The following is a 62,087-nucleotide window of genomic DNA, read 5'->3' on the forward strand; positions in this document are numbered from 1 at the left end:
GCGCGCTCCCTTCTCTCTATGGTATACCAGCAACGAGGGTGTACGCTTGTCGAAGGCCAAGTCCTTGGGTTACGTATATGAGCGTGCCTATGATCCATGTGCGCGTACTTGGGCCATGTCTAGGGTGTTTCACATCTAAATATACACGGACTAGAAATTGAGACCAAGACCATGAAATGATGTTTAATGATAGGTCCCAAACACGATTGCATGTGTTTGCATTCCTGATTCTAGTAGTGGGGCCACTTAATATTTTTTAAAATACTCAAGCCACGTGTTACTCTTACTTTTTAAGTAAAGGCAAGACACCTTTGCACGGATAATGACATCGCGGTGATGGCATGAGACACCTTTGTACGGATGACGACATCGCGGTGATGGCATGAGACTAAAGCTAGGCTTGAAGTATTAATGTTATTTATTGGCTAATTTTTTTAATCGATTTTGTTTCCAAAATTTTACCTTTCTTCCTCTCTGTATTTTTTATTTTTTCTTACTTCCCAGTAATCTTTGTATTTCCTTGTTTTATTTTAACTGGGTGAGGGTTTAATTAACCAGTATTCTTGGCCTGTATTTTCTTATTTTATTTTATTTTTATTTTTATTTTTAATATATTCCAGACCAATTTTTTAATCATTATTTGACTAGGAAAGAAAAAAAAAAATCTAAATAATTGGATAAGGGAAAAAGATCTAAATTGATTTGGAAAAAAGAGGTAGAGATCTCTTTCCAAGATAGATCTAATGATAGACATTTTTTTTTCTCAAATGTAGATCTGCCGCTTGTAAATACGATGATAGATATTTTTGTTTTCTCAAATATGAAATTTTTTTGAGAGATGTTTTCTTGTTTCTGATTCATTTTGGAGGAATTGTGAGGTGGGTTAGAGGGAGATTATTGGAGAAATGGATAGACAGTTAGGGAGAGGGGTGGGAAGAATTGTTTTTTATTATTTATTTATTTATTAATTTATTATTATAATTTTTTTAAACCCAATAATAATTTTTGTTTATAATAATTTTTATTTGTTTATTTTTTTTTGGGCTGTTACATTTCTCCTGTGCTCGACGCTTGTTGCTTCGCTTACGGGGCCTTTGGTGGGTCTTTGGAGCGTCCTTGTCAAGTTCTCTTTTGTGTCTTATTTGCTACACTTTCTTGTTCTTTTACTTGTGCATGTTACGAGAGTGGCTGCTTTTAGTGCAATTGCATAGTCGCTTGAGGCATGAGTCGCTACTGATCCTTTTATATTCTCTCTTCGGCCCATCATGAAACGGAGAGTTCTTTTTCTTCTCCGTGTCTACTAACTCCAAGGAAAACCTAGATAACTTAGTGAACTTCAAATCATATTCTTCTATAGTCTCTCTCATTGTTTAGGGCTTAAGAAGGCTTCTTGATTTTTTTTTTTATTTACATGGCAACTGTAAAATAGTACTTTCACAATGCCTCCTTGAAACAACTCCAAGGGATGATTCCATATTTAGCATTTACTGTCTTTGAAGCTGACTTCCACCTAAAATGTGCCTCTTCTTTAAGTTTGTCGGTGGCACAATGGACCTTGAACTCTTCAGGGCAGTTCATATATAGGAAGACAATCATCAAGTCATGTCTTCGCTTTTGCTGAATCAACGATGCCTTCATCAAATATAGGAAGCGAATCAACCGTGCCTTCATCAAATATAGGTGGGTCAAACTTTCTAACGTCCTTAATATAGTTGAAACTTATAGGGGTTTACACTCCTTGAATTGCCATAGGAGCCGCCTGTGTTTCAAGGGTTAACTTCATGAAAGATTGTTGAGATTCTAATGAACTTTGAAGGTGGACTATCCTTTGAATTGCCATAGGAGCCGCCTGTGTTTCAATGGTTAACTTCATGAAAGATGGTTAAGATTCTAATGAACTTGAAGGTGGACTATCCTCAAGGCCTAGTTTAACTTGGGTTAAGTTCTTGTTGTGATTCTGTTTCTACATTCTAAGCTTGAGCTATTCCTATTTTGGGGCTCTTTATGTGGAATTCTCTAAAACAATCCTTCAGCTTCCTTGCAAAGTTAGGGTTCTCTATTTGGGTGGCATGATCTTAGTAGAGAAAGAACACGCATAGTTATAAACCCGAGGTCGATTCTCGGCTGGTGTATTTGAAGATTAGAAATGATGAAATTAGTGTTTAATGTGAAAATTTGGGTTTCACTAAATATCATCTAATTTATACATAACACGAGTAGAACTATCGATCTCTTTTTTTTTTTTTTTAAATCAAGAGGTGAAACTCAAATTTAAAGACTTCGAAAGAACTGCATGACGAAAATACGAGTACGTTATGGATATGCCTAAAGGTAGAAGCACCAGTGGTCTAGTGGTAGAATAGTACCCAGTCACGATATAGACTCAAGTTCGTTTCTCAGTTGGTGCATCTTGAAGATTAGCAATGATGAAATTAGTGCTTATTGTGAGAACTTGGGTCTATCACGATATCATCTAATTTATAGATGACACGAGTAACACTATCGAGCATTTCTTTTCTTTTTTTCTTTTTAAATCGAGAGGTGAAACTCAAATTTATGGAATTTGGAAGAATTGCATGACGAAAATATGAGTACGTTATGGATATGTCTAAATGTAGAAGCACCAGTGGTTTAGTGGTAGAATAGTACCCTGTCATGATACAGACCCGAGTGCGATTCTCGACTGGTGCATCTTAAAGATTAACAATGATGAAAGTAGTGCTTATTGTGAGAACATGGGTCTATCATGATTTCATCTAATTTATAGATGACATAATTAGCACTATCGAGCTTTTCTTTTTAAATCGAGAGGAGAAACTCAAATTTATGGAATTTGGAAGACTGCATAATGAAAATACGAGTACGTTATGGATATGTCTAAAGGTAGAAGCACCAATATTCTAGTGGTAGAATAGTACCCTGCCATGGTATAGACACGAGTTTGATTCTCGGCTGGTGCATCTTGTGCTAGATTAGCAATGTTAAAATTAGTGCTTCACGTGAAAACATGGGATTCTCACGATGTCATCTCATAATATACAGATGACATGAATAGCATTATATTGAGTTTTTCTTTTCAAATCAAGAGGTGAAACTCAAATTTATGGAATTCGGAAGAACTGCATGATGAAAATACAAGTACTTTATGGATATGTCTTAAGGTAGAAGCACTAGTGGTCTAGTGGTAGAGTAGTACCCTGCCACGGTATAAATCACTTGAGTTCAATTCTCGACTAGTGTATCCTAAAGATTATCAATGATGAAATTAGTGCTTATTGTGAGAACTTGGGTCTATCACAATATCATCTAATTTATAGATGACACGAGTAGCACTATCGAGCTTTCTTTTTAAATCGAGAGGAGAAACTCAAATTTATGGAATTCGGAAGAACTGCATGACAAAAATATGATTACGTTATGGATATGTTTAAAGGTAGAAGCACCAGTGGTCTAGTGGTAGAATAGTACCCTGCCACGTTACAGACCCGATGAAAATACAAGATGAAAATACAAGTACATTATGGATATGTCTAAAGGTAGACACACTATTGGTCTAGTGGTAGAATAGTACCTTCCCACGGTACAGACCCGAGTTTGATTTTTGGCTGGTGCATCTTCAAGATTAGCAATTATGAAATTAGTGCTTATTATGAGAACTTAGGTCTATCACGAACACCGAGTAGCACTATCATCGAGCGTTTCTTTTTAAATCGAGAGGTGAAACTCAAATTTATGGAATTCGGAAGAACTGCATGACAAAAATACGAGTATGTTATAGATATGATTAAAGGTAAAAGCACTAGTGGTCTAATGGTAGAATAGTACCCTGCCACGATACAGACTCGAGTTCAATTTTCGGTTGGTTGGTGCATCTTCAAGATTAGCAATTATGAAACTAGTGCTTAGGTGAAACTCAAATTTATGGAATTCGGAAGAACTACATGACAAAAATACGAGTATGTTATGGATATGTCTAAAGGTAGAAGCATTATTGGTCTAGTGGTAGACCCGAGTTCAATTTTCGGCTGGTTGGTGCATCTTCAAGATTAGCAATAATGAAACTAGTGCTTAGGTGAAACTCAAATTTATGGAATTCGGAAGAACTGCATGACAAAAATACGAGTATGTTATGGATATGTCTAAAGGTAGAAGCATTAGTGGTCTAGTGGTAGACCCGAGTTCAATTTTCGGCTGGTTGGTGCATCTTCAAGATTAGCAATAATGAAACTAGTGCTTAGGTGAAACTCAAATTTATGGAATTCGGAAGAACTGCATGACAAAAATACGAGTATGTTATGGATATGTCTAAAGGTAGAAGCATTAGTGGTCTAATGGTAGACCCGAGTTCAATTTTCCGCTGGTTGGTGCATCTTCAAGATTAGCAATTATGAAACTAGTGCTTAGGTGAAACTCAAATTTATGGAATTCGGAAGAACTACATGACAAAAATACGAGTATGTTATGGATATGTCTAAAGGTAGAAGCATTAGTGGTCTAGTGGTAGACCCGAGTTCAATTTTCGACTGGTTGGTGCATCTTCAAGATTAGCAATAATGAAACTAGTGCTTAGGTGAAACTCAAATTTATGGAATTCGGAAGAACTGCATGACAAAAATACGAGTATGTTATGGATATGTCTAAAGGTAGAAGCATTAGTGGTCTAGTGGTAGACCCGAGTTCAATTTTCGGCTGGTTGGTGCATCTTCAAGATTAGCAATAATGAAACTAGTGCTTAGGTGAAACTCAAATTTATGGAATTCGGAAGAACTGCATGACAAAAATACGAGTATGTTATGGATATGTCTAAAGGTAGAAGCATTAATGGTCTAGTGGTAGAATAGTACCTTACCATGGTATAGACCTAAGTTCGATTCTCAACTTTGTGCATCTTTACGATTTCTTCCAATTTAAAATAGATGACAAGAGTAGTACTATCAAGCGCATTTCTTTTCTTCTTTTTAAATCAAGAGTTGAAACTGAAATTTATGGAATTCGGAAGAACTGCATGACCAAAATACGAGTACGTTATGGATGTGTATGAAGGTAGAAGCACCAGTAGTCTAGTGGTAGAATAGTAACAAGCCACGGTATAGACCCAAGTTCGTTTCTCTGGTGCATCTTCAGGATTAGCAATGATGAAATTAGTGCTTATTGTGAGAACTTTGGCCTATCACGATTTCATCTAATTTTATAGAAGACACGAGTAGCACTATGGAGCATTTCTTTTTAAATCGAGAGGTGAAACTCAAATTTATGGAATTCGGAAGAACTGCATGACCAAAATACAAGTACGTTATGGATATGTCTAAAGGTAGAACCACCAATGGTCTAGGTATAGGATAGTACCCTAGCCCGGTACAGACTTGAGTTCGATTCTCAAGTAGGTGTATCTTGAAGATTATCAATGATGAAATTTGTGCTCATGGTTCTATCACGATGTCATGAGCAGCACTATCGAGCATTTCTTTTCTTTTTTTATTTTTAAATCGAGAGGTGAAACTCAAATTTATGGAATTCGAAAGAATTGCCTGACAAAAATACGAGTAAGTTATGAATATGTCTAAAGGTAGAAGCACCAATGGTCTAGTTGTTGAATAGTATCTTGCCCACGGTACATACCTGAGTTCGATTCTCGGCTGGTGCATCTTGCAATGATGAAATTAGTTCTTATTGTGGGAACTTGAGTAAATTAGACGACACGAGTAGCACTATCAAGCATTTCTTTTCTTTTTTTTCTTTTTATTAAATCAAGAGGTGAAGCTCAAATTTATGGATTTCAGAAGAACTGCATGACGTAAATACGAGTACATTATGGATATGTCTAAAGGTAGAAGCACAAGTGATCTAGTGGTAGAATAGTACCCTGCCTTGATACTGAACTTGATGAAATTTAGTGCTTTAAAGTTGTGGGAACTTTGTGCAAGTTTGAGTTAACCTTGCCAAATAAATAAAAAATGCGGTTAAATATATCGTATATATGTAGCGCATTCGAACACTTTGAACTCACTCGTCACACTCTAATTTGAATTGCTCTTAGCTTTTTCTTCTTACTTTTCAAATTAAACTATCCTAAAAAATTTAAAGTTGTGGGAAACTTTGTGCAAGTTTGAGTTAACCTTGCCAAATAAATAAAAAATGCGGTTAAATATATCGTATATATGTAGCGCATTCGAACACTTTGAACTCACTCATCACATTCCAACGATTCCCTAATTTGAATTGCTCTTAGCTTTTTCTGCTTACTTTTCAAATTAAACTATCCTAACAAATTAACTAAGTTGGCATTTAGCATTTGTATATATGTAGCGCATTCGAACACTTTGAACTCACTCGTCACACTCCAACGATTCCCTAATTTGAATTGCTCTTAGCTTTTTCTTCTTACTTTTCAAATTAAACTATCCTAACAAATTAACTAAGTTGGCATTTAGCATTTAAAGTTTATTAAAAAAACTCCCCATAAACTTAAATGCTCTATCGAACGACTCCACCTACGCCGTTTTCGTTTTCTCGAGCTTAGTCGTGGTTTCTTCAATTTCCTCTCCTTGTCCTCGAGCAACAAACTAAGCTTGTCCTTTTCTGATGAAACTTTATTTGGGGCTTCTCGAAAACAGCCCATTTGAGATAGCAACTCCTCATTTCTCCCGTTCTCAACCACGCTCGACTCAGTCAAAGACGTCATAGCTTCTTTCAGTTTACTCAGTTCCCTTTACAAGTCCACAACGACATTTTCTACTTCCACTTTTGCCTCCTCCATTTCGGTTTTATCACGAGTGATTATCTCAATTGTGCGTCTTAAACTCACTGCCTCCTGTTGGACTCGATTCAGATTCACGTCAATTGAGTCTCTCTGTTGAGTTAGTATCTCTACATCTTTCTCTTCCCTCACTGGCTCTTCCACTAAACCATCAATCTCCATTAATAAGTCCTTCTCTTTCTCCACACCTTCTTCAATTTTCTTCACAAGCTATTATCTTCCCATTCTCTTCCTTCTCCGGTTTGAGATGGAAAGAACTCTCACTCAACTCAGCCACTTCCTTCTCAAACCTTTCAATCTCAATTTCTAAATCTTTCTGTTCTTTTTCATTCTCTACTTTCTACTTCGAAAGGTGCTCGTTCTTGGATTTCAACATACGCCTAAGACTTCTCCAAAGATTTATCCATGGCAGTTTTGAGTTGTTGCTCTGAATCTTTGTTCTCTTCCTCATGATCTGGTAGTTTCTTTGGCTCGTTCACTGATCGCGTAGGCTTCTTCTTCACCATTGCGTGGGCTTCTTCTTCGCCGTTGTTTTGGAATTTTGAAGGGATTGCAGGTTGCATTTGCATCATCTGTTTCTCATGTTCAATCTGGATTTCTGTCATCCTCTCTCCATTCCATCTTTTCTTCTTCCATTTTCTCTTCCATTCTCATCCTCTTTCTTCTTTCTTCCTCAAATTTCCTTTCCCGCCATTGAAGCTCTCTCTCTTTGAGCTCAAGCTCTCTGTTATCCAGTTGTTCATCCTTCTTACATTCTCTCGTCTCCGATATCGTGATTTTTCCAAATCCACTGCATATCACCTCATTCCCAATGGCTTCCACTGCCTCATGACTACCGCCATTGACTTTCGCGCCGCCGTGTTCTTTTGCTTTCACATCTTCATTTTGAGCCATCAAGAGAATACCTTCGTTTGTTGCGTCATCCAAGGCTAGGTTGATCGCTTCTTCTACCTTTTTAGCAGCTCGATTATCTCTTGCAAAATGCCCCACTCTACCACAATTGTAACATTTGTCGAAGTTACCATCGTTCGCATAGTGACCATATTTTTTACAATTGTAGCCTTGAATGTTGGAATAAATTGATCGGATGCCTCTTCATCGACTGCGTCCTCTTCCACGCCAATTTGCATGGCTCGACTATCCCTTCTCCAAATAGTACCCTTCATTACTGCTGTCTTGACCATCTCGACCATTTCTACGACTTCCATGACCACAACCTCTACCTTGAAAATTTTGAGAGTAGAGTATCTTTTCATCTGTGATTGATGCCTTGGTTTGAAGTGCTTGATCAAGTATTTCCTCATTCTTCTTCTTACGTTGCTTGTGTGCCTCGAGAGATCCGGCGAGCTCATTGACCGTGAACGTCGCTAGGTCCTTTGACTCTTCTATTTCGTATACAATATTCTCGAAGTTGTTGGTTAATAACCTCAAAATCTTCTCCACAACCTGCGTCTCGGCTAACATTTCTCCGTTTCAGCTGAGTTGGTTTACCACGGTCTATACACTCCTGATGTAGTTAGATACATTTTATGACTCCTTCATCTTCATGCTCTCCAACTCGCCACAAAGAGTTTGGAGATGCACTTGCTTGACTCGTCGGTTCCTTTGAACACTTTTCCTAAAGTGTCCCACACTTCTTTTGAAGTAGATGCACTGGCAATCTTCTCAAAGCCCGACTCGTCAACGGCTCAGAACAACATGTATGGTGCCGCATTATCCTTTGATCGCACCTCTTTCAACGCCTTGTTTTGTGTCGCTGTATAACCCATGGTATCTTTTTGTTCTTTGAAACCTTCTTCGACCACCTCCCATGCATCTTGAGAACCGAGAAGAGCTTTCATTTTAATGCTCCAATTCTCATAGTTTGTCTTCATTAGTCGTGGTAGCGGCATTTGACCCGTCACATAGGTCATTGGCTCTAATACCAATTTGTTAAATAAATCTCACTAATTTGTTAAATAAATCTCACACACTAGCGGTAGAACGCTCTGATACCAATTTGTGAAACTATACTACTCGCGTATTTGTGAACGAGATGTCACGCATACTATCTTTTCCTTTGAGAGTGGAGAGGCAAAGAGACAAAGAACACTGAGTTTTTCAAAAAAACCCTTTTCTATTACTTCTCTGTATTTTCTTTTTTCTCTGCTCTATTTCTTTGCTCTCTAACTTTACAAAGGACTAGGTATTTATAAGTTTTTCTAACTCTAATAATAGGTATGAGAGAGCAGCCTTCTCTTTCACCAGTGACATTTCAAATTAAACTCCCCTAACAAATTAACTAAAAATTGGCATTTAGTATTTAAAGTTTATTCAACAGTGACTGCATGAGTACTCACGATGTCCGATGACACAGGAAACTATGTAATTTATAGTGATGCTTTCAAGAAGTGCCTGAGATGTGTGTTGATGTAGCGCAGAATGATCATTGCATATGCATCCCGACAATTGAAGGATCATGAAAAGAACTACCCCACACATGACTTGGACCTAGATGTAGTAGCCTTTGCATTAAAAATTTGGCTACATTAATTGTATGGAGAGAAAATTCAGACGTACACCGACCACAAAAGCCTGAAGTATTTATTTCACTCAAAAGGAATGAGACAGTAGAGGTGGTTAGAAATGGTGAACAACTATGACATCAACAACCAGTACCACCCCGAGAAGGCCAATGTGGTTGCAGATGCCCTATGTAGGAAGACAACCCATTTATCGGTGTTAATCACGAGGGATCCTCAAGTAAAGACATTCGAACAAGTTGGAATAACGGTGGAAGTGGAAGGAGTTAGAGCACAGGTAGTCCAATTGACGGTTACTCCAAGTCGTCTGATGGAGGATTGTTGCACCAAGGTCCTTCGTGTGTAGTGTGGTCGAAGAGCTGGGAAATGAGATACTAGGCAAGGTGCATAACTCCCCATTCACCATGAACCTTGGTAGTACCAAGATGAATCAAGACTTAAAACCACACTTTTGGTGGCGTGGAATAAAGCAGGATATAGCGGAATTGCCAGTAATTAAATGTTTGGGTTGCTAGTAAGATGCTAATGTTTGGGTTGCCAGTAAGTCAAATCATCTAGACAATGACCGGCGGGATGGTTGCAAACCCTTAGTGTAACAAAATGGAAATGAGAGAATATAACCATGGATTTTATTGTAGGGCTATCAAGAACGTTGAAAGGTTACACGGTGATATGGGTAATTATAGACAGATTGACAAAGTCAATGCATTTTCTTTATGGTAAAGCTACCTACACTGTAGACAATTGGGCATGCTTATACATGAAGGAAATTGTTAGACTTCATGGAGTTCTTATGTCAAACGTATCAGATTGAGACCCACACTTTACGTTAGCACTTTTGCGTAGACTCCAAAAAGCATTAGGTGCTCGCCTAGATTTTAGTACGACATTTCACCAGCAAACAGATGGTCAGATAGAATGTTTGAACCAGATCTTATATGCCACAGAAGAAAAAAAGTGACCCATGCCTCGACTAGGTGAGCCGTGCCCTCAAGTTAAGAACATTGTTTGAGATTCAAATCACTCCACAAGCAAGATCGATCATGTGTAGCTTGAATGATTCTACATGCAATCTAAACTAAATAGAATTCGAATCACTCCACAAGTAAGGTAGAATTCGAATAACTTCACAAGCAAGATCGATCATGTCTAGCTTGAATGATTCTACATGCAACCTAAACTAGGTAGAATTGCAAAGAAACTTAGCCATTGGTTAAAGAAAAGCACACATGTTTCTTTTACTATATTTTCCTTCTTTTACTACATTTTCCATGCAACCTAAACTAGAGGTAGAATTGCAAAGAAACTTAGCCATTGCCTAAAGAAAAGCATAAATGCTTCTTTTGCTACATTTTCCATGCAACCTAAACCAGGTAGAATTGCAAAGAAACTTAGCCATTGCCTAAAGAAAAGCATAAATGCTTCTTTTGCTACATTTTCCATGCAACCTAAACCAGGTAGAATTGCAAAGAAACTTAGAAACTTAGCTTCTTTTACTATATTTGTCATGCAAAGAGGTAGAATTGCAAAGAAACTAAAAAACTTAGCTAGGTAGAATCGTAAAGAAACTTAGCCATTGGCTAAAAAAAAGCACAAATGCTTCTTTTACTATATTTTCCAAGTCTACTTATAAGATCTGCATTTTGTATAGAGTCGAACCCAGGTGTATTGCTTGGAAGGCAATTATCCTAATCGTTGGACTACAAATGCTACATGGTGTTTTTATCAATACGTTTATGAAATAGAATCATAGGCAATTATTCAAATGTTTCTTTCAGTTTATTTTAGGAGGTTCTCACTTGGATTTGCGTCTTGCGCAGTATAGTGATCTTCCTTTGGTTAACATCGAAGTCATCTTTCAACCTTAGCAGTCTAACATATGCCATTGCTGGTGCACTTGGTGTATGCATTTCTATTTCAACTTGTTTACTTAAACTGGATTTTTTTTCTCTAAGATTCTTAATTAACATTTACATGTAGGAGGATTTTGAAGGTCTGCCTGTTGTTGTTACCACAGCTATTGGACTAGGTGTAAAGACTTTTACTGAAGTTGGCTCAAATCCTTTGCCTATGAAACTAAGGTTGGCTCATATGTTCTAAATGGATGACTGAAGTTGACTCATATGTTCTAAATGGATGACTGAGGTTGGCTTGCTGCTATAAGGTTTTGATATAAGGTTTTGATAGAAGAATGACTAAGCCAGAAACTTAAACAATTGGAGTTTCAAGTGATGATATTAATGAGTACTGAACTTGAGTTTTATAACCTTCCAAATAAGGAGAGAAACAGAAACTAACCACAAATATTGCAAACTAGTTTAACCATATTTGACATAATCAAATTATTCTAACCATCCCACTTTTGAACTTATTCTTCTTTGTCAAGAATTAGTTATTTCAACTCTACACATCAAGTTCTGCACGCCCTGAAATGCTTCTAATTTGAGAGGCTTTGTCAACAAATCAGCAAGTTAATTTCGGGTACCACAAAATAATAAATTAACGGTTCCTTCTTCTGTAAGATCTCTAAGGAAGTGAAATATTACTCTCATGTGTTTGGAACATCCATGTAGAACTTGATTTTTGGATAGCTTAATAGTTAAGTATTATCACATGTGAAATTGAGATCTCGAATTGAGATGTTTTCCTTAGAAATTCGAGTATCAATTTTGCCATTTCTTAGTTTCAAGCAATTCTTGTGGTAGAATTACATCCGAGCCATTCAATCAAGCCTTGATGAAGTTAGATTGTGAAGTGACTCAATTTAGAACAAGGTTCCAAATCTTGCTTCTAGATCTTCGATCGTAAGAGGTAATCTAATTCTAGCCTTATCTCTTGGTTGATCAAAATTTCGTATAAGGAGGTGTTAATTACTTTGATTCAAGGGTTCTTTGCTAAAACAAAAGCTTGGATCGTTGGGCTGAGGATTAGGGTTGCCTTATCAATTTGGTATCAGAGCATAGGTTTACATCTTTCTGGTCGACTCTAGAATTGATTTTATCTTTCATTTATGCTATTGTTTATCTTTTCTTTAAATCTGTCCATTTATTTTCTTGTCGTCATTTCCGCCATTATTCATCAACTTTTCACTTTGTTCTCATTTTCTTCCTAAAGATCACTTTTAGATCTTGAATAAAAAAAATATTATCATATTTGTTCTTACGATTGTGATTATAAACGATCTTTATCATTTTTTTTAGATCATTTGCATGTTTATTTGAAGATCAAATAAACTTCGATTCACATCTTTTTCTTAATCCATCTAAATCTAGAACTGTTGTGTTTGATATTTTTTTCTCATAATCTACGCTTAACGATAACTTCTAAATTTCTCAAATTCTGTAAAAAGAAGAGTTAGATCGTTCTTAAAATCTTCACGTCCTTTCTTTTTGGATTTTTTTTATTTTTTATTTTTCATTGTGCAATTCTATCCAAAAATATCTTCCTATCCCTTATTTGTTTGTTCACTTCTTATTTTATTTTGCTGTTATTTCATAATTAACTTATCTTGATTGCCTTAAATAGCTTGCTACTTTCAGAATTGCTTTACCGATATATTAGCCTACCTTGATCATAATTTAGTCACTTTCCCAAACAGCCTACCTTTGTGTGTATAAACACGAGTGTCCCTGAGTGTAAAATCAGTGAGTTGAGTGTGTGAAGTCCTAAACATATTCCACTACTGTTTATACAATCATGAACCAAGACGGAGGAAATGGAGGGGAGATCAATGAAGCTAGGTGGAGAGAAGCACAGGTTGGAACAATTACTCGTTTGAATCAAGATATTAGTACATTGATAGACAGGATGGAGCGAACTGAAATGACCTGAGGTAATCTTCAAGGGAGGGAAGTACTCTTGAATGAAGGAGTTGAAAATGAAGAAGATGACAATGTCACCCTTTTAGCGGGACATAGTCCTAGGGGAGGGAGAGATGTCGGTCGAGGGAGATGAAGAGTCAGAAGAAGGGGTAGAGAAATTTTAGCACCAAAAAGAATTGAGAGGGAGTACCAGTATGAGAGAGGAGGAGAAAGAGGAGACAGGGGAGTAAAGCTAAAAATTCCAACTTTCTATGGGAGATCTGATCCAGAAGAGTATTTGCAATATGAGAGCAAAATTGAGCATGTTTTCGATTGAAACAATTTTAGTGAAGAAAGAAAGTTGAAGCTTGCTGTGGCTGAATTTTGTGATTACGCCATTATATGTTGGACATCTTTGAAATCAAAGTGGAGGAAAAAGTATGAAGAACCAATTGAAACGTGGGAGGAATGGAAGACATTAATGAGAAAAAGGTACATTCCTAAGCATTATTCTCGAGTACTCAAGCAAAAACTCTATACTTTGCAACAGAGATCCAAAAGTGTTGAAGAATATTACAAAGAAATGGAGGCCCTTATGAATAGAGCATGTATTGATGAAGATGAGGAAGATACAATGGCTAGATTCCTTGGTGGTTTAAACCGACAACTTGCTCATCAAGTGGATAGACAAACGTACTTTGATATGCAAGAATTGTTACACCTTGCTGTCAAAATCGAAGGGCAACTAGCTTGGGAGAAGGAGAACTCCAAGAGGTATGGTATTTCAAAGTCTACTACTTCCAACACTTGGAAAAAGAATGCAAATATTGAAAAGATAGATTTCAAAGTTGGAGGCAAGTATGATCTTGACCAAAAGAACAAAGCTGAGACCTCCAAGGGTAAAGAAAAAGCGGAGGAATATAAGGTGATTCGAGAAAGAAATAGAGACATGAAATATTGGAAATGTCAAGGAATTGGTCATCTTAGTCGTGATTGTCCTAACAAGAGAGTCATGATCATCAAGAATGGACAAGTTGTCACAGATAGTGAGGAAAGTGACCAAGATGAGCTATTTAAAACTCAAGTTACAGAGAATGATGTTGATGATCAAAGAGACAACTATTTCACACAAGGTGTTTAGTCAAGGGGACTCCTTGTAGTCTTGTAATTGATAGTGGAAGCTGCAACAATGTCGTAAGTACCATGCTGATCAAAAGGTTGCTAATTTCAACCCAACACCATCCTAAACCTTACAAGCTTCAATGGCTCAATGAAAGTGGAACAATAAAGGTAACTTCTCAAGGTTTAATAACTTTTACTTTGGGAAAATATAAAGATGAAGTTCTTTGCAATATTTTACCAATGCATGGGGGAGACATATTGTTTGGCCGACCATAGCAATTTGACAAGAGGGTTATGTATGATGGCTTTTTGAATATTTGAATAGGTATTCTTTTGTAAAAGATGGTAGAAAAACCACTTTTGTATCTTTGAGTTCTGCAAATGTATTTGTTGATGAATTAAAGTTGGAAGAAAAAAGAAAGAGCGTGAGGAAAAAGAATTGAAAGAAAAACAAGAGTTGAGTGAAAAATAGAGAAAAGTAAAGAGAAAAAACATAGTGAAAAAAAAATGAAATTGGATAAAAAAAAAAAAAGAAAGAATGTGAGTTGTTTGGCTAGAGTTGGAGAGGTTAGAAGGGCAATGTTCTCACAAAAAACCATCTTTGTACTTATATATAAGGAAGGATGTTTGGTCTCTAACGATAACAATTTGTCTTTGCCCAGTATGTTTCAATCTCTTTTACACCAATTTGATGACGTATTCCAAGATGAAGTCCCTAAAGAACTACCTCCCATTAGAGATATTGATCATAAAATAGACTTCATTCCAGGCGCAGTCATTCCAAATAAGCCAACTTATAGTGCCAACCCAACTAAGACTAAAGAAATTCAAAGGCAAGTAGAGGAGCTCATGGAGAAGGGCTATATACGAGAGAGTTGGAGTCCATGTTCTGTACTAGTCTTATTGGTGCCGAAGAAAGATGAAACGTGGTGCATGTGCGTGGATTGTAGAGCCATCAACAAAATCACGGTAAAGTATCGACATCCTATTCCTAGGCTAGACGATGTGCTTGATGAATTGCATGGTTCATTTTTATTTACAAAGATTGACTTGAAATCTGGATATCATCAAATTAGAATGCATGTAGGAGACGAATGAAAAACTGCGTTCAAAACTAATATTGGTGCATGAATGAAATTGAGATCTCAAATTGAGACGTTTTTCTTAGAAATCCGAGCATCCACAACTAGACCTATTACACGAAGATTATAAGAATCACGGTATTTCAAATGTTCCAACTGGACCTATTACACAATCCAAGGCGAAGAAGATTCAACAAACATTCATTCTTCATCTACAAAATTGGATCGGTTCAAACAAACATTCATTCTCAACCATCATTTATAGAATTAGAAGCTGACCGAAGGACAATTGAATATTTGCACGGTTGAAGTTGGAAAACTTTAAAATGTTGACAACAGGGTTTGAACCTACACGAGTGAAGCCCAATAAATTTCAAGTTTGTCTCCTTAGTCACTCAAACATATCAACATTTGTTGGAAGATTTTATTGTTTTTTTCATTTCATTTTGCAATGGTCAAAATTGATTTCGTCTTTTGTGAAGATTAAAGGGGATCGGGATTGAATCTCGGCCACAAACATCTTTTGTCGGGAGACTATAAATACCCACAATATATTATGTAAAAATCAAATTGGTGAATGAATGAAATTGAGATCTCGAATTGAGACGTTTTTCTTAGAAATTCGAGCACCAATTTTGCCATTTCTAAGTTTCAAGCAATTCTTTTAGTAGAATTGCACCTGAGTCATTCAATCAAGCCTGGATCAAGTTAGATTGTGGAGTGACACAATTTAAAACAAGGTTCCAAATCTTGCCTCTAGATCTTCGATCGTAAGAAGTAATCTAATTCTAGTCTTATCTCTTGGTTGATCAAAATTTCGAGGTGTTAATTACTTTGATTCAAGGGTTCTTTGCTAAAACAAAAGCTTTGATCGTTGGGCTGTGGATTAGGGTTGCCTTATCAGTCACTTACTAAGTATTTCTTAAAATACTCAAGCCATGAGCTACTTCTATTTCAAGTAAAGGCAAGACACCCCTATATGGCTGACGACGACATCACAAATCTAAATCCATGAAAGTTAATGTTTATTTATTTTATTTACTATTTCGTTGTGTTGTTTTAAGGATGTTTTTAAACACGTAAATTCATGACATTATTTTATGATGAAGTTTTAAATTTTTATTTCTGCAAAAGAAAATATGTTATGATGATGATAGCAAACTTATGTTACTAGAAATATAGGATCGTCAAACACCATGAACTTACATATTTAATTCAAATACAAGAAGTTTGAAATAACCATCTTTTACCATGAAACATAAATAAACCACCTATTAACTACTAAATGTAAAACTATGGGTACTACTAAACTATCTAGACCTATCTGGACTTTCATGGCTTTTCCAACACTCATTGTCATTTGTGCATAGACGCTTTATGTTTACCTGAAAAATATAAGGGTAGCACATGACTTAAGCATTTTAAGAAATACTCAATAATTCACCCCACTGTTGGGGTTAATAATGCAATCACACACGTAGCACAATTTGGGACCTATTCTTTAAAACCATAACATGGTCTTGGACTCTTTTCATTTTCAGACAAGGTTGGATGTGTGGTACTTCTCCCACACATGACCCACGTACGTGCACATGGACCCACCAAGCAAACTTGTATACATACTCCGTGGGCCAGACTTGGTCGAGCACAACATATTACATGTCGTCAGACGCCACATAAAAGGAAACGTCAACATGATATCATGACAAAAATAAATATTGAAGATACGTGTCCATACTAACATAACATAATAGAAAACTATCTCGGTGCACATGACATAGATACATGCATGAGGTCCCCATGTTTTACATTCATAGCATAACATTAACATCATTCATTTTCTCCTTTCATCCATGACATGTTACATACATCCATTATGTATACATGACAATTATCACATTATCCATCACAAAACTTCACATGGCAAGACATGACATACATAACATTTTATTTCATTCATAACATAGTATAATGAATCTCACATGCATATATTACATAGTATCATATGTCAATACAAAGAGCACATAAGCATAACATTAAATAATATGGTGTATGCAGAGGTCATAAAGCATTGCACCATCATACATCATTCAATTATCTAACTTCAACAATAAGGCCACTTACTTGGTTGGCCTTAGCCGAAGTCCCTTATTATTTAATATTTGTTTCAAAACTATGCTGCAACCTTAACCTTCACCTATATCAATCCCTATCACATTCATACAACATATCAATATCTTAGTCTAACTAAACATGATGATTATTTCTAATATAAGTCCTAAAACTACCTAAAATTGAGTAAACGGGAGTCTTATTGACCTCAAATTTCCTTAAAAGAGTCGAAATGAGTCGACAGGCCGAGTTCAGGTGTGCCACTAAACCGAGCCGAGAAGCTACTGAGCTGAGTCGAAAGGAGTTGCGCCTAGAAATAGACCATGTATTAGACACGTGAGAGTTGAGCAACGCAGATCGTGGCGGGCCTGTGGGTTGTGAGCTTGGCTGACGTGCTTTGGATCAAGCTTCCTAAGGCTAGACTCCATATTTGGTACGGATCGTGGATTGTTTGGCTACAAACTTGTGGGTCGAGGGTGAGCAATGGCATTCGCCCCTCAAACACTCGAATCGTCGCTACCTTAATCCCTTTCTTCTCTAATCAATTTCCTGACGGCCACAAGCAAGATTTTTGTCACCCTCTACTCATAGAACCCCGTTGAAAGCTACCCTCAACACTTACATCATTTTACCCTACCATAACTTATGATCATAATACATCGATGAATACCCTAGATTTGTGCTCGTTGTCTCTCTAAAAAATTCCTTCGAAATAGAGTGTGATAAGTGAGAATGGAAGTGAAAATTGAGATGATGATGGAAGCGTGAAGGTGGGTAGTTTAAAATGATCATGGGGCGGTTAACTTCTACGAGAATAACACCTCGCCGAAAATGCAATTTCTGGCAAGGTTTGAATATTTATTTTTCAAACCATTACACTCACATCCCATGACAAAGTGGGGAGATCATTTCTTTGACAAACGAAATCGATTCGACTGGTTGCTCGATTGCTCAGCTACTTTTCCTTTTTCATTATCGTTATGGTTCGATGGAACTTCTTTCACCTTCATCTTTGGTATAGATAGATTCTATCGATATTTTGTTTGATTTGGAATACAATTATTATATGAATTCTTATGGAATTTTGATATGGGATAAAAGTTTTGATTATCCCACCTTTTTACCACAAAGTTTCAAGGCAATTTGATTCAAATAAATAGAAGTTTATCCAACTTACTTTTGATTTTGATTATTACAGAGATTTTAGGGAATTGATGAAATGATTTTGAGGTAGACATGAAGGAGCAGCCACAAGAGAATTTGGAGAGAATTTGGAGAAATAACTAGAGACGAATTGAAAATCAATAGTTTGAAACAAGAACTATAAAGTGTTTGGTAGATTTCCACTTCGTTGAAAAAAAAACTTTAGAATCACTGTATGGAAATCAATTCAAGGGAAAATATGGAACGGATTATCTTGATGATTAATATCAAAAGTAAAGAAAACTCGTTTCTAAATTCGTGATTCGAATCACTCCACAGGAGGTTTGATCAATACCACCTAAATGACTCTATCATCTAAATGACTCTAGCATGCAAATTCTAAATACAAGAATTTGCAAAAAAAAAAAAAAAAAAAAAAAAAAAAAAAAAAAAAAAAANAATCTTAACGGGAAGGAAGCTTAAATTGAAATTTTATTCTTAATTCCAAAATCTGATCTCTCTTTTCAAAATTTATTCTTAATTCCAAAATCGGATCTCTTTAATTAAAGAAAAGAAGCTATATATAGCCTTTACAACCTTAACCTATTTATACATAACTCCCAAATTAAATGGGCTAGTAAAGGAAAAATACCCATGACCTCTATATTAAAATAGCTCGTTAATGGTGGAATATTGTAACCTATGTGGGTTACAATATAACCTTAACTCCTATATTTAAAACTAGCTTAAATATGACAAACAAATAGTTAAATTATAATTAAATAGTGTAATGAATGAAACGTGCTTATTAGTCATGGACTAGTTTCATAAATTCACCTGAGTTTATTAAATGCAACTTAAAGTGCATTTAATTCATCTCTTACTTGAAGCTCAACTTTGCACAACATATAAGGGAGGTCTCCAACGTCTTCTAGAATTTCCTTTGATGAGCTCACCATAGCTTGAATATAAGTGTATAAGGTTTGTTGTAGCTTCTTGGCTCTCGTCCTTGTAATTGAATCTTGAGGTATGGAAATTTCTTGGTCGTGGTTCATATCATTCTCCCCCTCTTGAGAAGGATTCATCCTCGAATCCCAGCCATCGCCTACATCAAAAGGACTCAAATCAACAACATTAAAAGTTGCACTAACACCGTACTTACCTGGTAAATCAATTTTATAAGCATTGTCGTTGATAAGCTCAAGAACTTGAAAATGTCCATCTCCTCATGGTAAAAGCTTAGATTTTCTTTGAGTAGGAAATCTTTCTTTTTGGAAATGCACCGAAACCCAATCTTCTTACTTGAAGATGACAATCTTGCATCCTTTATTAATTCGTATGGCAACCTTGGAATCAGTTTATGAACAATGCTTTATTAATTCGTGTGGCCACCTTGGAATCAGTTTATGAACAATGCTTTATTAATTCGTGTGGCAACCTTGGAATCAGTTTATGAACAAACTCAACTTTGGCATTTGCATGAAAATTCAAAATGTGCTATGTGTTAGACGAACACGACTCTCCACAATGGTATGATATTGTCCACTTCGAGCATAAGCTCTCATGGCTTTGCTTTGGGTTTCCCCAAAAGGCCTCAAACCATTCCCTAAATTAACCAATGTGGGACACTTTCATCTAACACCTCCCCTCGAACAAAGTACACCTCCCCTTAATCACTTTCATCCAACACCTCCCCTCGAACAAAGTACGCCTCCCCTTAATCAAGGCTTGGGACACTTTCATCCAACACCTCCCCTCGAACAAAGTACGCCTCCCCTTAATCAATGCTTGGGACACTTTCATCCAACACCTCCCCTCGAACAAAGTACGCCTCCCCTTAATCAAGGCTTGGGACAGTTTCATCCAACACCTCCCCTCGAACAAAGTACGCCTCCCCTTAATCGAGGCTCGACTTCTTTGGATTCTTAGTCATTTTTTACTGCCTTCGAGGAGGCTTGACTCCTTCTTCTTTCTGGAGTCCTTTGTTCGACATTCGAGGATTTGCCAATCTATTGGCACGGCTAAGGCTAAGTGTAAGGCATGGCTCTGATACCATGTTAGACGAACAAGACTCTCCACAATGGTATGATATTGTCCACTTTGAGTATAAGCTCTCATGGCTTTGCTTTGGGTTTCCCCAAAAGGCCTCAAACCAATGGAGAGTGTATTCTTAGATTAAAAACCCATGACCATTCCCTAAATTAACCAATGTGGGACACTTTCATCCAACACTATGAACAACCCTATTATATGCAAATTCTATAAATGGCAAACAATTCTCCCCAGTCTTAATATTCTTATCAATAATAGCCCTAAGCATAGTAGTCATGGTTTTATTAACAACTTTAGTTTGTTTATCGATTTGAGGATGACAAGTAGTTAAATATACTAGCTTAGTTCCTAACTTACCCCATAAAACACGTCAAAAAGTGGCTTCAAAATTTTACATCACGATCACTAACGATGCTTTTAGGAATGCCATGCAATCGTCCAACCTCCCTAAAGAACAAGTCAGCAATATGTTTTTCATCATCAGTTTTGTGACACGGAATAAAATGAGCCATTTTACTAAATCGATCAACCACAACAAAGATGCTATCATAACCTTTCCTAGTCCTAGGTAAACCTAAAACAAAAGCCATTGATATATCAATCCAAGGACCATTAAGAAGAGGTAATGGGGAGTATAAACCATGTGGTTGAAGCCTAGACTTAGTTTGTTTACATGCCATTAAACGTGCACAAACTTTATGAACATCATGTCTCATTTTAGGCCAAAAAAAATGTTCAGAGAGAATATCATAAGTTTTAAAAACTCCATGGTGTGCCATCAAATCACCTCCATGAGCTTCCCTCACAAATAGCTCACATATGGAACAAGATGGTATGCAAAGTTTGCCTTTTCGGAACAAAAATCCATCTAACAACAAGTAATTATCCAAAATGAGTTCTTTTTCACAAGATTCAACGGAAGGAGAAAAGAACATGTCATGTTAATTCAAATCCTTTATGTGTTCAAAACCCAACAACTTAGCATCCAAAGTATTGAGGAGGACATACCTTCGTGATAAAGCATCTGCAACAATGTTCTCCTTACCTTGTTTATATTTTATGACATAAGGGAATGTTTCAATAAATCCTAACCACTTAACATGTCGTCTGTTGAGTTTATTTTGTACTCTCAAATGCTTTAAACTTTCATGATCGGTATGAATAATGAACTCCTTAGGCCAAAGATAATGTTGCCAGGTTTGCAATGCACGAACCAAAGCACAAAGCTCTTCATCATAAGTTGGATACCTCAAAGATGCACCCATTAACTTCTCACTAAAGAACATTAAAGGTCTTTGATTTTGCATTAATACAGCACCTATCCCTACTTACTAGCATCACATTCAATTTCAAAAGATGACTCAAAATTAGGTAATGCAAGCAAGGGAGCATAACTTAATTTTTCTTTCAAAGTATTAAAAGCAAGTTCTTGATCGTTTTCCATATAAAGGATACATTTTTCTTAACAAGTTCATTCAAGGGTGAAGCAATTGTACTAAACTTCTTAATGAACCTATGGTAGAAACTTGCAAGACCATGAAAACTTCTTACCTCACTTACACTTTTAGAGGCCAATCTTTTATAGCCTTCACTTTTTCCTCATCAACCTCGACACCATTAGATGAAACTACCAGCCCAAGAAAGTTAACTTTTTCCATGCAAAAGCTATATTTCTTTAAATTTACATACAAACATTTGTTTCTTAAAGTAGTCAAAACATCTCATACTTGGGTAATATGATCATCTAAAGATTTAGAGTAAACAAGGATGTCATCAAAATAAACAACCACAAACTTACCTAATTATTCTCAAAAGATATGGTTCATTAGTCTCATGAATGTACTAGGTGCATTAGTTAATCAAAAAGGCATAACCAACCATTCATAAAGACCATACTTGGTTTTAAAAGTTGTTTTCCACTCATCCCCAATATGCATGCGAATTTGATGATAACCCAATTTTAAATCAATCTTAGTAAAAAGACTACATCTATGCAATTCATCACACATATCATCTAATCTAGGAATTGGATGCCAATAGTTTATAGTTATCTTGTTTATAGCCCTACAATCAACACACATACGCCAAGAACCATCTTTCTTAGGTACAAGAATAATTGGAACAGAACAAGGACTCAAACTTTTACGTACATACCCTTTTGTAAGGAGTTCACTTACTTGCCTTTGTATCTCTTCAGCCTCCTTTGGATTAGTCCTATAAAACATGGAAATGAAAGGAGACCCTTCATGGTGAATGGACAGAGACTCAAGCCGTACTTTGGTGGAGAAGTAAAAACAGGCATTGCCTCTTTTGAGCTAAAAAAAACATTTTGTGACAAAGGGAGTTGACATAGAACGGTAAACAAGTAACAAGCTCCTAGGAAGCCAAGTTAGTTTTTCTTCTCTTGTTATTTATGCATTTAGATAGTTGTTTTTAAATAGTTATCTTTACTTAAAATGATAGTTTCTTTTCCATAGTTGTTTTTAAATAGTTATCTTTACTTAAAATGATAGTTTTTTTTCCCTATTTGTCGTGAATGACTCACATGCCCTAAGTAAGTTAGCAAATTTTTGTAGATGAATTAAGGAGATTTAGATGTGGTTAGGAAAGCAAATTTCAGCATATTAAGGAGACTAATTTTATTCTTTTGTAGTGCACGTTGCCACATAGCTATCTTGTTCATCCTTATTTGCATGTGGTTGTATTTTATTTAAATGTTGAACTCCTTCTCACGCAACTACACGCCAAAGCACCAACACCAAGAATTCTTTTTTAAGAAAAAGATCCAAATCAATCCTAAAAGATTCGCCACCTAAAAAAAAGAAATCTGCATGGAAAAGAGAAATGAAAAAAAAAATTATTGTGCCGTTTGCAGAAAAATGGGTAAGCTAGAAATGAGTAGTAAGCAAGTTGGGTGGTGCAAGAAGAGCAGTTGTACACTCTACATCAGCAAGTGGACAGACTGCACACATTATAGCAGTAGTCTGTGCAAGAAAAGACAGTAGAGTTAGCAACTAGACAGTGTAGTCAGTAGCTGGGCAGTACAGTCTACAAATGGGTAGTTTGGCAGCAATTGAGACAGTATAGGCATCTATGCGGGCAGTCTGCTCACTACTGAAGCATCTCTTGAGAGCTAAACCAAGAGTTGCATAAGAAAGGTATAAAGTCAATTATATAGCAGCTTTTTCAACCAAAAACATCACACAACTCTTCCAAATCACCTTCAAACGCAAATTACAATCATGGCATCGAGAACTAGAGGGAAGCAAGCTGTGTAAGGGAGCTTGAAGGTACAACGTCGACACAATGGGAAGATATAGAAATACTAGCAAGAGTACGAGCATCTAGCTCATTCAAACAAAAGGCGGTGCGAGGAATGAGATAAATGCAACAAGATGAGTTAGAAGAGATAAACCAAGACTCCTTCCTCACTAGCCCCAGATCGAAAAGAGAAAAGGGAAGGGAAAGAATAAAATGAGGAACCATACAACACAAATAGAAAGATTTGCAACCGAGAAGGCATACAACAAGTACGAGCTCCTCAGTTCAAAAGAAATGTTGTTGGAAAGAAGGTTCCCTATAATATATCCTACATTTCTTGAATCCTTTCTAAATGCTATCACCGACTTTGGATGGGAGATGTTCTGTCACCACAGAGAGCAAACTATAGTGCCTATAGTGAAGGAGTTTTACACACATGTTGATCAAGTAGAAGGGTACACAACAACAGAGGAAAAATGGTTGATTGGAGTCCTAAAGCTATCAACCAACTGTTTCACCTACAATCTTTTGAGCACACCACCTTTAACAAAATGGTACTAGCTCAATCGGATGAGCAGCTTGAAATAGCCGTGGAGATGATAGCCATTGGAGGAGTACAGTGGTAGATCTCAGAGGAGGAGCAAGAACTATAGTAGCAGCAGACCTCAACATGGAAGCAAAAGTTTGAGCTGCCTTCGTAAAGACCAACCTACTGCTCACCCCACATGAGCTGCAATCATGACTAATTTAAGTATTGATGTGGACAAGATTGTAGAGGATGAGATTGTCAAATGTGCAAGTAAGAGGGTGGGAAAGCTATTTTATCTATAGCTGATAACCATGTTGTGCCTAGAAGCGGCACTACCTTTTGATGAAGAAGAAGAAAAACTCGAGACAAGAAATCTGATGGATTACATAGAAGCTCGTAAGGAAAACCTGAGTTGTGGTAATAGAAGGAACAATAGTGCAGTAGCAAATATAAATCTAACTACTGAAACAATAAGAGGCCCTATTCAGCTGGTGGGAAAATAGTGAAGGCTGCAAGCATATTGGTTCTATGTCAAAAAGAGGGATGAGGGAATAGATAAAGTCTTAAGGACCAAGTCTAGAAATGAGCATTTTTCAAGTTTTTCTGAAGAGATTTTTATCGAGTGAAGCAATAGAGAATCATCACATTCACATGTGGTAGAGGAGGAAGGGGAACACTTCCTCTAACCCAAGAGAGAAAGGTGGGTGTTAATGAGAGGAAGTACAATTAATTAATGGGCAGGTGAGATTAATGGAGTTTTCTCCATCCTAACAATAACTTTAGTGAAGCAATTAATGTGATATGTTTGCTATGTTAATGATGTTATAATAATAAACAATAGGGTTTAAATGTTTATGAGCATTGAATCATGGCAAACATGATAATCTCCTTTGATTAATCACAAACAACCAACATGAAGACATGCATGGTCACTTTTGATTTTATTTCCCAACCAATAATTTACCACATTAATTTTTAAGATTTAGACAACTTCCTAAACAAAACCATCCCTAACACTTTTTTTTAATAATACATAAATCCTTAAAAGTTACATGGAAATTAAATTTTTAGTTCTTGAGAATTGATATTTAAATATTTACAAATTGAATATCAAAGTTTTAAACATTAAGAAAATACGTGTGTTTATCCTAAACTAGTGAAATCCATTGAGTTGTTAAAGGAAGTTGATGGAACAATTTTTAAAATATCTTTTTTCACATTTTAATACTTAGAAACGGTCCCGATTTTCCACGTCTAGAAAGTCGGGTCATTACAAGCTTGTTCGTGATTGATACTAAAAAAGAATAGTTGCACGCAAGTGTGCTTCTTCATGTTCGTTCAACCTCAACTGACAACAACGTCTGTTCTTTGCATTGAACCTCGGTCAACAACAACTTTTTTTTTTTTTGTTCCTTAATATTGGTTTCAAAAATTCACTTATTTTCTCAAGAAATTAGCCATAAAAAAATTCCAATACCAGTGGTGGTTGTCCGAGAAAACATCAAAAACCTTTCTACACGTGAGAGGCTCTTTAGTTTATCTTTTTTAATCGATTGTAGTACAGAATTGGCTTCCTCTGCAACCCACACAAAAACATATAGATTTGAAAACATTGAATATAAGATAAGATTCAATGATAGCCTACAAACAGATTGTTTAGACATTCTTAAACCCATTAGTTCTAATTTCAGGTTTGCTTGGAGTCTACAGAAGAGCTTAACGTACTGATCATATGCAATTTTGTGGAAATTAAATTACTATCTAATGGATTTCAGAAGGAACCCGTGTAAATATTGAGGAGTTTAGTCGACATGCTAATGCTCGAATAATATAGTTTAAAACTATGTGACGAATTCCTAACCTGAACCTTCATTATATGTTGACATTACTCCTCTTCTCATTTTCATGTGTTACTACAAAACAACCATGGTTATACTTGCTTCCAATCACTATAAGTTCACTAGAATATATGCTGTCGTATAGAGTAAAAATCATTGTTGACTCTTTGTGGATACAATTATGTATCACTTATTATATTGGACCGGGTATACTTTTGTATATTGACTATGATAATTACCTCATGATTTCCAAAACAAGAAAATGATTACCCAATATTTTAGGTCATCATAGATAGAATGATTAAATAAGTACATTTCATACTAATAAAATCAATATGTAAATAAGTGAGCACAATTATGCATAGAAGAGATAAATAAGTAGCATGGTATGTCGGTGTCTAAGAGATGCCCTTTTTATGCTCATCTTCTAGAGAATTTTATAGCAACGAGTATCCAATCAAATCTTAGCGCAATATTTCATTCTCAAATTTATGAAAAAAATAATAATAATAAAACTTTTAAAAAATGGCTTGATTAAGTCATTGAGGATAAATTGAGAACTTGTGGAATAGATGTAGCATGGAAATGGAACAAGCACCAGCATGGACGCCTTATCTCTACGTGAATTGATTCATTCTTTTGAAATTTATTACATAAATAATGATATTTTAAGAGTTACCTTGGGCATTCTACATGTGAGTTTAGAATATTATAAAAAGCAAAATTAAGCTATCACCAAGAGGTCTAATGGACATTAACAGCGGCCAATCCAGTAAATGACTTTACTACTTTTTTTTATTGGATGAATTGTTTGAAGTATGGACGACGCATATCCTGTGACCCTTGCACGTATCATACCTTGTGTTTGTTATGTGTGCTTATTATGTTATGATGTGATGATGTGAGAAATGTCATGTTATGAAATATCATGTTTACTCGTCATATTAGTGATGAATGTGACATATTATGAAAGTATGGTTCCTTAGGTACTTTTACCTTATGTAATGACATGTAATAATTATGTTAGGTATGAAACAAACAAAGATATGTATTGCATCATAGACACATTCCATGATTTTAAACTATGGGGACCTCATACATATTATGTGTTCATGTGCATCAGGATAATTTATCGTTATGATGTGTATGGACATGTACCTTACGGTATTTATGTTCGTCATGATGTTATGATACAGTATTATATATACCACAGTATTATTCACGCTCCCTTCTCTCTATGGTATACAAACAACGAGGGTGTACGCTTGTTGAAGGCCAAGTCTTTAGGGTACGTATATGAGCCCGCTTAGGGTCCATGTGCGCGTACTTGGGCCATGTGTAGAGGAGTGTTACACATCTAATTATACACAGACTAGAAATTGATACCAAGATCATGAAATGGTATTTAATGATAGGTCCCAAACATCATTGCATACATTTGCATTTCCTGATTCTAGTAGTAGGGTCACTTAGTATTTTTTAAAATACTCAAGCCACGTGTTACTCTTACTTTTTAAGTAAAGGCAACACACATTTGCACGGATGACGACATCGCGGTGATGGCATGAGACTAAACCTAGACTTGAAGTATAAATGTTATTTATAGTCCTTAAGTAACAGGCTTTAGACAAGTAAACTTGGAAGGGATCTCAAGGATGGGATAGCATGCAGACATTTCTTATTTTAGGTAGTTAAAAAATGCATGTTAAGGACTTTAGAAGAATTTTTTTTTTTAATGGTATGTACAATAGGTATGTTATGGTAAAATTACTGTTATGCCCTTCAGTTGAGATTTTGGAGAAACACGATGTTTTATGTATTATGCTAAGCTAGAAAGAGAATATGCTTACTTAAATACAAGTACGTTATGGATATGCTTAATCTAAGAAGCATCAATGGTATAGACTCGGGTTCGATTTTTAGTTGGTGCATCTTGCCATGATATTGACTCGGGTTCGATTTTTCGTTGGTGCATCTTTAAGATTAGCAATGATGAGATTAGTTCTTAATGTGAAAATTTGGGTTTGTCACAACACCATCTAATTTATTGAAACAAATAGTACGACTAAATTAGGTTTTTTTTTTTTTATGAGTATGTACTAATGTTATGGTAAACTTACAGTTATGCCCTTTAGTTGAGATTTTCGAGCTAGAAAGAGAATATGTATGACTAAAATACGACTATGTGGTCTAGTGGTAGAATAGTAACCTGCTACGGTACAGCCTGGGTGTAAGGACTGCGGTTGTCTCGATGACGCAAAAAGACGGGTAAATTTTTCACAAAATAAAACAAACCAAATCATATGTTATATTTATATTATATCAAAATAAAGTTTATACAAAGTATTTAAAACAAAACGACAGTCAAAACACGATATAAGAAACGACACAAAAACAAAAACAAAAGGGTTGTGTACCACTGATTATCTAATGAACAATTTGTTTATGATCCAATCATAAATCAAGTCCCTCATGGGCCAATGAAAGGGTGGGGCCCCATTGTTCAAGTCCCGAAATCAGTACTTAGAGAACAACTCATATACTTTCCTTGTATGGAAAGGAGTGAATTTGATCTCATGATATTATGTTCCCAACTCCCTATTTGGTTAAGTCCCTAAAATGGTGGCATATTGAATCGGCTAAAAGAATCATTCTCCCCATGTAAATCATATCATATCATATTGTTTCTCATTCTTCCGTTCTCAAATCATACATAATTCTAACGGGGTTATATTACATGTCATTTATCGTAATTTCATATCATTCATATCATGTTGTATACACACAATTTAAGAGACCTAACATAACGTTTTATGCTTTTAACATAACATTTCATCATATACACATCATACCATGACATATTGCATCACAATGTATCATATCATAAACAAGTAAATAACGTAAACACTTCATAGTCATATCATTCTCTAACTTATCATAGCCTTAACGTTCTTATACCTATCACAGACATATCATTACGTGAACGTACCTTAGTCATATCATCACAAGAACTTAACCTAATGTTATCGTTCTATCAATTTATCACAAACCTATCCCTTTCTACCCGTAACCTAACCGTATTCTTCCATCAATCTCTCTTAACCATATCACTCCGGTATGTAACCTAACCTTAACGTTTCGTGAACGTATTTTACTTCTATCATTACATTTCGTTTTGTGCATCCTTCTTGTATCCTATCTCAAACATATCCTTGAACACATCATACAGTAACTATTATCATACAATTCACATATTATAACATATACATAACATATAGGAAGCATATCGATCCACAGACAGTTCACATATATCAATATATATGACACGTGCAGAACCACAGGGCACGTGTCAACATCAAAATATAACCATGCCGATAGTAAGGTCACTTACCTGGCTAGCTTAAGTCGTTGTCACGAATATATCTTTAATTAAAGTTCGATTCCATCCTTTGAAATCCGAGTCAACCTATATGAGCCCGTGACATTAGTTTCAGGTTTGAACTCTACACCATTATTTCTCTAATTTACATTGGTCTATTGTTAAAAGTGTGAAATGTTATATATCTATAATTATATTTTTATTAAAAATCTTATTTTTTATACGGTTGTATAAGAAAGTAGATATAGCTTTTTCAAGTTATTATGGGCTTTACTACTCTCTGTACTTACCCTCTGTGTTTACTTTTCCCTCTATATTTTGTGGTTTTTAATTCCCTAATCTTTTTTTTTATCTGCTTCCTTTTAATTCTGTTCTCATGAATTCCAAATTTCTAGTGATCTCTGTTTCCAAATAATTCCTTATCTCAGTGTTTCCTATTCAGAAGTTTTCTTGCACATTCTATCTTTAATCTATTCATTTGGCTACTGATAAAAATTTAATCTAATATTACTAATATGACGTGATTGACTAGAATCGTACCAATGATTGACATTTAGTTTCTAACTTAAAGCTAGATCATTGTAATAATTCAATGAGGATCTAACTATAATTGATTGTGATGTCTAAAAAAAATAGGATAAAAGAAAATAAAGGTTTAATATATAATCAGATCTATCTTCACGTAAATCTCTAATGAATCTCAACTGGGTAAAGGTCATTCTGAATCTAACGATTATCGATTTTCTGTTTCTTTTTGTAGCAACGGTTACTTTCTGGCGATGGAAGGAGAGATAATTATGGGAAGGGATGAGAGGTCAGTGGAGAGGAGTGGGGGAAATGTTTTTTTTTTCTCTTAATTTATTTCTTTATTTTATTATTATTATTATTATTATTTTAACTCTTCTAATAATTATTTTTATTTGTTTATTTCTTTATTTATTTTTAGGCTATCACAGTGATGCAATATGTGCTAAAGAAAAGAAAAATGACCAACGAGGGATGAAAAATAGAAAAATTACAGAGTTTTCGAAGAAAAATAATAATAAAATATTGGAAAAGTGGCAAATTTTCAAAATACCCCTAGACGGATGGATAATTACGAAAATGCCCCTCTAATCATAATCAGAGCATCTACCGTGACCATCTGAGCCAAATCTTTCGAACTTTGAATCTCAGCCATTGGATCTCCTCCAAAATTGGATATGATCTAGAAGACGGACAGATCATCAAATCCAACGTTCAAAACCAAAGTCGGTGAGGCTTTGATCGGAGTAGATATTTCCGGCGGATATTCCATAAAATCCAAACCGCCAATTCATGACGATTTTGGAGCTCTCAATGTCGGTTTAAGCTTCTCCTATAAAGTCTGAAGTTGGGGAAACAATATGGAAAAAGAATCGAGCAAGGTTGAGAGCCCATTCAAGAGTTATGAGCATTTAGATTGTGGGTCTCCTACTCCCCGATTTCTTCCAAATTCGAGAGCAATTCTCCACCATTTCTCCCCAAACGTATTCCTATAGTTTCTAAACAAGATTACCCACAAGTTCTATGAAGGAATGAACTGCTGAAAGTGCCCAGAAACCATTTCCCCAATTCAATCCCCCATTGAAGAACTTGAAGGAAAGCTTGAAAATGCAATCCGGGGATACACGACGATTCGTCGAGTAAGAACGATCCCAATAAGTTTCTGCACCACCACGGAGTGTTTCCGTTGAAGACCACGAAGAGGGAGCGTGCCGAATTGAAGGAAATCGATTTCGGGCTTAAGTTGGGGATAAGTGACGAAATCCTATCTACGGTCCTTTTCCTTCAAATTAAGGATTCCTTTAGCTTCAGAGGAAGGATTTGAGTAATTTTGATGAAGGAATCGAGAGTCGAAACGTCGTAGAACAAGTTACCCAAGAGATCAAAAATCTGACGTTTCGGGAAGTTGCATACCGAGAACGATCTCTCAAAATTAAGGTCCCACACTCAAAAAAGTTCCTCCAAACAAATTCCTGTAGCTCGAGGAAAAGATATGGAAGAGGTTCCATGGAGAAATAGGGCCTTGAAAACCCCTAAAATTGGTTGCCCAATGATGAATCCCCTATTTTAGCTCCGGCGAGGAAAATGATTTTGGACGAACTTTGGAGGCGAATATCTTAGGCTACGATCAACAAAAAGAAACTAGACACAATAAGGAGTCTTGGAAGGAAATTGGAAGTAATCCGGATACCGGAAGCTTAAGAATGGAGGCCCTAAACATCGATGATGAGGTAAGTAGCCACATTGGATTTTTCTTAAGAAATACTTGTAGGAATCGCTTGGATTTTCATATGAACCCTAAACGAAGTATGACAAAAGGATATATGAAAGAAAAATCTAAAGAACCCTGAGTTAAGGCTCTAAACCGACCAAATTACTCGGGATTTAAGGAACATTAAGATAACTCACTAAATGAGCTCTGATGCCTATGAAATTTTATTACTGAGCATAATATATCATTCTAAAGTTATGTATGAAATTTTGCGGTCATTGGATAAGGAGAAGTAGGTAAACCAAGAAACGGGGAGAAATGACCATAATGCCCCCAAGGATATCTACCTACGGTTCATGACCAAGATGACCTCCAAATGCTATAAAACTCTATAGTAGATCTTATTTATGATGCTTGATCAGGTAATGAAGTTTTAAAGCCATTGTAACTCGTTAAGGAGCAAAACCAAGAATTAGGGGTAAAATGACCATAATGCCCCTACGGAAGACTACCTACAGGTTAAGCCTTAAATGACCTCCCAACATTATGAAATGTTGTATGAATCCTTATCTCAAGAGGTTGTATAAGGAAATGAAGTTTGGGAGTCATTGGAAAGCCTTAGGTAGCGAAACCATGATATGGGGAAAACGTATATCACGAACCATGCAACTTTGCCTCCTAGGACGACGAAAGAGGTATCCACGAAATAAGAGATTCTCCACAAGTACCCTTGGTTTCTAATGAGACTCTACGTGCACAAGACCACGTCGGAGCTATTCCTAATAAGAACTTGTATGTTCCCAAGCTTGACCCAAGACATTATGCATAAACCTAGGATCCCCAAGAATGCATAGAAATACCTAGGTTAATGCAAATGACATGCTTAACAAGTTGCTAGGATTCATGCCCGGAGTAACCGCTATCTCCCAGCACGAAGTGTACCACGAGACCCCTATTCCTCTTTAGGTGAGATGCCCTGCTATATGTAGCATGAGCATGATGCCACGATGAACTTATTATCTCCCTCACCTAAATGAGATGCTCTGCATCATGAATTTTCAATAGGATGCCACGATTATGATAACGCCACCTATGCACTCATGGGAGAAAATTAAGGGTTACTTTGGAAGAGTTTTCAAGGAACACAAGGCATGACATGACAACCCCTATGGCTTAGTTCCTGAAAACGAAACAAGTAGTCATATCCTAGCTCAAGGTTTAGAGATGCTCCAACTTACCAATTATTCTCTTCAAGGCCTACTCTATATGACTTGAGAATAAGTACAAGATTACAAGGCGATTGGAGCAAGTTTGGAACCTAAACCAAGATGGAACTTAGAAAACGCCTAAAGGAAACATGTCAAGATTCAAGACCCTTCTAGAACCCTCTAAGGAGTCCATTATGAACTTATGACCTTCTAGAATAACTCATGCTAGTTATTACGATGGGTTCATATGATCACGAATGTATATAACAACCACGCCTCAAGAAACATAAGAACCTTAGAAACTTACAAGATTAAGAATCAATAACAAGCTATACAACTACCAAGACAAGAAGAATGCTAGGTACCACTCAAACATAAGGGACCAAAGTCCTCAAGACTCAAAATTCAAGAATGCTAGGTAATACTCTAAGCATGTCCAATTGTGGCCCATACCTCCGACCATGGGGTGCTTTCTAAGGAGGCCTTGTTTCCTCTTCTAGGTGGGATGCCCTGCATCGTGTTTCTCTTGCAGGATGTCATGTTTGGCCTCATTCCCCTCACCTAGATGAGATCCCCTGCACCATGTTATGATTTGCAGGATGCCTTGTTCATGTACGCACCGATCACGTGACATTTATGGTCTATGCCATGTTCATGCATGCATCGATCACTTGACCTTTATGGTTTATCATGGGGAGTGACCTATGGCCACGATAGAGTAGGAAGAGAGTAAGTTACCCTAACCATGAATCAAGAACCTCTTAAGACCTCCCGCGGTACATCATGCTTATGACTTAGACTACGCTACTTGGAGCGTATGAAGCCTTGAGCGTAGGTATTAAGACTATGTCGCTTGGAACGCATGAAGCCTCGGACACAGGTCGACAAGTTTATGTCTAGTATCGTAAATCCTAAGGGAAGTGTCTTGGAGAACGAATCAAGAAACATAACAAGAACATACGGTAAGAACAAGAACAAGAACAAGAACAAGAACAAGAAAAGAAAAGAAAGAAGGTGGTACCCTAGCATATCAAGGACACGATTAAAGCCTACAAGTAGGCTACTTACTAAGTCTTGTACTCATTCCTTGTTCTCCATTTTTCTTTTTCAGGAAATAATGAGCTGGTCGAGGTCGGTAGCGGACTCTGGAGCAAGTGCCATAGACAAACCTCACCCGTCGTCCTCAACCCATTGTTTTAAGACATTTTGTGTTCGTTCCTTATTTTGTATTTTAACCATATTGTTATATTTTAAATTACTAATGCGCCCACTATTTTCGTATAATGTAAATTATGTTTTAAATTTTAATGGTTTAATTTCGCGAAAAATTTACCGGTCATTTTAGAGTCATCGAGTCAGCCCAGTTCTTACACGAACTGACTAGTGAGCCCATACTCGCATGTATGCGTTGTGTGTAGAGTATATGGTACACATCCAAGGTGCCCAATAAGAATAGTACTGTAGTAAAAATAGACTGATATGATAGGTCCCGTCATTGCATTCGCATGTTCTTGCATTTAACCCAATAGTGAGGTCACTTGCTGAGTATTTCTTCAAATACTCAACCCACTTGATACCTCTGTTTCAGGCAAGGCAAGGCTGTAATAGCCCAAAAATAAATAAACAAATAAACAAATAAAATAATTTAAAAAAATAGTTAAAAATAATAATAATAAATAAACAACTTTTCTCACTTCTCTCCACTAACCTCTCATCCCACGATTATCTCTCCTCAACCCATTCTTAGAAAGTTAAAAAAAAAAAAAAAACCGCCTCTGGGTTGAGTTTCTCCTAGATGATAGATCTGATCAATAATAAATATATATTAAATCTTCATTCTCTTTTATCCTATTTTTTTTAGAAATCACAACTTTTGCTTTGAGTTAGAAACTAGATGTAGATTAGTAATATTAGATTAAATTTATATCAGTAGCCAAATGAATATATTAAAAATAGAATGACCAAGAAAATTTGTGAACAGGAACAAAATTTGGAAACAGAGATCCACTTTGGAATATATGAGAACAAAATTAAAAGGCAGCAAATAAAAAAAATGAAGATTAAGGAATTAAAAACCACAAACTAAATATAGGGAGAAAGGTAAATACAGAGAGCAGTAAAGCCCAGAATAATTTGAAATAGTTGTATCTATTTTTTTATACAACAGTAACCATGGAAAATAAGATTTTTAATAAAAATATAATTATAAGATAATAAACATTTCAAGACCTTTAACAATGGACCAATGTAAATTAGAGAAATAATTTTGTTGAGTTCAAACTTGAAACTGATGTCATGGGCTCACATAGGTTGACTCGGATTTCAAAGGACAGAATCGAACTTCCATTAAAGATATATTCGTGACAACAACTTAAGCTAACAATGTAAGTGGCCTTACTATCGACATGGTTATATTTGATGTTGAGACGTGTCTGTGGTTCTGCAGGTGTCATATATACTGATATGTGTTAATTATCACTGAATCGGTATGCTTATATTATGTTTATGTTATGTTATAATATGTGGATTGTATGATATCAATTATATTACGATGTGTTCAAGGATATGGTTGAGATAGGATACGAGAAGGATGCACAAAACGAAATGTAACGATAGGAGTAAGATACGTTCATGAAACGTTAAGGTTAGGTTACATACTAGAGTGCTATGGACAGGAGAGATTGATGAAAGAATATGGTTAGGATATGGGTAGAAAGGGAAAGGTTTGTGATAGATTGATAGAACGATAGCGTTAGGATACGTTCCTGTGATGATATGACTAAGGTATGTTCACGTAACGATATGACTGTAATAGGTATAAGAACGTTAAGGCTATGATAAGTTAGGAAACGATATGACCACGAAGTGTTTATGATATGACATGAATGATACGATATATTGTGATGTGATGTGTTATGTTTAGATTGTTTTGTGTGACCATTGAGGTATCTGTTGTATGAATTACACTTTATGAAATGGCATGTTAAAAGCATGGAGCATTATGTTATGCTTTCTAAATTGTATGTATACAGCATGTTATGAATGACATGATATCACGATAAATGAAATGAAATGTAACCCCGTTTGGATTATGTATGATATGTAGACTAAAAAATGAGAAATAACATGTTAAGCATGAAAGATGATAGCGGGGTTATATTCATTAATGATAAAAGTAGAAATATTAGGGACCTCATGCATTATGTGTGCTTATGCATTTGGGGGGATACCCCTATTCCATCACGACGGTACGGACGCGTACATCCAATGGCAGGACAACGATCGTTATGTTTTGCATAGTGCTGTCGTGACGGTTACTAGTTCTAACGGGTGTCCGGCCTAAGAAGCTCCCAGAGTATGCTCGCCCGACAAGGAATGAGGCCTAGCGGAGTGCGAATTGACTGGTGTGCCCATACTCACATGTATGGGCTGTGTGTAGAGTATACGGTACACGTCCAAATTACCGGTTAGAACAGCACCGTAGGAAGACAGATTGAAAGATAGATCCCATCATCTCATTTGCATGTGATTGTTGAATTTAACCTCAAAAGTGGAGTCACTTACTGAGTATTTCTTTAAATACTCAAGTCATGTGCTACTACATTTTTCAAGTTAAGGCAAGGCATTCTTGTACGGCTGACGACGGCATCGCAACTCGAGACCATGGCACATGCATAGGATAGTGATATTTATTTTCTTAGACTTAGGCAAGAATACGATGTTTTTAACTTAAACTCTTATTTATTTTATTTGGTCTTTTGTTGTGTTGTTTTAAAGATGTTTTCGAAACACATAAGTCCATGGCTGTGTTTTAAGATAAAGGTTATGTTTTATGGAATTTAGACGAAGTCTTCAGCATTCAATGTTTATGGTACGTATACAGTAGCAACCTTAAATTAAGTAGAAAATTTGGGGTCGTTACAAAGGCATTCCTGTACGGCTGACGACGGCATCGCAACTCGAGACTATGGCACATGCATAGGGTAGTCGCATTTCTTTTCTTAATCTTAGGCTAGAATAGGATGTTTTTTAATTTAAACGTTTATTTATATTTAGTCTTTTGTTGTGTCGTTTTAAAGGTGTTTTCAAAACACGTAAGTCGGCTGTGTTTTAAGCTGAAGGTTATGTTTTATGTAAGTTTAAATGAAGTATTTCCGCATTCATGTTTATGATATGTATACAGTAGCGACCTTAAATTAAGTAGAAAATTTCGGGCCATTACAAAGCATGACGCAAATCTCCGTCTACATATCAACTAGCGGCCTATAACACCGCTCGAAATAAAAAAGAGTTCGTGCCACTCATTGCAATTTTTTGATCAATTAGGTGTAGGAAGGTATTTCATTAAGTTGAACCTGTGACTAGGCGTACGTCCAAGTGCGAGCCACTCCTTTTCGACGAAATACATTTTGAATTAGGTCCAATATATAAAATTAATGCAATATAATATTTTATTCCAAAATTTAGGGGACTATATTTTCAACTTAAATTTGAATAACTATTATACTATTTATACAAAATATATATATATATATATATGTATATAATAAAATAATGTCTAAAACAATTGAGTTAAGTTTAGATTAAGTTCTTTGTATTAATTCACACCATATTCATTTTGATAAAAAAAAAAATGATTCTCTTGGATGTATAATTTAAAAATCCAAGAGGAGTGATTATAAATTTAAGGGGTGACTTTGTATTGTGCCTCGAAATGCAATGATTGATGCAAAAATTATTGGAAGAATTTATGTTTAATATTGAAGAGTGAAGCCAAATATATGACATAATTATTAGGTGCGAAAAATTTATTAAAAATATTTCACGACGACACTATGACTTATACGTTCATTATAGGTTATTAAAACAATATGGGGAAAAGTAAATAACGTGAGTTTTGAATAAAACTAGAAAATAAAGCATTGCCCTAATCTAACCGAATGGCTATAGAAGAAAAACAACATGAGTGCATTTACACTAACTTTAGTCTCTTGGTTGCCACCGTGATATCGTCTGGTTTAGTCTTGGGTAAAAGTAGGGCACTTCTGTACGGATGTACAGAGTTGTCTTACCTTTACTTTAAAAATAAGAGTAGCACGTGACTTCAGTATTTTAAGAAAGACTAAATACCTTATTATTGGGGTCAGGAAATGCAATTATATACAATCATGTTTGGGACATATCATTTCATAAAACCCTATTTCATGGCCTTAAACTCTTCTTTTCAGTTTGAGCTAAAATTGGATGATTAGTATTTCTCTGCACACGACCCACGTATGCACACATGGACCCACTAGGCAGGCGTATACGTACCCCTGGGCCTGCCTTTCAGCTAGCTCACACTCGTACTGCCAGAGCCATAGAGGGAAAGGAGACCACATAGTATTATGGTGTACAGAATATCGTATCATAACATTATGGCAGACATAAATGTCATAACATACGCGTCCATACTAATCATGGCGAGGAAGTATCCCGATGCATATGACACACAAAAATGCATGAGGTCTCTGTAGCTTCAAATCATATAATATGTAGATCGTGCATTCGTTCTTTCATAAACGTTTTCAGGAATACATTATTGACATATCAACATTTCACAGTCTAAAAAATAAACATGCTAACATTGTGTGCACAATATCATAGCATAACATAAGTCATAAGACATCATCACGTAGTCTTGACATTACATAAGTCATAACACTACATAACATAATTTACATCATAGCAATCATAAAATACGACACATGGAGGGGCCACAGAGAAAGTGCCATTTTTTATGGTTGTACATTTTCAACCGTCTGACATCGTGATCTTGACACGCTCATGACAAGCCTTGAGGAAAATCCAAGCCTCCTATTTATTTTTCGTTTGTCTTCATGACTTCATTGGACCTTAGGTGAGGTTTGTCTTCGTCAATCGAATACAACTTGTGCGGAATTCAAGCTTGCTCGGGCCTACGTGTGCATGTTCAATCTTTTGAACCCAACCGACTTGCCTCTATACTAGTTCAAGTTATTCGGCTCGACCTTGCCTCTCCTTGAGGCCAAGTCTCTCACGTGCAACGTCACGTCTCAATTCTCATCTTGGTTCCCAATTGACATGGCCATCATGTTTTGATGTCATCCCAAGTCCTGGGATGTTATCGATTAACTTAGCTCGCTCGATCATGCTCATCGAGAACAGACCCATATGTGGCTCACATGATCGAGACATCCCGAGCATCCATCCATCAAGTTATATCGAGGCGTTGGATCATCTTGTGTCCATGTTAGTTCATTTATAAAATCCATTATGGATAGCAAGTGCATAATCCAACCTCTGACACATACACAATGGCACAATTTTGGCCCACCAATGTCGTGCGGCACTGTCTTAGAATACCCATTTCAAGGGAAGTCGTCGGAGATACTCGTCTATGACACATGAATATGTCATAGGGTAGCTCACTTAGCCACAGGGCCCAGAGATGGTGGAGAGTTGACACCATGCCTCCTCCTAAAGTACATTTTGAGACATTTTTTGGTATGGTAGTTGTAGAAATGATTTTGGAGAAATGGACATACTGTCTCATGAAGAGTTCGTCCTATGTCCAATTGACACCAAATTTGATGAGTTTTCAAATTTTATATGAACAAACTTGACTTCAGAATTGCATGCCCAAATTCCCTTTTTGAGGTTAAGGCCTAGGGCCCTACTCGACCCTTTAATAAGTCTATCAATGACACTCTGTCAACATTGTTGCCGCTGTCTTGCCTATACACATTTCTATGGTGGGTTAGATGATGCACCATCCTCCTCGGTCGCATCATGGCATTCGTTTTTTTTTTCCCTTTACGTGGCTGGTTGGACATCACTATTATGTTGTCACCTTGTCTTGTCTATACGTGAGGGTCACAACCTACTCTCTTCATAGTATGATTCAATTCATCCAACCATGCAAACATCATTCAATTCATCCAACCATGCCAACAGTAGGACCACTTATATAGCTGGCCTGTGTCGAAGTTACAAGATAATCCTAAAGCTGGTTCAAAACCGCTCCTTAAATTTTAATTTCACCTATGTAAACCCACGTCATCAAGTTACGGCATGATATACAATTTAATTCATCCAACGGTGTCAACTAATTCAACTTTTAGCCAAAAGGTAACTTGGACCAAAATGAGGTCATACTCACTCAATTGCTCCTGAAAATATAAAAACTACTTTGAAATGGTCCAAAACAATACGAACAAGTCCCAAATGTTCGAATAACTCAAATACGAGCCAAATATGTCGGCTACGTTGAAATAGAGTCACCGAAACTGAGCTCAGCCAACGTTAGAAGGCACGTGAGTTAGAATATTGATTTGGTTTGTTTTATGGGGTGACTATGGAGCAGGATGTCGCAAGGGTTTCCGAACCAGGTTCGGTTGCAGGTAAATTTGGGTGTGCGGGTCACTAAATGCCTATGGGCTGATGGCGCGTGTGCATGGGCTTCGGTCATACGCGCGGACTGAAGCCGAATGCAATGGGTCGACAAGGTTCAATCTATGGGGAGTTCTCGACGTTATCGTCTATGAGATTCCATAATAATCTCCTCATTTTCTTTCTCCCCTTCTCTGTCTTTACAAGTTTGCATCAAAATTCACAAATTCTTTTGACGGTATAGGTAACAAGTCAATGAGGGTTAAAGGATTAAAGCCATAAACAATTTCGAAAGGTGTGCATTTAGTAGTGCTATGAACAACCCTATTATATGCAAATTCTATAAATGGCAAACAATCCTCCAAGTCTTAAGATTCTTATCAATAATAGCCCTAAGCATAGTAGTCATGTTTCTGTTAACAACTTCAGTTTGTCCATTCATTTGAGGATGACAAGTAGTTGAATATACGAGCTTAGTTCCTAACTTACCCCATAAAACACGCCAAAAGTGGCTTAAAAATTTGACATCACGATCACTAACGATGCTTTTAGGAATGTCATGCAATCGTACAACTTCCCTAAAGAACAGGTTTGCAATATGTTTTACATCATCAGTTTTGTGACAAGGAATAAAATGAGCCATTTTACTAAATCGATCAACCACAACAAAGATGCTATCATAACCTTTCCTAGTCCTAGGAAAACCTAAAACAAAATCCATTGATATATCAATCCAAGGACCATTAAGAACTGGTAATGGGGAGTATAAACCATGTGGTTGAAGCCTAGACTTAGCTTGTTTACATGCTGTGCAACGAGCACAAACTTTATGAACATCAAATGCTTTAAACTTTCATGATTCGTATGAATAATGAACTCCTTAGGCCAAAGATAATATTGCCAGGTTTGCAATGCACGAACCAAAGCATAAAGCTATTTGTCATAAGTTGGATACCTCAAAGATGTACCAGTCAACTTCTCACTAAAGAACATTAAAGGTCTATGATGTTGCATTAATACAGCACATATCCCTACTCCACTAGCATCACATTCAATTTCAAAAGTAGACTCAAAATTAGGTAATGCAAGCAAAGGAGCCGAACTCAATTTTTCTTTCAAAGTATTAAAAGCAAGTTCTTGATCTTTTTCCCATATAAAGGATACATTTTTCTTAACAAGTTCATTCAAGGGTGAAGCAATTATACTAAAATTCTTAATGAACCTATGGTAGAAACTTGCAAGACCATGAAAACTTCTTACCTCACTTACATTTTTCGGTGTAGGCCAATCTTTTATAGCCTTCACTTTCTCCTTATCAACCTCAACACCGTTAGATGAAACTACAAACCCAAGAAAGTTAACTTTTTTCATGCAAAAGCTACATTTCTTTAAATTTACGTACAAACATTCGTTTCTTAAAGTAGTCAAAACATTGCGTACATGGGTAATATGATCATCTAAAGATTTAGAGTAAACAAGGATGTCATCAAAATAAACAACCACAAACTTATCTAAGTATTCTCGTAAGACATGGTTCATTAGTCTCATGAATGTACTAGGTGCATTAGTTAATCCAAAAGGCATAACCAACCATTCATAAAGACCATACTTGGTTTTAAAAGCTGTTTTCCACTCATCCCCAATATGTATGCGAATTTGATGATAACCCGATTTTAAATCAATCTTAGTAAAAAGACTACATCCATGCAATTCATCAAGCATATCATCTAATCTGGGAATTGGATGCCTATACTTTATAGTTATCTTGTTTATAGCCCTACAATCAACACACATACGCCAAGAACCATCTTTCTTAGGTACAAGAATAACTGGAATAGAACAAGGACTCAAACTTTTACGTACATACCCTTTAGCAAGGAGTTCACTTACTTGCCTTTGTATCTCTTCAGCCTCCTTTGGATTAGTCCTATAAGCTGGTCGGTTTGGAATGGGCGCACCAGGAATGAAGTCAATCTTGTGTTCAATCCCTCTAAGTGGTGGCAAACTACTAGGCATCTCCTCGGAAAATAAATCTTCAAACTCTTGCAAAAGCACAACAAAATCACTAGGCAAAGAAGGGTTAAGCATGTTAGTAAAGTAACAAGACCCCTTGCACATAAGTACAAGAATAGTCTTGTTAGAGAGCAAAACATTCCTAGCCTCACTTGATCTAACATACAAGCTTACTGATTTGGCTTTTCTCTCTTTTTTTCTCTAGGTTGAGTGTTAGTCTCTTGCTTTTTACTCAAGCTCTTTTTTTCACTTGATTCTTTTTCAATCTTTGTTTTTGCATCAGCCTCTTACCTTTTCTTTTCAAGTTTGCAATGATCAATAAATACATCTTTTGGAGACAATGGGATAAGAGTAGTTTTTCTACCATTGTGAGTAAAGGAGTATCGATTTACATACCCATCATACATTACCCGACGATCAAATTGCCATGGCCTCCCCAGTAGTAAATCTCCAACATGCATGGATACAACATCACATAAAACATCATCAACATATTTTCCAATAGTAAAAGAAACAAGAGTTTGTTGAGTTACCCGTACTTCCCCACAATCATTCAACCATTGAAGCTTGTAGGGTCTTGGATGTGGTTGTCTTTAAATTAAGTTTTTTGACCAGAATGGAACTCACAACATTGGTGCAACTACCGTTATCAATGACAACACTACAAGGTACAGATTGAACAAGACACCGAGTTTGAAACAAGTTCTCCTTTTGGTCTAGGCCGTCCTCCTTAATGTGGGTGTTTAGAGCTCGTCGAGTAACTAAAGATATATGTGTAGGGTCCTCTTCACTAAACTCCTCACTCTCATCAGTTTCTTCATTTATGTCGGCATGTGCCTCGTCATCCGTAACAATTTCTCCCTCCTTGATGGTCATAATTCTTGCATTTGGGCAATCTCTACTATAGTGTCCTACCCCTTGACATCTCCAACACTTTAAATCTCTATTTCGAACATTAGACTTTTCTACTTTGTCTTTCCCTGTTCTAGAACTCTCCCCTTTCTCAAATTTAGCTTGAGGCTTCTCATTAATCTCTTGATTTCTATGCTTATAATCAATGTTCTTACTATCCTTTTTCCATGTAGAAGTAGAATTGGGAAAAGTTTTAGAAGAATACCGTTGAGACCTTCGTTGGATTTGCCTCTCGATCTTAATTGCAATGTGCAACAACTCCTCAATATTAGAATAAGGCTGTAAATCAGTCTTGTCCACAATCTCTGTGTTTAACCCATTAAGAAACCGCGCCATGAGAGCCTCCATGTCCTCATCGAATTCAAGTCGATCCATCAATGTATCCATCTCCTTGTAATAATCCTCCACAGATTTGCGTCCTTGTTTCAATGCTTGAAGCTTTTGCGCCATGTCCCATTGAAAATATTGTGGAACAAAACGCTTCCTCATGGACTCTTTGAACTCGACCCATGAATCAATTGGTGCTTCAAGATTTCTTCTCCTACTTGACATCAATTTATCCCATTGAGCATATTGTTTGAATTGAGCAATGCATAACAGTACCTTCTTTTCATCACTAAAATTATGACAGTTGAACAGACTCCACTGTTTTCTCCCATTGAAGGTACTCCTCTGGATCGATTTTGCCATAAAACTTGGGAAGTTTTAATTTGATGCTGCTCACACTACGATCAATTCTATCAACATAAGGAACTCGTTGTTATAAATTATGATACCTTCTTCCATGGTCTCTCCCTTGCATCAAGCCATGACCAACCACATGTGGATTATCCTCGTGGTGATCAGAATTGTCGCCCTCATATGTATCGGTTGAGGGCGTAGGTAGTGGAATCCTCTGTCGAGCTTGATTTTGAATCTCCAATCTTCCTATTTGATCAGTCAACTCTTCTATTCCTCGAATTAGTCTTTCCATGGTTCGTTGTTGTGCTTCACTCAATCGTGCATCAATAATGTCAGTATTGTCGTCTTGATTTTCCATGCTACAAAAGAAAGGTAAAAGAAAAAAAAGGACCTCACAAGCGCTCCCTCACGTGTATTCACTCATTAATGTAGTTCACTCGTGTTTAGCACTCAACACTCGAATCAATGTGTCACTCCCTTACAAACTCAATCCTCACAATTGAGCACACACAAATCACACTCCAAAAAACCAATTGGGATGTGAGACAAGCTATGTTATAGAGCTAAGTGCAATTCAAAGTGAATAGACAACACACTCAACACCTAAACAAGGGTATTGAAGGAGCAATCCGAATAACGAAAAAGAAACGAATTAAAGAAAGAAAATGATTAAGGACTAATTTAGACGTAATAACGTACGAGAGTTACATATAATAATCAAGAGGAAAAAAGAAAGACATTTAACATCAATAAGCTTTCTTTCTTTTAATGATTTTTTTTTTCTTCTTATTGGCAAAATCTAATCAATTTACCAACAAGAAAATTGATTTAGAAGATCTTAAAGAAGAAGAAAGTGTTGATAAGATCCAGATCTAACACTTTAAAGAACATAAGAATTTTTTTTTTTTTTTTTGTTATATATTTTTGTGATAGAACATGAACATTTTACACAAACTAAGAAAAAAAAATTATAAGAGAATTAAAAGAGATAAGCACAATGAAACATATATCCGATCATGAGCCTAAAGCTCTGATACCAAAATGATATGGAAATCAACCCAAGGGAAAGTATGGAACGGATTACCTTGATGATCAAGATCAAGAGTAAAGAAAACTCGTTTCTAAACTCGTGATTCGAATCACTCCACAAGAGGTTTGATCAATACCACTTGAATGACTCTGCATGCAAGTTCTAAACACAAGAATTTGCAAAGAAAGTTTAGCTCTCAACAAAGCTAAAATAGAAATTATATTCTTAATTCCAAAATCTGATATCTAATCAAAGAAAAGAAGGCTTTATATAGCCTTTACAAACCTTAACCTATGTGATACATAACTCCAAAATTAAATGGGCTAGTAAATGAGAAATACCCATAACCTCCATATTAAAATGGCTAGTTAATAGTGGAATATAGTAACCTATGTGGGTTACAATATAACCTTAACTCCTATATTTAAAACTAGCTAAAATATGCAACAAATAGTTAAACTATAATTAAATAATGCAAATAATAAAATGTGCTTATTAGTCATCCTTGGACTATTTGATAAATTCAGCGGAGTTCATTAAATGCAACTTAAAGTGCATTTAATTCATCTCTGTCTTGAAGCTCAACTTTGCATAACATATAAGGGAGGTCTCCAACGTCTTCTAGAATTTTCTTTGATGAGCTCACCATAGCTTGAATATAACTGTATAAGGTTTGTTGTAGCTTTTTGGGTCTCGTCTTTGTAATAGGACCTTGAGGTATGGAAATTCCTTGGTCGTGGTTCATATCACCTCTAAAGGAACTTTCATTCTCGTAAGTGTCGAAATTCTATAACAACTCGAGTTATTTTCTCCCTCGTCTCTTCCTTTCGTTCTCACGTGGTATCTCAGGGTATTTCTCTCTTATCTCTTCCTTTCCTTTCGTTCCCATATGGCTTCTTCTATTTTGTGGTTTTGCCACATTACTTTAACAAAGATGATGTCTCTAATGCGTATAGCTTTCACCTCATGGGCCAAGATTTTTTCTGGCTTTTAGTCATAACCAATTCCTCATCTACCTGTAGCGGTTCATAACCTGTCACGTTGCTTTGATCAGTTATATACTTGCGGCGTATCGACATATTAAAAACGTTGTGCACTGATGAGATGGATGGTAATAGGGATAGTATGTACGCCATTGTTTTGATGAAGCATGGGCTCTACATGCCTTTGCATTTGAACCTTAAGACGCCTTTCATCAGAACCACCTTCAAGAATACTATGTTGTCCACTTCAAATCCTAAGCTCCTACGCCTCTCATCAGAATAATTTTTCTTTCTACTCTGATTTGTGCGCATTCTCGACCTAATCTGTTGTACGACCTATTGGTAGTCTGGACTAACTTGAATCCCAACAACTCTCATTCACCTACCTCGTCCCCAGCAAACTTAGGTTCAAACGGTGTCATCTCGTCCCTAGCAAACTTAGGTTCAAACTTAGGTTCAAACGGTGTCAACAACATAGGTAGCCTCTCCAAGTAAAAAGTATATGGACTTGGTAAGTTTTTCAACGATCATCTATATCATTGTATATCCTTTCAGAATCTTTGTAGGCCCACGTTGAAGTTCATTACTATTTTTCATATTTCCAATATGGAATGCTCAAAGGTTGCAACAACCATACCATCTTTGGTTCCTCATAATCCATCAACCATCACCCCTTAAGGCCATAAATGAGTCTCTTGAGGTCAAAAATAACTCCCACTCACTTGTTGATACATCATTAATTTTCTAACAACCTACATTAACTCATGGATCTTACCTAATTACCCTTGAGATCATAACCATATAAAGTTTCATATCATTTAGAGTTCTTTAGAGTCTTGAAAATATCATAGAATTCTTATGGGGTACTTTTGGTCATTTACCAATCCAAATCTTGGTTTAAATCCTCGACACATTCCAATGACCTTGAATATTTTCATAATCCTTCTAAACCATCACATAAGGAAAAATTTATACTATGCAAAGGTCATTTGGGTCATAAGCCAGTGAACCATAATTATAGGGGATTTTGGTCATTTTTTAGCTACCCGCTTTGCCCCCTAACCAAATCCAATGACCATAAAATTTCGTACATAACTTTATCATGTCATTTTAAGCTTTCCATTACAATTTCATGAGGAAAAGAGTCCATTTAGTAGGTTCATAGCTCAGGCGCATCCTTGAAATCAACATTCACGTGGATACTAATGCATGATAAATATCAAATATTTAACCCAACCTTAATTCCAACCCTTCTTTTTTACGTCATTTAAGATAACTTGATTTCTTCATTTAACTAGATTAATGGTTTAACTAGTTTTATGTATTACTTGGACTTTCAAGTCACATCCTCTGAACCTTGCTAAATTGGACTTTCAAGTCACATCCTCTAAACCTTGCTAAATGTCCAACACCAGACCCATATACCTGTTGGGTTTTATATCCAAAAACTCATAGTTTGTAAACAAAAAACATATTCTATTTTCAATAAAGTTATTATTGTTGTTTATTCAGTAAAGATTGTTATTGAATAAAGTGAACTTCACGATCATTAATCTAAATCCAATAAACTAAGAACACTCTGGCTATAGTATGATTACTTGAACTATATGTAGAGACATAAGAGTGGATCAAGTTCAAGTATATAGTCAAAATGATCTATAGTATAAGGATAAGGCTGAGTACCTTATTCTCGGAACACTATGGATGCGGCCCACTTTTGTATATGATATAAACAATGTGATCACTAAATTGTACATGTGGAGACATGTGAGTGGGGGCGTCCTATGCAATGAGTATTGCATAAGATCGGACCATGAAGAAAACCACTCTCACTTTATAATGTCGTTTACTGTTGAGGCTGATTTTCTTTTCATTCGATAACCTAGGTAACTCGGTTTTAATCCTGAGCTAACCATGAACTCCTGTTTATTCGGAATTATCCTTAGATTTGCATGGGTGAGAGTGGCTCTAATTCGCCGACTCAAAAGGCCTCCCATTTTAGGGGTAAGATTGGGTGAATGGCTGGGGACGTGGGGTGCAAGATGGAATTCGCTCCTACCCCCTTTTAGGCGATAGAAGAGAGGTAGTTCCCTTAAGCACTAACTCTAGGTCTTGAACAAGGGGCCCCACCCTCTCATTGGCCTGAGAGGGATTCGGTTTACTGGTTGGACCACAAACCAATTGTTCATTAGAGGATCAGTGAGACATAAGGAACAAGAAGTAACTTTAGGGATAAAACGGTAAATTGACCCAGTTCTAATTACGAACAACCTGTGAAGGATCTACTTACTAATCATGGTTGTGTCAAATGGACAGAAATATATCTATAGTGAGGGAAGTGCAACTACTAGGCTATAGTGGAGTGTTCTAGTAGTTAACGAATGTGGTTAACAAGGTTAATGAGTTTAACCGGCTAATCTTGGATCGTTAGAGCCCATGATCTATATGTCCATTAGGCCCCTCTGCTAGCTCATATCGGATTAAACCATAGAACAGTGTGACGAGTGAGTTTGAAGTGTTCGAATTAAAATTAGGGAATATGCACTACATATATACGATATATTTAAACGCATTTTTGTTTTATTTACTAAATAAACAAAGAGAGAGAATCTAAGATATTTAAATAAGATTTAAATATTTTAATCAATTATGTGTCGGAATTAATTGGGATTGGCATTTGAATTAATATTAAATATTAATTAAATAGTTTAATTAACCATTTAATGTTACTCTAATTTGAAATTCATTATTCAAATTAACTGTTGAATTAAAATGAAGAAAGTCAAAATGTTCACTTCATTTAATGAAAAAATCCATGCATAGTGGAATTTTGAGGTTCAAAATTTGGTTTAACCAAACTTGCATGCTTGCCAAATAAACCCCACAAGTTTGAGTGGAATTTTGAGTGTCAAAATTTGGTTAACTCAAATATGCATGCTTGCCACATAATCCCAAACATTTGAATGGAATTTTTAAGTGTCAAAATTTGGTGATCTCAAATTTGCATGAACATTCAAAGATGACTCTTTAAATAGAGTGATCATGGTACATGGAAGGTCTTCTTCTTTTTGGTGAAAAACCTTGAGAAAAAACTTCTCGCAAATACTCTTTCATATATACAAAATCCCTCCCAAGTTTAGTCAGACACCAGATTCCACAATCCTGTTCTAAGGCCGGAGGATAGTGGAGAAGACATTAGTGGTGGTTCGAAACCGGTTCGTGAGGAAAAAGAAGTTTAAACTACAAAAGGTTAGTATCTAAACTCATTAAGTTTTAATACTTATGAACATGCTAGTTATTTACTATAATTGATGTTCTAAAAGTGCCTAAGATCCAAATTGCTTTCGCATGTGTTATATTAACACCATCAATACCTATATATCTTCACAAACTCATTTTAAAACATTCCTGTGGTAGAAAGAGGGTACAGATAATTGGTATTGCAGACGCACAGTGGATATCATTACATGTAATAGAACTTGGGATAATAAATCCAACTTCAAATAAAGGGTCTTGGAACCTTAACTACGACAATACCTTTGAAACATCTTGAAATGGGTTATTTTTCTACAAAAATAAAAAAAATAATAATAAAAAATAAAAAATAATTGTTTAGATTGAGCAATGAAATGTATTGGTGTAAGGGTATAGGGGAGATTGCCATGGAACTTTTAGTTGATTTAGAGACAAATTCTTTTAGTTGATTTAGAGACAAATTCTACTACTGAATCATGGCGATCCTTCTTCCAAATCATTCTTAAATTTAAGACATATCCTGAAAGTCTTGTATTGTAGTCTATCTCCAAAAATTTCTATAACACTTTGACCATGATCGTAACACCTCATTGATACTTTTAAATCACCTTAGAGGCTCTGAAAATGCAACCTTGACGTCTTTTCAACCCATAATTGTCATCATACTATTATATAGACATTATTCTCATATTCTCTAGTAGAGTTTAGGTGGCATCTCCGTAGTTGGCCCCATAACGTAAGTGTTGGGTTATGGAGTATGCTGCTTATTTATAGCTCATCCTACGGTTCTACGTAGTAAAGCTATATGTGGTAAATGACATATAATGCAAATGATCATATACAGTGAAAAATGATATATAATAAAAGGCTATGGATGATTATATATGGTAAAGTTATAGTAAACTGAACCATATATATACAATCTTAATAGTTCTTTTAAAATGTACTTTCTGCGTTCTCTATATTGTCTCTACTTAAAGTCAACAATATAAATCTTTAATCAATATTCCTTCTTTCATTTTCTCTCTCCTGTTCTTTGTGATCATCTAGATCGAGGGTGTGTTATTGTGTGATCCTATGAACTGGTATCAAATTTAGGCAAGATTCATCATGATCTGTGAAGATCGAAAGCTCAAATGTTGGAATTGAGAAGTTTGATGAATCCAGTTTCGATTTTTGGACGATGCATATTGAAGATTATTTGTACCAGAAAGATCTTCACGAACCCCTGTAGGAGGTGAATTCGGATACCATGAACATAGAGCAGTAGAAGCTCAAGGATCGGCAGGCCTCAGGGTTGATCCGGTTGACGCTATCAAAAAATGCGGCGTTCAACATCATCAAGGAGAAGACAGTATCAGATCTGTTGAAGGTACTGTTGAGTATGTACCAAAAAACGTCGACTATGAACAAGGTGTATTTTATGCGGAGATTGTTCAATTTACAAATATTTGACGGTGAATCTATTGCTGATCATATAAATGAATTCGATATGATTGTAAGTCAATTGAGATCGGTGCAAATTAATATTGAATATGAAATTAAAGCATCTGTTTGATGTCATCTTTACCGGAATTGTGGGAAATTAAAGCTCAGATGAAATTAAAGCATTGAAAGTATTCCCATCTAGTACAAGCAAATCACAACTAATTCTGTAATATTTTCTGACTCTCTGCAATCGAAGCAAGTTTACAATTAGGAGTTTATTGATGAACCCCTGATCATCTCTATATTACAGCATAAATACCACTTGCGTAAACATATCATAAAAAGAAATATAGTATAGTAATTTAGACATACCTTCACGTAGATGTGTCTTTTCCCATCATCAATTCTCACATGGCAGACTTTTGATTTTGGTTTCTTCATCAAACCTTTAGTATTATTCAATTCAATCGTAATGAGCAACAAATCATCGAGTTTGGTCAAGAATTGAGGGAGATATTATCTACTAAAGTTCCTCAAAACTCCAAAATCGTACCTTACATTTCCAAGCTCAATCTCCTTCTATACTCCCTCTTGGTTCACGAATCCTTCCTGAAAGAGTAAATCGTCCTCTAACGAGTCTATACCAATCAACCACGATCAATTTCATACCCTGCAGAGAGAGAATTTAGAATATGAAACTCTAAAGCCAAACCATAAAAGTCATCTTAAACTCGAAACAGGTACTCTCCCTTCACAAACTGGGCTCAACTACTGTTGGTCGACGGAGATGGAAAAAATTTGTTCGTCTCCACCCTGCTCCAGGGACGTTTCTACCATCAAGCTGATTTTGGATCAATTTAAATTTAACAAAATAATAATAATAATAATAATCAAATTTTATTAAAGGGTAACCACCTTCTTTTTTAATCAAATTTCATTAAAAGAAAATAATTTAAAAATTTATACGCTTCTTTAAGTACTAAAAAAAAAATATTTTCAACTAATTTTACCATGTATTTTAAAAATGTAAGTTTAATTATTTTTTTTTTCCAAATATAGAATAAATTTGACTTTCCTTTAAATTATGCTATTTTTTTTAATTATTATTTTATACATCATTAAATAAATGGATGATATTTAATTTTCAATTTTAAAAATAACTTTTTTTTATCCTTTCTTTCCATAAAATCTATTTTTCTGGAGAAAGTATTTAAATTCTAAATAAGATTTAAAAAAAACATAACATTTTTTTTTAATGATGTTACGATCATTTTCATTTTCTTAAATAAACATTTAAAATTTTAGTCATATTCCAAAATAAAATAAATTAAGGTAAGTGAGGTTTACTCTATTTCTCAAGTTCAAGTTAAATAGATTAGAAATGCTAAATGCGAAACGACTCCCAGAGATACTTGGAGCAACTCCGAGGGACGGAAGACAAGCGTACTCGAATTTAGCGAAAACCGACTAAGGCCAACCAAGTAAATGGTCTATGACGATGTTATATGATGACGACGATGCATGACAACATAACGATGTAAGATGTAAGATAATGAAATTTCTTAATATGACGTTATTCCATATTAAGATTCGATGATTTTTTTAAGTCACAACCCTAGTTAATATATGGAATATATATTTAAATAATTATAAAAAATTTCAAATACGATCTATAAATATTAAAAAAAAAAAAAACTTACAAACAATACAATCAATTCATTATTTATATAAATCAAGATCCCTAATTAATTCATTATTTATATTTATATAAATCACAATAACTAATATTTATATTTGTTTATATAATTAATTATCTCTCTTTCAGGTAAACCGGTACTAATTAATGAACAAATTATTATCAATTATAAGCATTAAATTAATTAATTTTAAATCATTAAATAATATTTTTATTTTAAATTTCAACCTTCATTATCAAAAACTAAATACTTATACACATTAAATAAACTGAACTTATTTTATTATAAATAATAGTTTTAATAAATATAGTATTATGTCAATATAAGTTATTAATAGAAATAATTTAAGGAAACATACCCGTTTTAATTTATATTAGTTTTTTGTTTATATTAATTTATAAAAATAAAAAAATTTAGTGCATTAACATTATTATCCTAATTTTTTCTATATAAATAAACAAAGAGAAAAAATAATAATAAGATAAATATAACCACACTTAATTATTATCAATTATTTTATTTTCACAATGTTTCCAAATCATCGTTACTTAGAACATTTACATCGAGATCGATGTGTAAATGATACGGGGTGGTCGAGAACTAAAGGGAATTGATAGCAATTTTCATCCCAGCTTGGCAGTGGCCTAGGGTGGTGCATATGAAGAAGTTGTGTCCTCTTGAGAGCATGATTTCATCCTTGCCTGAATTGAACACTTTGGCGCCTATTGGAGCTATGCAGCTTCTATAACTCCCCTCGTCCACTGACACCACATTGTGAACGGTCGGGTTATAGTTGAATCCTACAAAAAAAAAAAAATGTATGTATTCGTTTAGTTTATTATCAACGATCTAACTGCGAATTCGATCGGATACTATTTGAATATATTTTATACAGCCGTAATGTAACGACCACGATCCTCTTTGGGCTTTCCCTTTCGGGCTTCCCCTCAAGGCTTTAAAACGATAAAACGAGGCTGCTACAGGACTTGTGTTTTTATTTAATTTATCTTATCTTCAAGATTTGGTTAGTAGAATATTTTCTCTTTTCTCGGACTTTGATCCCACTTCTGTTTTTCATTCTTAACATAGTATCAAAGCATCATTCTTAACACTATTCAACTATCAAAACGAGAGTTGAAAACTCACTTAATATGTCACCGGCTCTAAACACCTTCCCATTAGGCCATCCTTCCGTGCCCAGGTTCCATCCGTTCGAGTCGCCAACAACAAAAGTTGTAGCAGCATCGCCATGTTCGAAGCCAAGCAGCAGCAGCAACGCCATTGCAATAGCCACCGTGCTCATCGAAACCGCTCCGCTGCTCCCCTCGTGTCGAGCCATTCGTGAAGCTAAAGTAGCTCTCAAAAAGGATATGGAAAACAATTGTGTTCCATTGAAGCTTGGAAATGATGGTTATAAAGATATGTAAAACATACAAAACTTGCCTTTTTCTTTTCCTTTGTTTCCTGCAGAGAAGTAGTGGGCCATTTTGCAATTGATTATGTCTCCTGGTTTTGCTATTAAAAGAAAGAGAAACAATCTTCCTCCTTTCTCTCCAGTAACTTCTCATTACTTCCCCAATTATCTCTCCTCAACCGACCTCAGCCAAAAAAATCACAGTTTGCAAAACGGAATAGAAAAACAATAATTGACGGATTTAATTTGAGGAGTTTTACCCAAGTCAACAGACAAGATTTAAGTGGAGACAAAACTGATCAGTAAGATATATATTAAATCTTAATTTTTTTTGTCCTATTTTTTTTTAGAAATCACAGCCAATTATGATTAAATCTTCGTTAAATCATTACAATTGTTTAGTTGAGTTAGAAACTAAATGCCAATAATTTATATGAATTCTAGTAAATCACATTAGATTAATAATAATATTAGATCAATAAATTTATATGAGTAGACAAATAAATAGATTAAAAATAAAATGGCAAAGAAAATTTGTGAACAAAATTAGAAGGGAGTAAATACACATAAAGAGAAAAACAAGAAAAGTAAAAGGCAATAAAGTAAATACAGATAAAAAAAAAAAAGGAAAAGCAAATTAGAGGACAGGAAAGCACAGAATGACTTAAATAACTCTGTCAACTTTTTTATACAACAGAAACTATATAAAATAAGATTTTTAATAAAAACATAATGATATATATATAACATTTCAAAACTTTTAACAATGGACCAATGTAAATTAGAAAAATAATTTTATAGAATTCAAACTTGAAACTGATGTTATGGGCTCACATAAGTTGGCTTGGATTTCAAAGGACAGAATCGAACTTTCATTAATGATAACTTCTGGACATCAACCTAAGCTAATCAAGTAAGTGGTCTTACTATCAGCATAGTTATATTTGATGTTGACACGTGCCTCGTGGTTCGGCACGTGTCAAATATATTGATATGTGTGAGTTGTTTGTGGATTGATATGCTTATCATATGTTATGTATATGTTATAATATGTGAATTACGGTACGATGTGTTCAATGATATGTTTGAGATAGGATACGATAAGGATGCACAAGACGAAATGTGACGATAGGAGTAAGATACGTTCATGAAACGTTAAGGTTAGGTTACATACCGAAGTGCTATGGATATGAGAGATTGATAAAAGAATATGGTTAGGTTATGTGTAGTAAGGGATATGGGTGGAAAGGGATAGATTTGTGATAGATTGATAGCACAATAGCGTTAGGATACGTTCATGTGATGATATGACTAAGGTACGTTCATGTAACGACATGACTGTGATAGATATAAGACGTTAAGGCTATGATAAGTAAGGGAACGATATGACCACCAAGTGTTTACGCTATGATATGATTATGATACGATATGTGAATGATGGATATATATATATATATATATATATATATATATATGTTGTCAAATGATATGAAATACGTTATGGTATGAGATATGTGATAAATTGACTTGTTTATGATATGATATATTGTGATTGTAACGACCCAAAATTTTCTACTTAATTTAAGGTCGCTACCGTATACGTAGCATAAACATTGAATGCGGAAGACTTCATTTAAATTCCATAAAACATCACCTTTATCTTAAAACACAGTCATGGACTTACGTGTTTTGAAAACATCTTTAAAATGACATAGCAAAAGACTAAATAAAATGAATAAAAATTTAAGTTAAAAACATCCTAGTCTAGCCTAAGTCTAAGAAAATAAATACCGCTACCATATGCATGTGCCATGGTCTCGAGTTGCGATGCCGTCGTCAACCGTACAGGAATGCCATTGCTTTAACCTGAAAAATGTAGTAACACATGGCTTAAATATTTAAAGAAATACTCAGTAAGTGGCCCACTATTGGGGCTAAATGCAACAATCACATGCAATGAAATGATGGGACCTATCTTTCGTTTCGTTTCGTTTCTCTACGGTGCTGTCCTAACGGGTAATCGTGGACGTGTACCATATACTCTACACACAGCCCATACGTGCGAGGATGGGCTGACCAGCTAGTTCGCACACCGCTGGGCCACTTTCCTTATCTGGTGGGCATACTTTGAGAGCCCCTTATGACGGGACCCGTTAGAACTAGTAACCGTCACAGCAGCGCTATACAAAGCATAACGATTGTTGTCCTGCCATTGGATGTACGCGTCCGTACCCTCGTGATGGGATAGGGGTATCCCCCCATATGCATGAACACACATAATGCATGAGATCCCCACTACTTCTACAATTTCATTATTCTTTAATACAACCCCGCTAGTATTAAGTACATATCATATCATTTTTCATATCGTTTCAGATATCGTTCATCATTCATATCATATTGTTTCTCATTCTTCCGTTCTCAAATCATACATAATTCTAACGGGGTTATATTACATGTTATTTATCGTAATTTCATGTCATTCATATCATGCTGTATACACACAATTTAAGAGACCTAACATAACGTTCTATGCTTTTAACATAACATTTCATCATATACACATCATACCATGACATATTACATCACAATGTATCATATCATAAACAAGTAAATAACGTAAACACTTCATAGTCATATCATTCTCTAACTTATCATAGCCTTAACGTTCTTATACCTATCACAGACATATCATTACGTGAACGTACCTTAGTCATATCATCACAAGAACTTAACCTAATGCTATCATTCTATCAATCTATCACAAACCTATCCCTTTCTACCCGTAACCTAACCGTATTCCTCCATCAATCTCTCTTAATCATATCACTCCGGTATGTAACCTAACCTTAACGTTTCGTGAACGTATTTTACTCCTATTGTTACATTTCGTTTTGTGCATCCTTCTTGTATCCTATCTCAAACATATCCTTGAACACATCGTACAGTAACTATTATCATACAATTCACATATTATAACATATACATAACATATAGGAAGCATATCGATCCATAGACAGTTCACACATATCAATATATATGACACGTGCAGAACCATAGGGCACGTGTCAACATCAAAATATAACCATGCCGATAGTAAGGTCACTTACCTGGCTAGCTTAAGTCGTTGTCACGAATATATCTTTAATTAAAGTTTGATTCCGTCCTTTGAAATCCAAGTCAACCTATATGAGCCCATGACATTAGTTTCAGGTTTGAACTCTACACCATTATTTCTCTAATTTACATTGGTTCATTGTTAAAAGTGTGAAATGTTATATATCTATAATTATATTTTTATTAAAAATCTTATTTTTTATACTGTTGTATAAGAAAGTAGATACAGCTTTTTCAAGTTATTATGGGCTTTAATACTCTATACTTATCCTCTGTGTTTACCTTTCCCTCTATATTTTGTGGTTTTTAATTCCCTAATCTTTTTTTTTATCTGCTTCCTTTTAATTCTGTTCTCATGCATTCAAAATTTCTAGTGATCTATGTTTCCAAATAATTCCTTATCTCAGTGGTTCCTATTCAGAAGTTTTGTTGCGCATTCTATCTTTAATCTATTCATTTGGCTACTGATAAAAATTTAATCTAATATTACTAATATGATGTTTTTTCTAGAATCGTACAAATGATTGACATTTAGTTTCTAACTTAAAGCTAGATCATTGTAATAATTCAATGAAGATGTAACTATAATTGGTTGTGATGTCTAAAAAAAATAGAATAAAAGAAAATAAAAATTTAATATATAATCAGATCTATCTTCACGTAAATCTCTAGTGAATAGCATTCTGGGTAATGGTCATTCTCATTTTTTTTTCTCAAGTAAATCTGACGATTATCGATTTTCTGTTTCTTTTTGCAGTAACGGTAACTTTCTGGCGACCAGTTGAGGAGAGATAATTGTGGGAAGGGATGAGAGGTCAGGGGAGAGGAGCGGGGAAATGTTTTTTTTTTCTCTAAATTTATTTCTTTATTTTTTATTATTATTATTATTATTTTAACTCTTCTAATAATTATTTTTATTTCTTTATTTCTTTATTTATTTTTGAGCTATTGCAGTGATGTATGTGCTGAAGAAAAGAAAAATGACCGAGGGATGAAAAATATTTAGAAAAATTACAGAGTTTTCAAAGAAAAATAATAATAAAATATTCGAAAAGTGGCAAATTACCAAAATACCCCTAGACGGATGGATAATTACGAAAATGCCCCTCTAATCATAATCAGAGCATCTACAGTGACCATTTGAGCCAAATCTTTCGAACTTTGAATCTCAGCCATTGGATCTCCTCCAAAATTGTATATGATCTAGAAGACGGACAGATCATCACATCCAACGGCTGGTATTCAAAACCAAAGTCGGTGAGGCTCTGATCGGAGTAGATATTTCCAGCGGATATTCCATAAAATCCAAACCGCCAATTCATGACGATTTTGGAGCTCTCAATGTTGGTTTAAGCTTCTCCTATAAAGTCTGAAATTGGGGAGACAATATGGAAAAAGAATCGAGCAAGGTTGAGAGCCCATTCAAGAGTTATGAGCATTTAGATTGTGGGTCTCCTACTCTCCGATTTCTTCCAAATTCGAGAGCAATTCTCCACCATTTCTCCCCAAACGTATTCCTATAGTTTCTAAACAAGATTACCCACAAGTTCTATGAAGGAATGAACTGCTGAAAGTGCCCAGAAACCATTTCCCCAATTCAATCCCCCATTGAAGAACTTGAAGGAAAGCTTGAAAATGCAATCCGGGGATACACGACAATTCGTCGAGCAAGAACGATCCCAATAAGTTTCTGCACCTCCACGGAGTGTTTCCGTTGAAGACCACGAAGAGGGAGCGTGCCCAATTGAAGGAAATCGATTTCGGGCTTAAGTTGGGGATAAGTGACGAAATCCTATCTACGGTCCCTTTTCCTTTAAATTAAGGATTCCTTTAGCTTCAGAGGAAGGATTTGAGTAATTTTGATGAAGGAATCGAGAGTCGAAACGTCGTAGAACAAGTTACCCAAGAGATTAAAAATCTGACATTTCGGGAAGTTGCATACCGAGAACGATCTCTCAAAATTAAGGTCCCACACTCAAAGAAGTTCTTCCAAACAAATTCCTGTAGCTCGAGGAAAGGATATGGAGAGGTTCCATAGAGAAATAAGGCCTTGAAAACCCCTAAAATTGGCTGCCCAATGATGAATCCCCTATTTTACTCCGGCGAGGAAAATGATTTTGGACGAACTTTGGAGGCGAATATCTTAGGCTACGATCAACAAAAAGAAACTAGACACAATAAGGAGTCTTGGAAGGAAATTGGAAGTAATCCGGATACCGGAAGCTCAAGAATTGAGGTCTTGAACGTCGACGATGAGGTAAGTAGCCACATTGGATTTTTCTTAAGAAATACTTGTAGGAATCGCTTGGATTTTCATATGAACCCTAAAAGAAGTATGACAAAAGGATATATGAAAGAAAAATCCAAAGAACCCTGAGTTAAGGCTCTAAACCGACAAAATTACTCGAGATTTAAGGAACATTAAGATAACCCACTAAATGAGCTCTGATGCCTATGAAATTTTATTGCTGAGCATAATATATCATTCTAAGGTTATGTATGAAATTTTGAGGTCATTGGATAAGGAGAAGTAGGTAAACCAAGAAACGGGGAGAAATGACCATAATGCCCCCAAGGATATCTACCTACGGTTCATGACCAAGATGACCTCCAAATGCTATAAAACTCTACAGTAGATCTTATTTATGATGCTTGATCAGGTAATGAAGTTTGAAAGCTATTGTAACTCGTTAAGGAGCAAAACCAAGAATTAGGGGTAAAATGACCATAATGCCCTTACGGAAGACTACCTATGGGTTAAGCCCTAAATGACCTCCCAACATTATGAAATGTTGTATGAATCCTTATCTCAAGAGGTTGTATAAGGAATTGAAGTTTGGGAGTCATTGGAAAGTCTTAGGTAGCGAAACCATGATATGGGGAAAACGTATATCACGAACCATGTAACTTTGCCTTCTAGGACGACGAAAGAGGTATTCACGAAATAAGAGATTCTCCACAAGTACCCTTGGTTTCTAATGAGACTCTACATGCACAAGACCACGTTGGAGCTATTCCTAATAAGAACTTGTATGTTCCCAAGCTTGACCCAAGACATTATGCATAAACCTAGGATCCCCAGTAACCATGGAAAATAAGATTTTTAATAAAAATATAATTATAAGATAATATAACATTTCAAGACCTTTAACAATGGACCAATGTAAATTAGAGAAATAATTTTGTAGAGTTCAAACTTGAAACTGATGTCATGGGCTCACATAGGTTGACTCGGATTTCAAAGGACAGAATCGAACTTCCATTAAAGATATATTCGTGACAACAACTTAAGCTAACAATGTAAGTGACCTTACTATCGACATGGTTATATTTGATGTTGAGACGTGTCTGTGGTTCTGCACGTGTCATATATACTGATATGTGTTAATTATCACTGAATTGGTATGCTTATATTATGTTTATGTTATGTTATAATATGTGGATTGTATGATATCAATTATAGTACGATGTGTTCAAGGATATGGTTGAGATAGGATACAAGAAGGATGCACAAAACGAAATGTAACGATAGGAGTAAGATACGTTCATGAAACGTTAAGGTTAGGTTACATACTGGAGTGCTATGGACAGGAGAGATTGATGAAAGAATATGGTTAGGATATGGGTAGAAAGGGAAAGGTTTGTGATAGATTGATAGAACGATAGCGTTAGGATACGTTCCTGTGATGATATGACTAAGGTATGTTCACGTAACGATATGACTGTAATAGGTATAAGAACGTTAAGGCTATGATAAGTTAGGGAACGATATGACCACGAAGTGTTTACGATATGACATGAATGATACGATATATTGTGATGTGATATGTTATGTTTAGATTATTTTGTGTGACCATTGAGGTATCTGTTGTATGAATTACACTTTATGAAATGGCATGTTAAAAGCATGGAGCATTATGTTATGCTTTCTAAATTGTATGTATACAGCATGTTATGAATGACATGATATCACGATAAATGAAATGAAATGTAACCCGTTAGGATTATGTATGATATGTAGACTAAAAAATGAGAAATAACATGTTAAGCATGAAAGATGATAGCGGGGTTATATTCATTAATGATAAAAGTAGAAATATTGGGGACCTCATGCATTATGTGTGCTCATGCATTTGGGGGGATACACCAATTCCATCACGACGGTACGGACGCGTACATCCAATGACAGGACAACGATCGTTATGTTTTGCATAGTGCTGCCGTGACGGTTACTAGTTCTAACGGGTGTCTGGCCTAAAAAGCTCCCAGAGTATGCTCGCCTAACAAGGAATGACGCCTAGCGGAGTGCGAATTGACTGGTGTGCCCATACTCTCATGTATGGGCTGTGTGTAGAGTATACGGTACACGTCCAAATTACCAGTTAGAACAGCACCGTAGGAAGACAGATTGAAAGATAGGTCCCATCATCTCATTTGCATGTGATTGTTGCATTTAACCCCATGTGCTACTACATTTTTCAAGTTAAGGCAACGCATTCCTGTACGACTGACGACGATATCGCAACTCGAGACCATGCACATGCATAGGATAGTGATATTTATTTTCTTAGACTTAGGCTAGAATACGATGTTTTTAACTTAAACTCTTATTTATTTTATTTGGTCTTTTGTTGTGTCGTTTTAAAGATGTTTTTGAAACACATAAGTCCATGGCTGTGTTTTAAGATAAAGGTTATGTTTTATGGAATTTAGATGAAGTCTTCAGCATTCAATGTTTATGGTACGTATACCGTAGCAACCTTAAATTAAGTAGAAAATTTTGGGTCGTTACAAAGGCATTCCTGTACGGCTGACGACGGCATCGCAACTCGAGACCATTGCACTTGCATAGGGTAGTCGCATTTATTTTCTTAATCTTAGGCTAGAATAGGATGTTTTTTTTAATTTAAACGTTTATTTATATTTAGTCTTTTGTTGTGTCGTTTTAAAGGTGTTTTCAAAACAAGCAAGTCGGCTGTGTTTTAAGTTGAAGGTTATGTTTTATGTAAGTTTAAATGAAGTATTTCCGCATTCATGTTTATGATATGTATACAGTAGCGACCTTAAGTTAAGTAGAAAATTTCGGGCCATTACAAAGCATGACGC

At 35.6% G+C, this 62,087-nt stretch overlaps 1 protein-coding gene and 1 pseudogene across 1 annotated transcript; both read right to left on the reverse strand.

Moving 5' to 3' along the window:
* Positions 1–20,774: 20,774 nt before the first annotated feature.
* LOC111437897 lies at positions 20,775–46,382 on the reverse strand (annotated as a pseudogene).
* Positions 46,383–52,938: 6,556 nt separating this feature from the next.
* LOC111437900 (basic blue protein-like) lies at positions 52,939–53,796 on the reverse strand. The gene is made up of 2 exons (XM_023075970.1): positions 53,597–53,796; positions 52,939–53,250 (listed from the first exon to the last, which is right to left on the reverse strand). Exons 1-2 carry the CDS (start codon positions 53,787–53,789, stop codon positions 53,051–53,053), a joined length of 393 nt encoding a protein of 130 aa, XP_022931738.1. The 5' UTR covers positions 53,790–53,796; the 3' UTR covers positions 52,939–53,050.
* Between the last annotated feature and the right edge of the window lie 8,291 nt (positions 53,797–62,087).

The sequence above is a fragment of the Cucurbita moschata genome, unplaced genomic scaffold (assembly GCF_002738365.1).
Source record: "Cucurbita moschata cultivar Rifu unplaced genomic scaffold, Cmos_1.0 Cmo_Scf00068, whole genome shotgun sequence".
NCBI lineage: Eukaryota > Viridiplantae > Streptophyta > Magnoliopsida > Cucurbitales > Cucurbitaceae > Cucurbita > Cucurbita moschata.

Coding starts and splice junctions, on each gene's coding strand:
- LOC111437900 (XM_023075970.1), bottom strand. CDS start 53,789: ATGGCTCGACACGAGGGGAGCAGCGGAGCGGTTTCGATGAGCACGGTG. Junction 53,251..53,596: donor TAGAGCCGGTGACATATTAA/GTGAGTTTTCAA, acceptor TTTTTTTTGTAG/GATTCAACTATAACCCGACC.